Raw genomic sequence first — 60,948 nt, 5'->3', positions numbered from 1 at the left:
CTAAATTTTTATATACATTTGAAATATTTTGCTAATATTATTCCAATTTTATTATGTCCAAAATTATTAATATACATAAATACATACACAATCTAGAGAATGATATACTTATCACATTTTAATATTATTTAAGATCAAGTCATTTAAAACAATTTATATGCAATTGCATTTATCTAATTTTAAATGCCAGTCAAGTGGACAGTATGTGTTATTTGAAATAAAGATTGATATACATAGATAATGTGTGTCTGTGACTGTGTGTGCTACTTCAACTAAGATCTCTCTGATGTAATATTTACAGAAATAATCTCTTTCCCATTATAACCATGTCTCCATGGTTTGCTTTGTGATGATTCACCTTAAACAAGCATAATGGTAACACATGAAATGAGAAACTGATTATGAGGATGAATATTTCTGAATTTAACAACCACCAAAAAAATAAGCACATACTTTTTGCTAAGTTAATGATCAATTTACATTGGCAAAACATGTTAGATTGAATCTTCGCTATTGCCAGGATATCATGTAACATCTGATGACAGGAATCCTAATGGTAGGTCAGTTCCCAAAAGGTTAGTAAAAATGCCTTGGCAAAGTAGGTCTTGAAAACTTAAATTGGTGAATAAAAGGTAAACATCCCCTGAATGTTGGCTGTTAACATGTCTGCTGTTCACATCTTGGATCCCAGAAGTATTTTGTGAAGTCTCCGACGGATCTCTTTGGTTTTAATGGAATAGATGATGGGATTGAGCATTGGAGGCACAAAAAGATAGATAAGGGACAAGAGCGTGTGTACATACCGTGGGCCATGCCTCGCATAGCGAGCAGCCATGGACACACCAACCATGGGCACATAAAAGATGAGCACAGCACAGATGTGTGACACACAGGTGTTAAGTGTCTTTAGCCGTTCTTCCCGGGAGGCAATGGCCAGCACAGAGCGAAGTATGAGCACATAGGAGAGCAGAATGAGCGCAGAATCCAGGCCAAATGTGGCAATGACAAGGAACAGGCCTAAGGTATTATTGATAGTGGTGTCACCACAGGGCAGGCGGATCAGATCTGGATGCAGGCAGTATGCATGGGAGAGGATGTTCACCTTACAGAAGGGTAACCTCCTTAGAAGCAAAGGCAGTGGAAAAACCATACAGACACTGCGGATGATAACAGACACACCCAGGTGCACCACACGGGCATCAGTGAGCACTGTGGCATAGCGCAGTGGGTTACAGATGGCCACATAGCGATCGAAGCTCATAACCAACAGGATGCCAGACTCTATGAAGGAGAAGAGATGGATAAAGAACATTTGGGCCATGCAAGAATCAAAACTGATCTCCCTTAAGTAGAAGCAATATGTGGCCAGTACTGTGGGCAGTGTGGACAAGGATGCACCCATATCATTTACTGATAGCAGGGACAGGAAATAGTACATAGGCTGGTGCAAGCTCTGTTCCTCCTTGACAGTGAAAAGGATGAGAGCATTTCCCACAAGGGAGACAGCGTAGAAGGCACCAAGGAGCAGAAACATCCAGTGTTGGGAGTTCTCCAGCCCTGGGAGTCCTGTCAAGGTAAAAGGAGGCCTCCCTGATCTATTGTGGGGGTTTCCTTCCATGCCAGGACCCCGGGTTAGATGCTAAGGCCACTCTCCTATAAAGAAGACAGACACACAGTTATATTCACGGACTTTACTTAATATTTTAAGGTTCTCATAAACTTTTCATCATACAGCTTTAACCAATTTTGTTCACTAAACCTTTCATCCTTGCCCTCTCATTGTAACCAAGGTTTCTGAAATGGTCTGAGGTGTGTCAGTTTACCTGGCTGGCAATTCATGTTCCCTTGCCTTCATTTACACCTGTGTCTTTTGCAACCATTCTCTTTCTAACTTTGAAAGCTATAACTGCTTTCCTTATCAAACTGTATTACTTTGTTTAAGACCTAAGTAAAAACTCTTCTCAACAATACTTCAACTATTCTTCTCACTTCCTAAGCAAACCACTTATTCACTGAACCATCCTCTCCTCTGTTTTCCACTCTTTCAAGTTACTGAACTTCATCTGCTATTCCCAGTTTCCCTGCTCCAATAAAGTCTCTCAATTCTTTCATCCATTCATCTGGACAGAACATAAATGGACAGAAATGTGTCTGTTCATGGAAATAATGTGTCAGATGTTCATGCAGCTGCACTTGAATTTCATACCTCCAACCACTTTTTCACTTTTCTATTCATATAGCTAAAGTTTCACTTTTCATTCCGGAGTAATTTAACTTCCTGAAAGTAACTCTGCTCTGGGGCGCCTGGGGCTCAGTGGGTAGGGTGCCGTCCCCAAATACTGAGAGTAGGGAATTCAAACCCGGCCCCACCCAAACTGCAACAAAAAATAGCCAGGCATTGTGGCTTGTCCTGTAGTCCCAGCTACTTGGGAGGCTGAAGCAGGAGAATCACCTAAGCCCAGGAGTTGGAGGTTACTGTGAGCTGTGACTCCACATCACTCTACTGAGGCTGATAAAGTGAGACTCTGTCTCTAAATAAAAAAAGAAAGAAAGTAACTCTGTAATAATTTTTTCAGAACCAAATTGTACCTAGCTGATTAGTAATCATTTTCTATGCCACAGAATTGCCTCTTATCTGTATTGTATATCTCTTTGAAAAAAAATCCTTATTATGCCCAAGACTGGGACTCAAAATTCAAATATCATTTTGGGTTCTTTTTTGTTTGTTTGTTTTTTACCTGCTCTATTAATCCAATAACAATATCTTTGGTTCCATCAGCACCTTTTCCCAATTCACTCCTCCTGCAGTGTCACACATTAGATATAAGATTTTCACATTTGTTCACCAGAATAACACACTCCTAGTACGTATCCTGCTTTTCACTATTCAGCTCTAATATGAGGGAGAAATGATATTTTTAAGGCAAATCTGAGAATGTATTCTTCTCATCAGAATCCTTAAACAGTTCCTCATTATCAAATGTACCAACCCAAACTCATTAGTATAGAATTAAAAGCCCTCTATTGTCAGTACTAAATTAATATTTTTAACTTCAGTTCCCAAAATTCTCCTTCTTATACCTCAGGACACCCAGATAAGTCTACTTACTGTGACCAAAACTTGACCTGAAGCTCCCAGTTCCCAGAGGTTGCCCTGACTGTATGAACATCACATTCATCTTCCAGGGCTGAGGGCTAAAGATGCCTCCCCCATGAATGTCTGGATACTCATTCCCAGCAGAGGTATTTTCCCTTACTCCTCACAGATCAGGGACATCCCTTTCTAAATTCATTCCTCTTATATTTCTACTACATCACTAACTCTAAGAAGTCAGCTCTGACTCCTAGTCATAGTTTCAGTGCCCACAATGCTTTGCATCGTGCAAAGCCTTAATCAGAAGAAGTACTCAGTAAGTCACTCACCTTTTCTGAGTTGTGATCTCTTTGTTATAAATGGCAGATGCTAAGAAACTTGCTGCATGGAGTTGAGAAAAGCCAAGAGTGAACAGTTGTGAAAACTGTAGGACCAAACATTTTACAATTCTAAGGTGTTTGTTGGTTGTTTTGGTTGTTTCATTTTGTGAAAGAGTCTCCGTCTATTGGCTATAATAGAGGGCAATGGTGTCATCATTGTTCATTACAATCTCAAAAACATGGGCTTAAGTAATCCTCCTTCTTTCCTTCCCAACTAGCGGGGACTACTAGCTAGCATCAAGTGATCCACCTGCCTAAACGTCCCAGAGTGCTAAGATCACAGGTGTGAGACACCACACCCAGCTCAACTCTGACTTGTAAAGCTGCTCTCCAACCTCACTGCCAGCCTTTCAGCTGAGGTGCTCCTCCAACCCCACTCAACACTCCTGTAGTCTTTCTTGTCAGGATACAATTTTTTCTTCATTCCATATTCTTAGGACCCTTTTTTTTGCCCGAAAATGCAAGCTCTCCCTATATACTTATATTTACATCTGTATGCAATATATAGACACCTTGGATTTGGAGTTTTTAAACATTAGTAGGTTCTTCCAAGTGAGGGTATTTTGACACACTCCATGATTCCACATTCTTTGGAAAAAGGATGGAGGTGTTTATTCACATAATGCCATCTACATCCCAAGAATAGTCTGATGGAGTATCCCTTCTGAGAAGGTAATGTGTGAAGGAAACCATCCTTCAATTTCAGAAGCCAAGAACAGCAGATAGACAATATAGTGCTACAAAGCTGATAATATTGAAAGCATCCAGAGGAAAAAAATTCTTATTCAGATTAGGGTCAACCTTTACTCCTTTAGATTGCCATACAGTAACACACAGAAATTTTCAGGCTGGGAATCAAGCACCTTGGGGCACCAATTTGGAGTGTCCGACACTCCAGCATTCCTACCTGAGAGAGTCCTATGCATGGAAGGTGCAGAGGAAGGAAGAGCAGTACTGGCAGTGCTGCACGCCCTGCCCATACCCCCCAGGTACCTCTACCAACTCCTGGCCTGAGCAATGTATGGCTGCATCCAGGAAGTCCCTTAAGTTGTTAGCACAGGTGCTTGGGGACTTCTGGAAATATGGAGCATCTCCGGTGCTCCACACGTCCCTCACTGAGTATTTCATTGCTCAGAAGGTGTATGCCAGACTAGGAATGATCAGAACTCCAAGATACCCACAAGGACATCATATCTAAACCCTCATTTTACAGAAGTAATTGGAGCCTAGAAAGAAAGAGACACCTCAAATTGACACAGCTTGTTAGTGGCAAAAAGATACTTCAGCCTAGGTCTTCTAAATCAGCTTATGGCCTTTCTACTACACAACTATGAAAAATAGCATTTTAATTTAATAGGACATGTGAAATTCTCATTTGGGTCCACCATGAAATTGACCCCAAGCATGATAAGAAGCCCTGGTTCACTGTAGCTGACCACACATATACTGCTAATATAGATCAAATTGTAGCATATAATTTGCCTTGATCAATAAAATGCTGAGAGGTTGCATTGTGCTGCCTTCTTCACAAATGTCCCTTGCTAGGAGACAAGAAAGTCAGTAGGGATTAATTGATAAAATTGAAGTTAGATAGACCTCAGTTTGAGTCTAGGCTTGCCTTGAAAAAGTTACTATCCTACATACAGATTTTTTTCAGCAACAAAACAGACAATAATCATCCTTACATCACAGAATAATTGTATTACTAAAAGAGATAGTGCATGAAAACCATGAGACCTATGGACTGCCAAATAGCAATCAGTGATGATAATGGTTATGTTTGAGAACCAAACATTAAGTTCTGAAAGTAAAACAATATGAGTAAATACTTCGAGTAGCTGGAACATCATATTTCTAGGAAAATGCTACCAGATTCACCTAGAGGAAATGGGGCTTTCATATTAACAGGAATTTCTCACTTAAATCTGATCAAGGAAGACAAATAGGGAGGAAATTGGCTTTACTTCCCTTGCATACTTAGTGTTTGTCTGAGACTAACCAGGATGAAAATATATTCACACTTCAAGAATACTGCTCATACATGAATCAGACCAAGGGATTCAGTTTATCACCTAGCAAATGCCAATATTTTCCACAGTTGAACTGATTCTCATGGGAAAAGGTCAGGAAATCACCTGAGCCCTAATCAATACAAAGGAATTACCAGAATTCTGCACCTATTGTTTCTCTCTCATTCATCTTTCTTTTAAATTCTCCCACATGAACAAATAAAATGTCTGTTCATATATGACAAGGACACAATTATTATCTTCAAGTTTTATGCTGAGTTTTATGTTAACACAAGTGAGTATAAATTGAAACAGTCATTTAATGTTAGGCATAATTTCAGCTATCCAAATATATAGATGAGTAAGTATACCAATTCATTTTCTAGTTTGGGAAACTCCTAAGGAAACATAACAATTCAATGAATATAAAAATAAAAATACAGGGATCATTTTAGGGGAAAACAAAGAGGAATTTGTAATATGCTAGTGCAATCTGAGATTGCCAGGTACATATAATAGCTTTATCATTCGCTCTCTTTCTCTCTGTCTCTCTCTCTCTTTTTTTTTTTTTTTTTTAGAATGTCTCTCTATTGCCCAAGCTAGAGTACTGTGGCATCAGCTTAGCTCACAGCAACCTCAAACTCCTTGGTTCAAGTGATCCTCTGGCCTCAGCCCCTCAAGTAGTTGAGATTACAGAGACTCACCACAATGCCCAGCTAATTTTTATACTTTTGGTGGAGATCCATTTTTCCCTTCTCAGGCTGGTCTTGAACACCTGAGCTCAAGCAATCTTTCTGCCTTGGCCTCCCAGAGTGCTAGAATTACAGGCGTGAGCCATCATGACCAGTTACCTCTCTTGACACTTTTAAAGAATGAGCAAATATGATAGAGGTGAGTATAGTCAACAGCATGCCTCTCAAAAGATGTCCATGCTTAGAACCTATGAATTTGTTAAGTTTCATTGAAAAAGGATCATTACTAGTACGATTAAGATTATGGACCTAGATAGGGATTTATTTTTCCTTTTAATGATCCAGGTAAACCTCATCACATGACTACATATTCTTTTCCTTTCTTAGGCTGGAGAGAGAAAGGTGCAACAGCTAAGTAAGAGATAAAAGCATAAGACACACTCAATCCACATTACTTGAAGAGGTTAAATAAAAAGCATGAGAAATAATGTGGCAGCTTTAGTAGTGAGATTAGGAGTAAAGACCAACCACTAGCTACAACTCAGTAAGGAAATGGAAACTTACGTCTATAACCACAGAGAATGGGAACCTCCCTTTTACCACAGAGAAGTGCAATGAGACAAAAGACTCATTATTTATGAGCTTCAAAGTTGATTCTTCTCCCACAGCCTTCAAGAAGTAATGCAGCCCTGCCAGCACCTTGATTTCAGCCTTGAGAGAAACTAAGCTCTTAGGATTACTGAATTTTTGACCTACAAAACTATAATGTAAGAGATTTCTATTGTTTTAAACTGCTAAATGTGTGTCAATGTCTTATGGCAGCCATAGAAACTAATACACTGAGCCTTCAGTAAAAGGAAAGGCTATCTGAAGAAATAAAAAGAGTCATTCCAGGAACATATAACAACACAAATACAGGTTGACCCTCCAGTCCTGGGATTCCAGTCAGGAAGACGTACAAGAGGTCAAGACTTCCCCTGCTCTCAGCTCACATGCCACCAACAATAGACATCAGTCTCCGCCTGCCATTTGAAAAAAACTGGTTAGCTCCCACCTGTTGGGACTTCTGCCCTAGAAGCTCACCTTAAAAGACAAAAAAAGGAGATATGAGAGTTGGGAAAAGTTGGAGTAGTCTGCATCACTCTTAGTAAAATATTACAGACATCCGTTGCTCTCTTCTGTCCCTCTGAGTTCCAGAATCCTAAAATGATATATTGAAAGGAGAGAATTCATCAAAAAAGTTAGTAAACTTTTTTTTATTGTTAAATCATAGCTGTGTACATTAGTGCAATCAAGAGGTACAATGTGCTGGTTTTATATACAATCTGAAATATTCTCATCAAACTGTTCAACGTAGCCTTCATGGCATTTTCTTAGTTATTATATGTAGACATTTGTATTGTGCATTGAGTAAGTTTCACCTGTACCCATTCTAAGATGCACAGTAGGTGTGGCCCCACCCATTACCCTTCCTCCACCATAACCTCCCCCTTCCTTCCCCTTCCTTGGCCCTTTCAACATATTCTTGTGCTATAGTTGGGTTATAGCCTGCACGTGAAGGCTATAATTTAGCTTCATAGTAGGGATGAGTACATTGGATACTTTTTCTTCCATTCCTGAGATACTTTGCTAAGAAGAATATGTTCCAGCTCCATCAATGCAAACATGAAAGAGGTAAAGTCTCCATCTTTCTTTAAGGCTGCATAATATTCCATGGTATACACGCACCACAATTTGCTAGTCCATTCATGGGTCAATGGGCACTTGGGCTTCTTCCATGACTTAGCAATTGTGAATTGGGCTGCAATAAACATTCTGGTACAGATGTCTTTGTTATATTGTGATTTTTGATCTTCTGGGTATAAACCTAGTAAAGGAATTATAGGATCGAATGGTAGGTCTATTTTTTCATCCCTGAGTATTCTCCAAACATCCTTCCAAAAGGAACCTATTAGTGTGCAATCCCACCAGCAGTGTAGAAGTGTGCCCCTTCCCCCACGTCCACGCCAACATCTCTGGTTTGGGGATTTTGTTATGTGGGCTACTCTTACTGGGGTTAGGTGATATCTCAAAATAGTTTTGATTTTCATTTCTTTGATGATTAAGGATGATGAGATTTTTTCATGTGTTTGTATATCATGCATCTGTCTTATTTAGAGAAGTTTCAAGTCCCTTGTCCACCCTGAGATAGGATCACTTCTTCTTTTCTTGCTAAGATGTTTGAGTTCTCTGTGGATTCTAGTTATTAAACCTTTATTGGAAGTATAACCTGCAAATATTTTCTCCCATTCTGAGGGCTGTCTGCTTGCTTTACTTACTATGTTCCTGGCTGTGCAGAAGCTTTTTAGTTTGATCAGGTCCCAGTAGTGTATTTTTGATACTGCTTCAATTGCCTGGGGAGTCTTCCTCATAAAATATACACCCAGGCTGATTCCTTCAGGAGTTTTCCCTGAACATTCTTCTAGTATTTTTATAGTTTCATGTCTTAAGTTTAAATCTTTTATCCAGTGAGAGTCTATTTTAGTTAATGGTGGAAGGTGTGGGTCCAGTTTCAGTCTTTTAAAGATCGCCAGCCAGTTCACCCAGCACCATTTATTAAATAGGGAATCTTTTCCTCACTGAATGTTTTCAATTGGCTTGTCAAAGATCAAATAACGGTAGGTAGCTGGATTTAACTCTTGGTTCTCTATTCTGACATCTACTTCTCTGTTTTTGTGCCAGTACCAGGCTGTTTTGATCACTATCGATTTATAGTACAGTCTCAGGCCTGGTAGCATGATTCCTCCAGCTTTGTTTTTATTGCTGAGTAATATTTTGGCTGATTCCATATAAAACAAAGTATTATTTTTTTGAGATCTTTAAAGTATGACAATGGAGCTTTAATAGGAATTGCATTAAAATTATATATTGCTTTGGGTAGTATAGACATTTTAACAATGTTGATTCTTCCCGGCCATGAGCATGGTGTGTTTTTCCATTTGTTCACATCTTTAGCTATTTCTTTTCTTAAAGTTTTATAGTTCTCTTTGTAGAGATCTTTCATGTAATTTGTTAGGTATACTTCCAAATATTTCATCTTCTTTGGCACTACTGTGAAAGGAATAGAGTCCTTGACTATTTTTTTGGCTTGGTTATTGTTGGTATATAAAAGGCTATAGATTTATGGGTATTGATTTTGTAGCCTGAGACATTGCTGTATTCCTTGATCAATTCTAAAAGCTTTGTTGTAGAATCCGTAGTGTTTTCCAGATATACAATCATATCATCTGCAAACAGTGAAAATTTGATCTGTTCTGACCTCATGTGGATATCCTTGATCGCCTTTTCTTCCCTAATTGCAATGGCTAAAACTTCCACTACAATGTTAAAGAGCAATGGAGACAATGGGCAACCTTGCCTGGTTCCTGATCTAAGTGGAAATGATTTCAATTTAACTCCATTCAGTACAATATTGGCTGTGGGTTTGCTGTTGATGGCCTCTATTAGTTTAAGAAATGTCCTTTCTATACCAATTTTCTTAAGTGTTCTGATCATGAAGGGATGCTGGATATTATCAAAAGCTTTTTCTGTGTCAATTGAGAGAATCATATGGTCTTTATTTTTTAGTTTGTTTATGTGCTGAATTACATTTATAGATTTACATATATTGAACCAGCCTTGAGACCCTGGGACAACCACTTGGTCATGGTGTAAAATTTTTTTGATGTGTTGTTGGATTCTCTTTGTTAGGATCTTATTGAGTATTTTAGCATCAATATTCATTAGTGATATTGGTCTATAATTTTCTTTTCACATTGGATCTTTCCCTAGTTTGGAGATTAAGATGATGTTTGCTTCATAAAATGTGTTGGGTAATATTCCTTCTTTTTCTATATTTTGGAAGGGGTTTAGTAATATAGGTACTAGTTCTTCTTTAAAGGTTTAGTAGAATTCTGACTATAAGCCATCTGGTCCTGGGCTTTTCTTTTTAGGGAGATTTTGTATAGTTGATGCTATTTCAGATCTTGATATAGGCCTGTTCAACATTTTCACTTCGTTCTGGCTAAGTCTTGGTAGGTGGTGTACTTCCAGGTATTGGTCAATTCCTTTCAGATTTTCATATTTCTGAGAGTAGAGTTTCTTGTAGTATTTGTTAAGGATTTTTCGAATTTCTGAGGGGTCTGTTGTTATTTCATCATTACCATTTCTGATTGATGAAATTAGAGATTTTATCTTTTTTTCCTGGTTAGGTTGGCCAAAGGTTTATCTATTTTATTGATCCTTTCAAAAAACCAACTTTTGGATTTATTGATCTGTAGTATAATTCTTTTGTTTTCAATTTCATTTAATTCTGCTCTGATTTTGGTTATTTCTTTTCTTCTCCTGGGTTTGGGGTTGGAATGTTCTTCCTTCTCCAGTTGCTTGAGATGTCCCATTAAGTTATTAACTTCTTCTCTTTCCATTTTCTTGAGGACGGCTTGCAGTGTTATAAATGTCCTTCTTAGGACTGCCTTTGAAGTATCCCAGAGGTTCTGATAATTCGTGTTTCCATTGTTGTTTTGTTCCAAAAATTTGGTGATTTCCTTCTTAATCTGGTCTATAACCTATCTATCCTTCAGCATAAGGTTGTTTAGCTTCCATGTTTTTGTATGTGTATGCAGGTTCCTATTGTTATTGAGTTCAACTTTTTTTTTTTTTAATTTTTTTTTTTAGAGACAGAGTCTCACCTTATGACCCTCGGTACAGTGCCGTGGCCTCACCCAGCTCACAGCAACCTCCAACTCCTGGGCTTAAGTGATTCTCTTGCCTCAGCCTCCTGAGTAGCTGGGACTACAGGTGCCTGCCACAACGCCCAGCTATTTTTTGGTTGCAGTTTGGCCAGGGCTGCCGCACCCTCGGCACCAAGCCGCAGCGAGGTGGCGCTGTCCGCATTGTAAAATGACGGAAAGGAGGTCTGTGCTCCCCGGAGCGAAGCCCCCAGCACCCCCAGTGTGCGCAGCAACAGAAATGTTGCCCAGCATGCTGTTTTTCTATCGCATTAACCTAAGGATATGGCTTTCTGTTACAGTGTACGCGCATGTTAGACTGAATGTCTGTTTGTCCTGATAAGTAATCAATAAGGTTTTAAAGAATGAACACAATGGTTTACTGATCCAGATATAGCACAAAAAGTATGACTGTGCCAGACTCAGTGGCTCCAAGTAAGCCTGCACAACAGCATGTTCCCACCATGAATGTCAGTGAGCTAAGACAATGCAGGCACAGCAAACAAGACGTTTAAACAAGATGTTCCAACACGACATGCACTATCACCACGCAGTAAAACTTTACTTAGAAAAACATCTTGCTTCACTAATTTTCATATGTAATACAAATCAATAGAGTAGTTTAATGTTTAACAAACAATCAATTATGAATCAAAGTATAATTACTAATAAGAGTAAAAATATATAGAAAATATATATAAAAGTAGTCAAGCATTATACATAAAAGAATATGTCCAACTATTTTAAAAATAAGATCATAAGAAACTGAAAAGAGTTACAGAACTGAGAGAAGTTGCAAACCTTGACATTCCTGAGAAAAGAAGGAGTAAGCAGGTGTTACTGATAAACCACCTCCCTCCGGAGAGCAAAACCTTGAAAACATGTAATGCATGATAAACCGCATATGCAGACACAAAGATAATTTATAAGCATAAGCAAAATAAAGATTGCATTGTTTGAACCTTGGAAAGAAAATGTATAAATACCAACATATACTCTCAGTAAATTTTGCAGCTGCATACTTTAACCCGTAGTGTGCCAGACTGTCATTCCTGCGTCGACCTTTCAACCAACCTGACTCCATTTCCCTGCTTTCCCTCGGACTGAAGCCCACCGACAGGGCGGTCCGCGGCACAGGGCCAGGTTTGAACCCGCCACCCTTGGTATATGGGGCCGGCGCCCCACCAACTGAGCCACAGGTGCCGCCCGAGTTCAACTTTTTATTACATGATGGTCTGAGAAGATGCAAGGAATTATTTCTATTTTTTTTAATTTGCTGATTTGCTGATTTGATTAGATTTGTGGCCTATGATGTGGTTGATTTTGCAGTATGTTCTGTGGGCTGATGAGAAGAATGTGTATTCAGTTTTGTTGGGATGAAATATTCTGTAGATGTCTGTTAAGTCCAGATGTTGAATGGTTAGTTTTAAATCTAAAATTTTGTTGCTTAGCTTCTTTTTGGAGGATCTGTCCATTACTGCTAAAGGGGTGTTAAAATCTCCAAGTACTATGCAACTGGAGGAAATCAAGTTGGTCATGTCTGTTATAGTTTCTCTTATAAATTAAGGTGTGTTCTGGTTGGGTGCATAAATACTAATAATTAAAATCTCATCATATTGAGTATTACCTTTAACAAATATGAAGTGTCCATCCTTATCCTTCCTTATTTCAGTTGGTTTAAAGCCTATTGCATCTGCAAATAGGATTACAATGCCTGCTTTTTTCTGCTTTCCATTTGCCTGGAGTATAGATGACCATCCCTTCACCTTGAATCTATATTTGTCTTTTAATGTAAGATGTGAATCTTGTATGCAAGAGATATCTGGCTTGAGTTTTTGTATCCAGTCAGCCAACCTGTGCCTTTTTAGAGGACAATTAAAACCATTCACATTAATTGAGAATATTGATAAGCCCCTCGAGACTCCGGTGGACATTTTTAATCCTTTTGTGACTATGGAAGTTGGAATTTGATCAAAATTTTCTGGGTGGGTTTAATTTTGTGGTAGAGGGTTATGCTGGTCTTTATGAAGGATGGGTCTGAGAATATACTGGAGAGCTGGCTTAATTATGACAGATTTCTTAAACATGTGAATGTCATTAAAGTATTTAATTTCTCCGTCATAAATGAAACTCAGTTTAGCTCGGTACAGGATCCTGGGTTGAAAGTTATTTTGTTTTAGGAGATTAAAAGTTGATGACCATCCTCTTCTAGCTTGAAAGGTTTCAGCAGAGAGATCTGCAGTTATTCTAATATTCTTGCCTTTGTAGGTAATGATTTTATTTTGTCTGGCTGAGTTCAGAATTTTCTCTTTCATATTAACTTTAGTGAAATTGATTTTGATGTGTCTGGGGGATGTCTTATTTGAGTTGAGTCACGTTGGAGTTCTGAAACTGCCTGCTATCTGAATTTCAGAATCTCTTGGCATGTCTGGAAAGTTCTCCTTCATAATCTCATTGAGAAGAGACTCTGTGCCTTGTGAAGCCACTTCATCACTTTCGGGGATCCCTATACGATGAATATTCGTTTTCTTCAAATTATCCCAGAGCTCTCTGAGAGAGTGATCTGTTTTTGCTCTCCATTTCTCTTCCTCTTTGAGAGTTTGGGAGCATTCAAAAGCTTTATCTTCAATATTGGAAATCCTTTCTTCTATTTGCTCCATTCTGTTACTGAGGGATTCTACTGTGTTTCTAATATCTTTGAGGCCTGCAACTTCTTGTCTCAATGTGTCAAATTTTTTGGTCATTTTGGTCTTTGAATTCATTGAGTTCTTGAGATATCTTTTGGTTTACTGCTTGGAATTCTAATTTGATCTTATTTGCTATCCAGTTTCTGAATTCGATTTCTGACATCTCAGCTATTTGGTTGTGCCTGGGATCTTGTGCTGTGTCTGCCCCATTGATCCTTGGGGGAGTTGATCTACTCTGATTATTTATATTTCCAGAGTTTTTCTGTTGATTTCACCTCATGATTGTTTTTCACCGTTGCCTCTGGCCATCCTCAGAGTTGGGGAGGTGTCTCTCCAAGATTAGACCCCAGTGGCGGGATTACTCTATTGTTGCTGGATCTTTGTATGGAGGGACCCTGTGTAGTTCTTTTTTTTTTTTTCTTTTTTTTTTTTATTGTTGGGGTTCATTGAGGGTACAAGAAGCCAGGTTACACTGATTGCAATTGTTAGGTAAAGTCCCTCTTGCAATCATGTCTTGCCCCCATAAAGTGTGACACACAACAAGTCCCCACCCCCTCCCTCTGTCCTTCTTTCTGCTTACCCCACCATAACCTTAATTGTCATTAATTATCCCCATATCAAAATTGAGTACATAGGATTCATGCTTCTCCGTTCTTGTGATGCTTTATTAAGAATAATGTCTTCCACTTCATCCAGGTTAATACGAAGGATGTAAAGTCTCCATTTTTTTTAACGGCTAAATAGTATTCCATGGTATACATATACCACAGCTTGTTAATCCATTCCTGGGTTGGTGGGCATTTAGGCTGTTTCCACATTTTAGCAATTGTAAATTGAGCTGCAATAAACAGTCTAGTACAAGTGTCCTTATGATAAAAGGATTTTTTTCCTTCTGGGTAGATGCCCAGTAATGGGATTGCAGGATCAAATGGGAGGTCTAGCTTGAGTGCTTTGAGGTTTCTCCATACTTCCTTCCAGAAAGGTTGTACTAGTTTGCAGTCCCACCAGCAGTGTAAAAGTGTTCCCTTCTCTCCACATCCACGCCAGAATCTACAGTTTTGAGATTTTGTGATGTGGGCCATTCTCAATGGGGTGAGATGATATCTCAGGGTTGTTTTGATTTGCATTTCTCTAATATATAGAGATGATGAACATTTTTTCATGTGTTTGTTAGCCATTCGTCTGTCATCTTTAGAGAAAGTTCTATTCATGTCTCTTGCCCATTGATATATGGGATTGTTGATTTTTTTCATGTGGATTAATTTGAGTTCTCTATAGATTCTAGTTATCAAGCTTTTGTCTGATTGAAAATATGCAAATATCCTTTCCCATTGTGTAGGTTGTCTCTTTGCTTTGGTTATTGTCTCCTTAGCTGTACAGAAGCTTTTCAGTTTAATGAAGTCCCATTTGTTTATTTTTGTTGTTGTTGCAATTGCCATGCCAGTCTTCTTCATGAAGTCTTTCCCCAGGCCAATATCTTCCAGTGTTTCTCCTATGCTTTCTTGGAGGATTTTTATTGTTTCATGCCTTAAATTTAAGTCCTTTATCCATCTTGAATCAATTTTTGTGAGTGGTGAAAGGTGTGGGTCCAGTTTCAATCTTTTACATGTAGACATCAAGTTCTCCCAACACCATTTATTGAATAGGGAGTCTTTCCCCCAAGGTATGTTCTTGTTTGGTTTATCAAAGATTAGGTGGTTGTAAGATGTTAGTTTCATTTCTTGGTTTTCAATTCGATTCCAAGTGTCTATGTCTCTGTTTTTGTGCCAGTACCATGCTGTCTTGAGCACTATGGCTTTGTACTACAGACTAAAATCTGGTATGCTGATGCCCCCAGCTTTATTTTTGTTACCAAGAACTGCCTTAGCTATACGGGCTTTTTTCCAATTCCATACAAAACGCAGAATCATTTTTTCCAAATCTTGAAAGTACGATGTTGGTATTTTGATAGGAATGGCATTGAATAGGTAGATTGCTTTGGGAAGTATACACATTTTCACAATTTTGATTCTTCCCATCCATGGGCATGGTATGTTCTTCCATTTGTTAATATCCTCTGCTATTTCCTTTCTGAGGATTTCATAGTTTTCTTTATAGAGGTCCTTCACCTCCTTCATTAGGTATATTCCTAGGTATTTCATTTTCTTTGAAACTATGGTGAAGGGAGTTGTGTCCTTAATTAGCTTCTCATCTTGACTGCTATTGGTGTATACAAAGGCTACTGACTTGTGGACATTGATTTTATATCCTGAAACATTACTGTATTTTTTGATGACTTCTAGGAGTCTTGTGGTTGAGTCTTTGGGGTTCTCTAAGTATAAGATCATGTCGTCAGCAAAGAGGGAGAGTTTGACCTCCTCTGCTCCCATTTGGATTCCCTTATTTTCCAAGGTTTCAGCTTCTACTGCTTGAGCTCACCTTGGCTGCAGCTCTGGTCAGCCCACCTTAACTCTCCAGTTTTTGGGTGGTAGGAGCTTCTTGCTGTTTCAAATCTCTAAGCTATGTCACCATCTGCTAGTCACTTTTCAAGTTCTTTTGAAAACTATGTAAACCGTTTTCAGAATTAAATTCTTTCTGTGTTATTGCACTAGTTTTGTACTCTCTCAGCCCCAAGATCTATACCATTTTTAGTGACATTAGGGCTGAGACTTTGCAAACTTCATTTCTTCTTTGCCACACAGCTCCCAAGATACTGAAATGGGGGTGAGGGGACACTAGGAATCTAGGGCAGGTGGAAGGACACTTTACTCTCCTATTTGCTTTCTGTTGCTATATTACCCCAGCAGCACTCAAGCACCTGGGTCAGGTTCATTCCAGTGACATTAGCTGCCTCCAGTTTGCAGTGTCCCAACACTCCCAGAGCCGGTCTTACCAAGTTCCCTTAAAGGCCTCACAACAAGCTAGAAAAGCCTTCCTCTCCACCCCCAGCTCAGAAAAACAAGTCTCAGTCCTAGTCACCCTTCCCTCTGAATTCTCCACTCTTCAAAAGTCTGAATTTCAGCTTTGGAGCATGCCTCTTTAAAACTTGTAAGGTTTAATAACACAAGATTCTTCTTTTTTCTTCTTCTATCCCTAGAGTTAGAAGCTACTTCCTGAACTTTCTACCCCCCAAAACGCCTTCACACTCCCTTTTTTGACTCATGTATTCTCTAATATTTTGTTAACAATTCTTTAATGTTTCTTAATAGAAGCAATTGATGTGATTCTTATACGAGTATTCACATTGGACTATAACTGAACCCTAGTTTTCTTTCCCAGGTTAGAATGTGATTTATGTGTATGAATTCATCAGTAAATATGAGGCATACCAAATACACATTAAATCTAAGTGAATAACATCTAAAATTGGTGAACGTGCCTTCTTCCTCTGTTAGCAGAATTGAAAGAAATAGTATTATTGCATTCAGGTAGGCATTTGATTTTTCAGAGGAAGGCTGACCACTTCCCACTGGGCTACAGACTAGAGAGAGAAAGCATGGTGTTGTCTTAGAGTCTGTCCAAAAAGAGCGTGGCTCCACAGGGGTGGTCTGGTTTGTGGCTAGAGATCTGATCCACCATAGAGAGTAAAGATATATTAAGTTAAGTCAAGTGCAAAAGAGTAAAATATGAAGAGATGCCTCTTTGAATAATTTATGAAAGTAGCAAATGCAAGAAAGAGTCAGCTTTAAGCAGTTAATGGGGACAGTTAACACAATAGCAGTTAACAGCAGCACCAGGGAATTGTAAAGTTCCCATTTTCCCATGTCTCACTTTTCTGGAGGAGAAGCCAGAAACCAGGGTTTGCAATTGAAGGATAGGAGAAGAAAGGCTGGAACTCTGATTGCTAGAAAGTGTGACTATCACATGAGGTTGAACATTCTAATTATTCACTAGTAGATATTGTAGTATCTGAATGTAACCAGAAAATGCAGGGAATCGAGTTTTACTCCAGGAATGGAGAAAGAACTAGTTCCACTCAATACATTTACAGAACCAAGAAGAATCACCTAACAGGCACAATGTAAGGGTATATGATATATGTCACATCTCCCAGGTGAGAGGTATAACTACAACTTGGACTCTACCTAACAAACCTAACAGTGTAACCTAATCATCTGTGCTCTCACATAAATCTGAAATGTAAAAATAAAAAATTTAAAAAAATATTTATTTTCTAATTTCACTTCCATAGTTAAAAAGTCAATATACTATACACACGAAGAATCTCTCAAAAGGAAATGGACTCTTCCCTTCCAGTGCCAGCCCATCCGCCACCAGATGGTGTCTTGGTTGGGAAGAGACTTGGTCTGGCAAATTGTTGAGGAGTTCTTTTTCAGGTAAAGGAGAGAAAATGCTTTATTCTCAGTAATCATTAAGGACCCCTGGAGAATAAAATCTCCCTGAAGAGTTTTCAGGTGCAAAACAGGGTCACTTCCCTGTTCCTTATCCTGAGGCTTAGAGTGGGATATAAAAGTGGCAGATGTGAATTCGCGTGAGCAGATAAACCAGAGGACTTGTCCCGTGGTGGCTCTCATCTGTTTGTCTTCTGGTGAGTTCTGAAAACCTAGAGGTCTAAGCCAGCTATCTCTCCCCGAGCTTGCTCCAAGAAACAGTTGAACTGGGAAAGAGGAAGTGGGAGAGACTGGCTGGAGGTAATCTGATAGCAGCATCTTAGATGAGCAAGGCCTTGAGGTTCTTGTTCCGGCACAGCCAACAACTAATTGTATAATCCTGAGCAATTCATTTCATTTCTCTAGACTTTCCACTTACTGTTACAAATTTCCTTCTGTAGCAGACCATATAGCTCAGGGCATGGAGAAGAGAGAGCTAAGCTCAGAACACTATGTAATCATAAGAAACCCGGTAACATCGCAGTAATACAATACTGTGATAAAGACATGGGGAAGGGTTTCGGCTCTGAACCCGAGAACAAGAGAGCTTGTGAGATGAGAGCATCAGGGATTGGCAGGCTCTCCACCTGCGGTGCAAGAGTCACAGGATTATGTTTACAGGAAGTGGCCCGAGAAGGCAGTCGGGAGCGAGTGAGCATTCATTCACTGGCCCCCTTAACTCTGACTCTGTCCCTTCTCCTGCCTGCAGAACACCTGCATGGCGTCTCTCTACCAAGACTGCTAGGATTCATTCTCTTAATAAGACTGCTTCTCTTCCTCACATACTATCTCTCTCTCTCTCACTCTCTCCCTCTTCTGCTAAGGCAAATAGCCCTAAGGCACCTAAGGGTACTTGTTCCCAAGCAAGATAATAGCAAAGCGGTCTGCTCCAGGACCATAGATAAGCTGGGACCAGAGACCTGGCCAGTCCAGGACCCCGACAAAGGCACACCAGATGGGACCCAATATCCCTCGAACTCCAAACTTCAAAAGTTAATGTCTCTATTATTTATTAATATTGCTCCAAATGCAGAGAGGGAAGCAAGACCCCAGGCATAGGAAAGTTTCAGAAATCTGGGAACAAAATGGTCACAACTTATCCAGTGACATACTAACAGCTAAGGCAAACATGGTCTAACTTTGCTCCTGCCCTGTGAATTATGAGATAACAAAATATGTAAAAGATCCCAAAAGTTTAAAAGAATGGGAAAAATCACTTACCCATGAACTTTACATGAAGCACAAACAGCTAATTATTTGTAGCCACTTACTATTCATGATATAGATGGAAAGGTATGGTCCGTAGAAACCTTCTCTGTACATCCCTCCAGTCCTCTCTGCTCCCTCTCTGCAACCTGTCAGCACCCTCACAAACTCTCACGGGCATTCTTTACATAAGCAGGAATTAAAAAGAAAATAAAAGAACATCCAGGTCATAAAGGACCCTAGAGAATTTCCTAAAAACAAACAAACAAAAAGTATCCTTAAAGAAGACACAGGTCTGGAAAGAGAAATTTTTTTTGTTTTTTGGTTTTTTTTTTTTTTTCCAAGCTTACAGAGCCATTACCTGCTAGATCCAGGGTTAAATCCCAAGACTTGTGACACTCAGCCCAGGATCGTTTCCATGAAATGACTCTGGTTCTTCTGTAGTTTCCATAATAGAATTGTTCTAGGTTCTAGGAGCTGAAGAAATTGAGTCTGGCCTTGGAAACAGGTATTTTTTTATTCATTTCCTTCATATCTTTCTGTCTTTAGCTATTCCCTTCCTGTCAGAGGGTAACAGAAATCGTCATTCAGAAATGCACACCTCTATTTTTCTTTTCAGGTTTATCTCTGTTGTCTTAATGATGCCTCAAAGATCTTGGTAAGAAAATAGAGTCTCGTAAGTCTTCTTGTTTTTCAATTTTATCAACTTCTAACTGTGAACTACAAGACAAGCTAATCTCACTAGACCTGAGTATCCACATCTAGCAAGGATTAAATGAGTAAATCTATGCAAAGTTTTTTGCAGGGTACCTAGCGAATTGCATATGTTCAGGAATGGATGTGATCAGTGGAATAACTTGCTGGAAACATAGTGCATCTGTGTCCTGTATTGCTGGGAAAAATTCCAAAAACTTTCTAGAGAGACAATGCTGCATTGCACACCATTTCAGCAACTCTGTCACTTTAAGATAGCTAGGGCTTCCTTTCCTCTTCCATTCTTTTTTTTTTCCAGCTTTTTTATCATTAGTTCATAACTATGTACATTACCACATTTATGGGTAAATTTATATACAATTGGAATGTTTACATCAAACTGGTTAACATAGCATTCATCTCATTTATTTAATTGTTATGTTTAGACACTTAACACTACTCTTAATATATTTGACATGTACCTTTGCAATTGTCTGACTTTGCTTTGTTAAAGACTGGAGAGAAAGGAAAAAGAAAACAATAGTATGCATGTCTATAGTCCTTCAAAAGGGGGTTACCCTAAGCCTAAAGCAAGTCTGCCAGGTGAAAACCCTCCAGCCTTCTCTATCCGTATTTACCGTAGGACAGTACACATGAAAGCATTTCACAAGCATCTGAATGATAGGAGAATAGACACTTTAATCACTCTCGCAGGCATATGGCTGTTGGAATTAATATGTGAGTGCAAGTGTAAGAAAATCATGGTCAAATACGATATACGAGGGTTTAGAAAGGTATCTCAGTGGGAGAGTTGATGAATAACAGTGAGAAGTCTGCAAGCACATAAATGAAAATGTTATGTGAATAAACAAATCTAGTGTGTACACCTGACAGTGTGTGCCTATGTAAATGCTGCATGGGTCAGTGCAGACTGAGCATGAGCAGATAAGACAAGCATGTGATAAAGAGCGGAAAGGTCAAGAAGGAGCGTTATAAATGTTTCTCTACATAAGGAGCAAAAATATGAGAGATGGAGACAGTGTTGTAGGTAACTTGTTGGAGCCTGAGTGAGATCCAATATAAAGCTGCAATGAAGGTACATGGATATTTATACATGAATAATGAGTATTTTGAGAGTACGAAAGACTCTGTAAGGGTGTGAAAGGGTTATTTGGAAGAATGTTCTCCCACAGACTGAAGGTCGGGGTGTCTATGTTATACATAGAACAATAAATATTCTTTTTACTAAATTTCTACACTCAATTTTGCAAAAACAAAAAAACTTGTGTCTTAAAATATATATATATTTGCAGAAACTTGCCAATGAAAAACCTATGTCCAGAAGCAACTAATTCCACACCCTCAGCCCCTTTTCCTCTCCAGCCAAGTAAACTAGCTCTGAGAAGTTCTCCCATTAACTAACAACACACAATTGAAAAACACTCTCAGGAAAGAAAAATGCTGAAGAGCTTCCAAAGGCTATTTGTGATTCAAACCTCTGATTTTTTCCAATCATGACTACCTAGGAATTATAGTTAATATATTTCTATTGAATGATGCTTATAACATACATGAAAGTTGTAGATTATATAAACACTTTCCTTCTACCCAATTGATGTTATCAAAGTATTCATCAATGTCTTCCTTCTTTCATAAAATAGAGGGAAAACTCAGCCTGTAACCTCATGATCAGAAAATATGAAGAAACATTTGCTGGCATCCTCCCCAAAGCTGTGATTTCATGAATGCATCAGTTTACAACTGTGTAGACATTGTTGCTGTGTCCCACTTCCTTATTTCTTATCCTCCACATCAGAAACATTCCCCACATCAGAACCTCTGGCCCTGAGAAGCACCCTGTTATTCCTGCCATGGGATTGTTCAATGTCACTCACCCTGCTTTTTTCCTGCTGACTGGTATCCCTGGTCTGGAGATCTCTCACCGCTGGCTAGCAGGCCCTCTCTGTGTGATGTATGCTGTGGCTCTTGGTGGAAACACAGTGATCCTGCAGGCTGTGTGGGTGGAGCCAAAACTCCATAAGCCCATGTACTACTTCCTGTCCATGCTGTCCTTCAGCGATGTGGCCATGTCCATGGCCACACTGCCCACTGTTTTCAGAACCTTCTGCCTTGATGCCAGAACTATTGCCTTTGATGCCTGTCTAATCCAGATGTTTCTCATTCACTCCTTCTCCATGATGGAATCGGGTATTTTGCTGGTCATGAGTTTTGACCGCTATGTGGCTATTTGTGATCCCTTGCACTATGCCAGTGTGCTCACCAATGAAGTCATTGCTGGATTGGGTTTAGCTGTGACTGCCCGGAGCGTCATCACCCTCTTCCCTCTTCCCTTCCTTATCAAAAGGCTGCCTATCTGCAGATCCAATGTTCTTTCCCACTCCTACTGCCTCCACCCAGACATGATGAAACTTGCTTGTTCTGATATTACTATCAACAGCATCTATGGACTCTTTGTGCTTGTATCCACCTTTGGCATGGACTTGTCCTTTATCTTCCTCTCCTATGTGTTGATTCTGCGCTCCGTCATGGCCATTGCTTCCCGTGAGGAACGCGTCAAAGCTCTGAACACATGTGTGTCACATATTCTGGCTGTACTTGCATTTTATGTACCAATGATTGGGGTCTCCACAGTGCACCGTTTTGGGAAGCATGCCCCACGCTACATACATGTCCTCATGTCTAATGTCTACCTCTTTGTGCCTCCTGTGCTCAACCCTCTCATTTACAGTGCCAAGACCAAGGAGATCCACCAAGCCATTGTCCGCATGTTTCACAGCCTCAAAATATGACTTGGAGTTTGGTTTTAAGATCTGATGTTTATTGTGGCCATAGTCCCTCCTCAGTATCATCATCATCATCATCATCATCATCATCAATAAGTGTAAGATAGATATGTGTAATGGGGGGAAAGTAAAAGGCCAGCAAGTGGAGATTCAATACTTATAACACAAAACAAGGAGTTCAAAATGCATAGTACATTGTGTAAACAGCAATGAAATTCATAGACAAACACTGGGTATGAGTGGTAGACAAGTTTTACAGAGGAAGATTATTTAATATTTATAACAATCCTACAAGGCACAGGAAATAAGCTAATTGTATAGGTTAACATAAATAATATGCAGTCTAGATGTCTCACCTGTGTGCACCTAGCCACCACAAATACAGCTTGTCTGTCTAATGGGCATCTCTTACCATCATCGTGGCCATATTTGCTTTCCCCACGCTGTCATTTGCAAACATACACACATTTCTTTAACTTCACAAAGTGAAATCCAATGCACTGTCAGAATTCCCCACAAAATGTATGAACAAATGTAACCCAGGAAAACTGATAATATCTCCAGATTCCTCTCTACTTCTTTAATCTGACCACCACTCAATCTCTCTCGAGGAAAACAATGGTCAATATCTGTGATATCTGAGTTATAGACATTTTACAGAGAGGGGGGATTATGCTAGGAGCATGAATTCTCCTCTTTCCTTCTTGGGATTTTAACTTTCTCCCACACGATGACATGTTAAGATGTGTTAGCAATTATATCTTTCTAGGTTTTCCACCTCCAAAAGAAAACTAAGATAGACCGATTAGAACACTTACAAGGTAGATACCAGCAAATAACTCTTGCAAACTTGCTCTTAGATTTATTTTCTATAGGTATACAATAAGAACACAGTAAGAATTTTTTTGGCCTAATTTTAGTGATCTCAGACTAAGTTTAGGTTTATTTCTACACAAACAAACAAACACACACACACAAAAAGCTCTATCAAGTCTAACCTAGATCACCAGGGAAACTTATCTAGAGAACACATGGCAGCAAAGCATATCGTTATCTAGAGTTTTTTCTCTTTGTACAAGCTTTGTTGAAATGCTATCCAGAAATGACCATGGCAGAAAGAAGGAGTCATTTACAAATAGAGATAACGTAAGGATTTTGGATCCAGATTTTAAAAAAAATCTCTAATTGCAATAAAAAGCTCAGTATATATGTCCTAGCCCACTAAATAGATTATTTTTAGCAGAGTCAGTAAATAGTATAACTCAGTATGATTTCAGATGGAAAATAATTACGATATTTAGTAGTCTAGAGGACAATATGGTCTTCAGTCAACTTAAATAACTTCTCTGATTCATTTAAGAAGCTTCTATTTCAGCATGATATAAAAATAGGTTTAATGCCTTGATATTTTAGTTTCAAATGAATGCAAAGCCATAGCTTAGGAAAGCTGGTAAATAAAAGTAAATAATCACTGATTTCCACCTCAGAGAGAGTGAGGGAGACAACTTTGCCAAAGGCCTGACTTTGAAATCTGTTGGTTTAATAGGAAAAAGGACAAGGATGGATGGAACAGCAGCTGCCAAAAGGGCCTCTGGTTCTTTTCTACCTGATTTACCTTTTCCTTTCTCCATCCTCACGTGAAGAGCAATTGATTATCAGGGGCTAAAGAAAAGAGAATTTTGAGATTTCTTTTCCCTTTGTGAACCAGGTGCCATAAGAAAAAGTTAGAGGGTGACGCCTGTGGCTCAAGGAGTAGGGCACCAGTCCCATATGCCAGAGGTGGCGGGTTCAAACCCAGCCCTGGCCAAAAACCACACCAAAAAAAAAAAAAAAGAAGAAGAAAAAAGAAAAAGTTAGAGCCTCTCATGCAGCTCTAATCTGAAGAAAACCCAAGCTAACCCTGTTATTTGACATTGTGTAGAAAACCTTTTACTGTGTTTTACTGTGCATCTTTTCTTTAAAATTAATCTTTTCTTCTATTGAAAAGAACATTTTTTTTAATTTTATTTATTTATTTATTTATTTATTTTATTAAATCATAGCTGTGTACATTAATACAATCATGGGGCACTGTACACTGGTTTTATAAACCGTTTGAAACATTTTCACCACACTGGTTAACATAGCCTTCCTGGCATTTTCTTAGTTATTGTGCTAAGACATTTACATTCTACATTTACTAAGCTTCACATATATCCTTGTAAGATGCACCGCAGGTGTAATCCACCAATCACCCTCCTTCCACCCTCCTCCCGCCTGCCTCCCTTCCCTTTCCACCTTCCCCATATTCCTAGGTTATAACTGGGTTATAACTTTCATGTGAAAGCCATAAATTAGTTCATAGTAGGGCTGAGTACATTGGATACTTTTTCTTCCATTCTTGAGATACTTTACTAAGAAGAATATGTTCCAGCTCTATCCATGTAAACATGAAAGAGGTAAAGTCTCCATCTTTCTTTAAGGCTGCATAATATTCCATGCTGTACATATACCATAATTTATTAATCCATTTGTGGATTGATGGGCATTTGGGTTTTTTCCATGACTTAGCAATTATTAATTGGGCTGCAGTAAACATTCGGGTACAAATATCTTTGTTATGATGTGATTTTTGGTCTTCTGGGTATATTCCTACTAGAGGAAATATAGGATTGAATGGCAGATCTATTTTTAGATCTCTAAGTGTTCTGCAAACATCTTTCCAAAAGGAATGTATTAATTTGCATTCCCACCAGCAGTGTAGAAGTGTTCCCTTTTCTACACATCCACACCAACATCTCTGGTCTTGGGATTTTGTGATATGGGCTAATCTTACTGGATTTAGATGATATATCAAAGTAGTTTTGATTTGCATTTCTCTGATGATTAAAGATGATGAACATTTTTCATATGTCTGTAGGGTGTATACCTGTCTTCTTTTTTTTTTATTAAATCATAACTGTATACATTGATATGATCATGGGGCATCATACACTCGCTTCATAAACCGTTTGACACATTTTTATCACAGTGGTTAACATAGCCTTTCCGGCGTTATCTCAGTTACTGTGCCAAAACATTTACATTCTACATTTACCAAGTTTCGCAAATACCCCTGTAATATGCACCACAGGTGTGATCCCACCGATCCCCCTCCCTCTACCCACCCCCCCCTTTTCCACTTCCCCCTATTGTTAAGTTGTAGCTGGGTTATAGCTTTCATGTGAGAGTCCCAAATTAGTTTCATAGTAGGGCTGTGTACATTGGGTACTTTTTCGTCCATTCTTGGGCTACTTTACTAAGAAGAATATGTTCCAGCTCCATCCATGTAAACATGAAAGAGGTAAAGTCTCCATCTTTCTTTAAGGCTGCATAGTATTCCATGGTATACATATACCACAATTTATTAATCCATTCGTGGATCGATGGGCACTTAGGCTTTTTCCATGACTTAGCCATTATGAATTGGGCTGCAATAAACATTCTGGTACAAATATCTTTGTTATGTTGTGATTTTTGGTCTTCTGAGTATATGCCCAGCAGAGGAATTACAGGATTGAATGGCAGATCTATTTTTAGATCTCTGAGTGTTCTCCATATATCTTTCCAAAAGGAATGTATTAATTTGCATTCCTGAAAAGAACATTTTGAAATAGAATAAAAGTAAAAAGAAAATTTTGATAATTCTTTTTTAAAGCCCCTAAGGCCTACCTTTAGGACATGCAAATAAATAAATAAATAAAAATTGAACATATTTCACCTAAGCTTCTGAGGGGACTAGTTTAAGGTTTATGGGAGGAAAAACATGAATAATGACTGTAATGTTTTTGTCCTACCTTCTCATGCATGGTGCATTTCTCATTCTCCAGGACCAGTGCTGGGTAGGTTGGTGAGGAAAAAGAAAAACTGCTATTTTTCTTGGCTGGCCACCAGCCTCACTTTCTGAATATCACAAGGGGGACCTGCCCTACCTCAACCGTTTATTTTCTTATATAGGCTCATAACAGCTCATTCATTTATTTATTCACTTAACAATATTTATTGAAACCTGCAAAGTGTCAAAAACACTTTGAGGACTAGATTTGAGGACTCAGTGATTATGGTATTTAGTCATTAGAGTTTGTAAGTGAAAACTACATAAAGAGGTATGGTAGGGTTGTGTCAGCACCTCCTGGGATTTGTTTCCTAACGACATATTCCTTTTAGATGCCTACTTACAATGCTTCACCATGCTTTGAGTGGCTGCAGGATTACAGAAGGGTGTTAGTGGTGGACATGTAATAAATGTTCATGTGAACTGTGAGAGGACAGAATAAAGGCTGAGAAGCTCAGGACTATGTATTTAAGGCAAACATCTCATGATTACAAGGTAGAAGAAATCATCTACCCGGGTAAAAATTCATATTTTTACAATGAAAAACAGACAATAAAAAATTGCAGCTGAGAGGCAAATATTTTTATTAGTCTTAATACCCAAATTCAGTGTCTCTGAGAGACACAAATTCTTCTGTAAATATTGAACAGGTTAAAAATGGATAGATTTCCAAGCAGTATTTTCTATATTTGAAATAATATTGTGAAAACAAAATCTATTGTATGATTTTAACACATCTAAGAATCAGAAACTTAAGCAAATTTTTGACTAAATGTGCAAGTGGCAAGAAAAGTCAATCTCCAACTCAAAGAAATTCCCACTGAACAGATTCAAAACTTTACATAACTGCATTATAAGACTTAACTTAGAAATCTTCCAGGCCCCAGTCACTGAGCCGCCGCAGAGGACTCAGCAGCCTCCCCCTTGAGTCCCCTTCCTTCCCGACGCTCCGTCCCCCATTCCCTCCTTCTCCCACCACCGCCTTCCGCAGGCCATTTCCACCCAGGAAAAGGAATCGTATCCTATGTCCGCTATCCAGAACCTCCACTCTTTCGACCCCTTTGCTGATGCAAGTAAGGGTGATGACCTGCTTCCTGCTGGCACTGAGGATTATATACATATAAGAATTCAACAGAGAAACGGCAGGAAGACCCTTACTACTGTTCAAGGGATCGCGGATGATTACAATAAAAAGAAATTAGTGAAGGCGTTTAAGAAGAAATTTGCCTGCAATGGTACTGTAATTGAGCATCCAGAATATGGAGAAGTAATTCAGCTACAGGGTGACCAGCGTAAGAACATATGCCAGTTCCTTGTAGAGATTGGACTGGCGAAGGACGATCAGCTGAAGGTTCATGGGTTTTAAGTGCTTGTGGCTCACTGAAGCTTAAGTGAGGATTTCCTTGCAATGAGTAGAATTTCCCCTCTGTTCCTTGTCACAAGTTTAAAAACCTCCCAGCATGTATAATGTAACCATTTGGGGTCTGCTTTTAACTTGGACTAGTGTAACTCCTTCATGCAATAAACTGAAAAGAGCCATGCTGTCTAGTCTTGAAGTCCTTCATTTAAACAGAGGTCAAGCAGGAGGCACCTGGCAGTGTCAAGCCTGAAACAAAGCAATAACATGGGGTTTCAGCCAAGCCCAGAGCCCTAAGATCACAGACTGCTATGCCTGGCCAGAAGCTCCTGCCTCTCCCTCTGCAGAGTTCCCAGCCCTAAGAGAATGTCACCACCTGGACAACCCTTGGTGAATCTGGGTTGGCAGCAATGCAGCTATACCTCTAGAGGGAGTCTTTGGTAGTAAAGGAAAGATGCCCTGGTATCTCCAGGTGGGCAGAACTTAGGCCACCTTCCCTCCAATCGGGTGATAGGACATCTGGCTTTCCACCAAGGTCTTTTTGACCAGACATATCTTAGCTAAGGGATGTCCAACATCAGAATGTGAGCCCAACCTTCTATCAGTTAAACTTTTGACAAGGGAACAAATCTCAAAACTGATGTATCAGCTATGTAGAGCTTGCAACTTAGTAGCAACAGTTGCCCAATGCCATGTGAAGTAACAAGACTGGTTTTTGTTTTTTTTCCCTTCAATTTTAATGTTATGTGTAATGTATTTAAACCCTTATTTAAATAAAACTTGTTTTCAGAAAAAAAGAAAAAGAAAAAAAGAAATATTCCCCATTGTCAATTATTGGAAAAGGTATGGAGACCAATGGTTGCATTCAATAGGAATTGTGATTCAGCATTTAGAATTCAAATATTTATAAGAACATTTTTACAAATAATGTATAAATAGAAGTTTTGGTTATAAAAAGAAAAAGAGTTCTAAGATGCTATTCAGGTGTAAACTGGACAATTGGGCTCTATTTTTAAACAGATAGAGATCTTTTTTTCAAAATGATTTAACCATCTCAGCCTTCAATCCATACAGAAATACTATAAATATGTATATAACTTTTTATTTAAATGATATTATACTATATAGAATACTTATTCTACCAGTGTGAACAAATACAATTTATTTCAGATATAAAAAATCTATTTTTCACATTTGATAATTATAGAGTCTGTCAATATTGATTACACAGTAGTAAAACAGACCTTATGTATACACATATAATGACATGTACACATATTTATAAATTAAAAATATATTTTCCATATTTCAGAAGTACTCACTCTTTCCACACACATGCAATATCAAATGAGTTTTCAATTTTATAGTGGAGATTGGGATGTATTTTTTTAAAAAGCCAAACAAATACTGAAGTCAGCAACATGGTTTCTGATATTCAGATATAGATACTGAAATGTTACTGTATAGAAATACTTCTTTTTTAAAGAAGAGGAAATATTCCTATTGTCAACATGACTCTCAGTACCATAGTTTTGTTGTTGTTGTCTGTTTTATTGTTGGGGATTCATTAAGGGTACAAAGAACCAAGTTATACTGATTGCATTTATTAGATAAAGTCCCTCTTATAATTGTGTCCCCACCCCAAAAAGGGGACCATAGGTTTTTGATGTTTTTCTTTCATTTCTGTTCACGACTGTCCAGTGTAGGCTCATACCCCCTTTTACCCCTTTTTTTTATTTTTTTGAGTTTTTTTTTATTAAATAGTAAACACATAGATCATGTATACATTAATGCATTTATGGAGTACAATGTGCTGATTTCATATAGAATTAGGAACACCTACATCACACTTGGTAATATATACCTCATCTTGTTACTTAATTTTGTGTTAAGACATTTATACTCTATACTTAATAGACCCAACACGTACCCTTGCAATATGAACCATAGGTGTGATCCCACCATTCACCCAAAACATATGGCCTGACATATAGTGTGCCAATTGGGTTGGCTATACATGAAGGGCATTGTGTGTGGCCCACTGCAAGTCATGGGCCTGCAGGTTTGTGGGCCTTCATACAAAAGCACTAGGTGCCAGGGATCTTGCTCTACTGGCTAGTGTAAAGGCCTGTGGGGGTTGGGCTGCTGGACGGCTTAGGCTCTCTCCTCACACAAGGACAGTGGAAAGATGCTGAACCCACTTTCCATTACAGCTTTCCGTATAGTCTCCACACAGCTCTCTTATCAGTCTGGAGGCTTGTAGCAGTGATAATGGGCCCACCCTGCAGCTTGAGTTACAGAGTATGCACAAAGAGTGTAGAGCACTGGGGTGCTCTCTTTAACCTTTCCCCATGTGTAGGGGTTTCCCAAAGTTGCCTTTCAATCTTAGCAAGTGGTGCTCCCCATACTGTCTCCTTCACTCTGATTGTCTCTTGTCAGTTCCCTGATGACTTACAGTGCTCTCTCCAAAAGGATCTATCTATATGTGGGCCTCCACTTGCAGTTTTTGATCCATCCTAAAGAATGGCATGAGCAGGCTGCTTATAGTCCATAATCTTGATGCTCCCACTCGATTTTTGAAGATTAAGGATACTCAAAGTTTTACTTTAAAAAATTCTTAGAGGGATTAAAGTAGAGGAAAACAATCCAAGATGGTGGCCAAGTAACAGCTTCACTGCAACAGGGCACAGTGAGTCTGGGGAGATAAGACTCCAGGGATCTCTGGCTGGTGGGATCTGCCTATAACATCCCTTTGAAGATACAGGGAGTCAGCAAGGGACTTCTGGACCCCAAGAGGAGGACAAAAACAGTGGAAAACTGGCAAGTGGTTGCGTATATTTGATCGACCTATTCCCGCTGGCAGCCATAAGTACAAGCAGCAGTGAGACTGCAAACCGGAAAGGCCTTACCTGTGAACTGTTTCAGTGTTTTTGGACTGGGCACTCAGTTGAACTGCCTTGGGGAGAGCTTGAGCAGGAGTGCAGAGAACTATGGGCATTGTCTAGGTCCCCAGACTGAGCCGCTGAGCCAGACGGAGCTAATAGTGTTCACTGTGGGCCGCAAGAAGCCATTGTGAGAGAACTGCCCCAGCAAGCTCTGCCCTCAGGGTCACCAAGCAAAGATGGGGCAGGAACTAGTAACCTAGTCATTGAGCAGCCTAAAAATGGGGACTGAGCTGCCTTGCAGCCTTCACCTCAGGGTCAGAGTGAGACAAGTTTTGGCACACTGGAGCCTCAGGCTTTTGCCCTGGGTATAGTGTCGTGGCGTCACAGCTCATAGCAACCTCAAACTCCTGGGATTGGCACTGCCCAGACCTCCATAAAAGCTGCGCCACGACCTCCGACCTGTGACCCGGGCCCGCTGGGCCTACACATGCCCTGACCAGGAACTGCGGGAGCCATGCTACCCTGTGTCATCCCTTCTAAACCCTCCCTACCTCCACACTTGCTCACTCGTCTGGCCAGGGACTCTGATAGCCGTGTGCCGCCGGAGCCCTCCCTGCCTCTGCACAGAACCCTTCTCCTGGCCAGAGACTGCTGGAGCCTTGTGCTCCCTGTGCCAAATTCACTAGGTGCCAGGCACTCCCAGAACCGTACGCACCACCTCCCACCCTGTTGCTGGATCTGAGGGTGTCACACTCCAGAGCTATTTCCGCAACTAGAACTCCCTGTCTGGGGCAGCCCCAGAGGAACTACACAGGGCCACTCCCTACAAAGATCCAGCAATAATAGAGTGATCCCGCTGGGTTCTAATCTTGGAGAGACACCTCCCCAACTATGAGGACGGCCAGAGGCAATGGTTAAAAACAGTCATGAGGGGAAATCAACAGAAAAACTCTGGCAATATGAATAATCAGAGTAGATCAACTCCCCCAAGGATCAATGGGACAGACACAGCACAAGATCCCAGGCACAAATAAATAGCTGAGATGTCAGAAATCAAATTCAGAATCTGGATAGCAAATAAGATCGAATTAGAATTCTAAGTAGTAACACAAAAGATATCTCAAGAATTCAACAAATTCAAAGACCAAACGACCAAAGATTTTGACACATTGAGACAAGAAGTTGCAGCCCTCAAAAATCTGGGAAACACAGTAGAATCCCTCAGTAACAGAATGGAGCAAGCAGAAGAAAGGATTTCTGACATTGAAGACAAAGCATTTGAACACTCCCAAACTCTCAAAGAGGAAGAGAAATGGAGGGCAAAAATAGATCACTCTCTCAGAGAGCTCTGGGATAATTCAAAGAAAATGAATATTCATCTTATAGGGATCCCCAAAAGCAACAAAGTGGCTTCACATGGCACAGAGTCTCTTCTCCATGAGATTGTGAAGGAGAACTTTCCAGACATGCCAAGAGATTCTAAAATTCAGATAGCAGTTTCAGAACTCCAGCATGACTCAACCCAAATAAGACATCCCCCAGACACATCATAAACAATTTCACTAAAGTTAATATGAAGGAGAAAATTCTGAAAGCAGCCAGACAAAAGAAAACCATCACCTACAAGGGCAAGCCTATCAGAATAACTGCAGATCTCTCTGCTGAAACCTTTCAAGCTAGAAGAGGATGGTCATCAACTTTTAATCTCCTAAAACAAAATAACTTTCAACCAGGATCCTGTACCCAGCTAAACTGAGTTTCATTTATGACAGAGAAATTAATTACTTCAATGACATTCACATGTTGAAGAAATTTGCCATAACTAAACCAGCTCTCCAGGATATTCTCAGACCTATCCTCCATTAAGACCAGTGTAATCCTCCACCACAAAAGTAAACCCACCCAGAAAATTTTGATCAAATTCCAACTTCCACAGTCGCAAAAGGATTAAAAATGTCCACTGGACTCTCGAAAGGCTTATCAATATTCTCAATTAATGTGAATGGTTTCAATTGTCCTCTAAAAAGGCACAGGTTGGCTGATTGGATACAAAAACTCAAGCCATGTATCTTCTGCATACAAGAATCTCATCTTATATTAAAAGACAAATACAAGGTCAAGGTGAAGGGATAGTCATCTATACTCCAGGCAAATGTAAAGCAGGAAAAAACAGGTATTTCAATCCTATTCGCAGATGAAATAGGCTTTAAACCAACCAAAATAAGGAAGGATAAGGACAGACACTTCATATTTCTTAAAGGTAATACTCAATATGATGAGATTTCAATTATTAATATTTATGCACCCAACCAGAACACACCTCAATTTGTAACAGAAACTCTAACAGACATGAGCAACTTAATTTCCTCCAGTTCCATAGTAGCTGGAGATTTCAACACCCCTTTAGGAGGGCTGGATAGATCCTCCACAAAGAAGCTAAACAAAGAAATTTTAGATTTAAACTTAACCATCCAACATCTGGACTTAACAGACATCTACAGAACATTTAAACCAACCAAAATAAGGAAGGATAAGGACGGACACTTCATATTTCTTAAAGGTAATACTCAATATGATGAGATTTCAATTATTAATATTTATGCACCCAACCAGAACGCACCTCAATTTGTAACAGAAACTCTAACATACATGAGCAACTTAATTTCCTCCAGTTCCATAGTAGTTGGAGATTTCAACACCCCTTTAGCAGGGCTGGATAGATCCTCCAAAAAGAAGCTAAACAAAGAAATTTTAGATTTAAACTTAACCATCCAACATCTGGACTTAACAGACATCTACAGAACATTTCATCCCAACAAAACTGAATACACATTCTTCTCATCAGCCCACAGAATATACTCCAAAATTGACCACATCCTAGGCCACAAATCTAAACTCAGCAAATTTTAAAAAATAGAAATTATTCCCTGAATCTTCGCAGACCAGCATGGAATAACAGTTGAACTCAATAACAACAGGAACCTGCATACACACACAAAAACATGGAAGCTAAACAACCTTATCTTGAAGGATAGATGGATTATAGATGAGATTAAGAAGAAAATCACCAAATTTTTGGAACAAAACAACAATTAAGACACAAATTACCAGAACCTCTGGGATACTGCAAAGGCAGTCCTAAGAGGGACATTTATAGCACTGCAAGCCTTCCTCAAGAAAACGGAAAGAGAGGAAGTTAATAACTTAATGGGACATCTCAAGCAACTGGAGAAGGAAGAACACTCCAACCCCAAACCCAGCAGAAGAAAAGAAATAACCAAAATCAGAGCAGAATTAAATGAAATTGAAAACAAAAGAATTATACAACAGATCAATAAATCCAAAAATTGGTTTTGTGAAAAGATCAATAAAATAGATAAACCTTTGGCCAACCTAACCAGGAAAAAAAGAGTAAAATCTCTAATTTCATCAATCAGAAATGGTAATGATGAAATAACAACAGACCCCTCAGAAATTCAAAGAATTCTTAACGAATACTATAAGAAACTCTACTCTCACAAATATGAAAATCTGAAAGAACTCGAACAATACCTGGAACTACGCCACCTACCGAGAATTAGCCAGAATGAAGTGGAAATGTTGAACAGGCCTATATCAAGTTCTGAAATAGCATCAACCATACAAAATCTCCCAAAAAAGAAAAGCCCAAGACCAGATGGCTTTACGTCAGAATTCTACCAAACCTTAAAAGAAGAACTAGTACCTATATTTCTCAACCTCTTCCAAAATATAGAAAAAGAAGGAATATTACCCAACACATTCTATGAAGCAAACATCACCTGGGTCCCCAAACCAGGGAAAGACCCAACAAAAAAAAATTATGGACCAATATCACTAATGAATATTAATGCTAAAATACTCAATAAGATCCTAAAAAACAGAATTCAACAACACCTAAAAAAAATTATACACCACGACCAAGTGGGATTTATCCCAGTGTCTCAAGGCTGGTTCAATATATGTAAATCTATAAATGTAATTCAGCACATAAACAAACTAAAAAATAAGGACCATATGATACTATAAATTGATGCAGAAAAAGCTTTTGATAATATCCAGCATCCCTTCATGATCAGAACACTTAAGAAAATTGGCATAGAAAGGACATTTCTTAAACTAATAGAGGCCATCTACAGCAGAACCACAGCCAATATCGTATTGAATAGAGTTAAATTGAAATCATTTCCACTTAAATCAGGAACCAGGCAAGGTTGCCCATTGTCTCCATTGCTCTTTAACATTGTAATGGAAGTTTTAGCCATTGCCATTAGGGAAGAAAACGTGATCAAGGGTATCCATATAGGGTCAGAAGAGATCAAACTTTCACCCTTCGCAGATGATATGATCGTATATGTGGAAAACACTAGGGATTTTACTACAAAACTTTTAGAAGTGATCAAGGAATACAGCAATGTCTCAGGCTACAAAATCAACACCCATAACTCTATAGCCTTTATATATACCAAAATAACCAAGCCGAAAAAACAGTCAAGGACTCTAGTCCATTCACAGTAGTGCCAAAGAAGATGAAATATTTGGGAGTATACCTAACAAAGGACGTGAAAGATCTCTACAAAGAGAACTTTTTTAAGAAAAGAAATAGCTGAAGATGTCATCAAATGGAAAAACATACCATGCTCATGGCCGGGAAGAATCAACATTGTTAAAATGTCTATACTACCCAAAGCAATATATAATTTTAATGCAATTCCTATTAAAGCTCTATTGTCATATTTTAAAGATCTTGAAAAAATAATACTTTGTTTTATATGGAATCAGAAAAAAACCTCGAATAGCCAACACATTACTCAGCAATAAAAACACAACAGGAGGAATCACACTACCAGACCTCAGACTGTACTATAAATCAATAGTGATCAAAACAGCATGGTATTGACACAAAAACAGAGAAGTAGATGTCTGGAACAGAATAGAGAACCAAGAGATGAATCCAGCTACTTACCGTTATTTCATCTTTGACAAGCCAATTAAAAACATTCAGTGGGGAAAAGATTCCCTATTTTACAAATGGTGCTAGGTGAACTGGCTGGCAATCTGTAGAAGATTGAGACTGGACCCACACCTTTCACCATTAACTAAGACAGACTGTCACTGGATAAAAGATTTAAACTTAAGACATGAAACTATACAAATACTTGAAGAAAGTGCAGGGAAAACTCTTGAAGGTATCGGCCTGGGTGAATATTTTATGAGGAGGACTCCCCAGCAATTGAAGCAGTATCAAAAATACACTACTGGGACCTGATCAAACTTAAAAGCTTCTGCACAGCCAAGAACATAGTAAATAAAGCAAGCAGAGAGCCCTCAGAATGGGAGAAAATATTTGCAGGTTATACCTCTCATAAATGTCTAATAACCAGAATCCACAGAGAACTCAAATGCATTAACAAAAAAAGAACACGTGATCCCATCTCAGGGTGGGCAAGGGACTTGAAGAGAAACTTCTCTAAAGAAGACAGACGCACGCTCTACAAACACATGAAAAAAGCTCATCATTGCTTACTCATCAGAGAAATGCAAATCAAAACTACTTTGAGATATCAACTAACCCCAGTGAGAGTAGCCCACATAACAAAATCCCAAAACCAGAGATATTGGCATGGATATGGAGAAAAGGGCACACTTCTACACTGCTGGTGGGAATACAAACTAATTCGTTCCTTCTGGAAGGATGTATGGAGAGTATTTAAAGACCTAAAAATAGATCTGCCATTTGATCCTATAATTCCTTTACTAGGTTTATACCCAGAAGACCAAAAATCACAATATAGCAAAGACATCTGTACCAGAATGTTTATTGCAGCCCAATTCACAATTGCTAAGTCATGGAAGAAGCCCAAGTGCCCATCGATCCACAAATGGACTAGCAAATTGTGGTACATGTATACCATGGAATATTTGCAGCCTTAAAGAAAGATGGAGACTTTACCTCTTTCACGTTTACATGAATGGAGCTGGAACATATTCTTCTTAGCAAAGTATCTCAGGAATGGAAGAAAAAGTATCCAATGTACAGACTCATCCCTACTATGAAGCTAAATTATAGCCTTCACATGAAGGCTATAACCCAACTATAGCACAAGACTGTGAGGAAAGGGCCAAGGCAGGGAAAGGGAGCGGCGAGGTTAGGGTGGAGGGAGGGTAATGGGTGGGGCCACACCTACAGTGCATCTTAGAATGGGTACAGGCGAAACTTACTAAAGGCAGAATACAAATGTCTACATACAATAACTAAGAAAATGCCATGAATGCTATGTTAAACAGTATGAGGAGAATATTTCAGATTGTATATGAAACTAGCACAATGTACCCCTTGATTGCACTAATGTACACAGCTATGGTTTATCAATTAAAAAAAATTGTATTAAAGTAGAAAACAGCTCCAAAAAAAAATTCTTAGATGATTTTTATGTTCTCAAGTAGCATAATCCCTAATTATAACATAATGTAACTAATTTATACATAAATTTTTGTCTATTTGTTTTATGAAATTTACTTCAAAGCATTGATGTCATTACTATATTGGTACAAAAAGGATCTAATTCAAGACCCTCTTCCAAGTAGAGGCTGAGAGAAGTCATTTGTGATAATTGTATACATGATTAACTACAACATACTGCAGCATGATATTTTGAGATGTAGGTTGTAGCCAACCAATTCCACTTAACTTGTGCAGGTATCCAATTATGGGTTCCCATCTAGAAAAAGATTGAAAGGCTCCAAGGCGTAGACTGGTAAGCCTAAAAACATCTGCAAACAAAAAGCTCCTATGGCACTTGGCTTTTCAGGAGGCTTTCTTAATCAGAGCTTAATTCTCACTAACATTTTGTGTAGCCTCCAGTGAATCTCCTTTGTCTTGATAGAGTAGATAATAGGGTTGAGCATTGGAGGCACAAAGAGATAGACCAGGGATATAAACTTGTGCACATACTCAGGGGCATGCTTTCCAAATCGATGGACCATCGACACACTAACCATGGGCACGTAGAAGATAAGCACAGCACAGATATGTGACACACACGTGTTTAGTGTCTTAAGTCTCTCCTCCTGAGAGGCAATCGCCAGCACAGAGTGCAGAATCAGCACATAGGAGAGGAGGATCAGCACTGAATCTACAGCAAAGGCAGAGATGACAATGAACAGGCCATACATGCTATTGATGGTTGTGTCTCCACAGGGCAGACGGATCAAGTCAGGGTGCAGGCAATACGAATGGGTCAAGACATTGGCCTTGCAGAAAGGCAGCCTCTTCAGGAGGAAAGGAAGTGGGAAGACCATGCAGAAGCTGCGGATGACAATGGATATGCCAATATGGGCCAGACAGGTGTCAGTGAGCACTGTGGAATAGCGCAAGGGGTTGCAGATGGCCACATAGCGGTCAAAACTCATGGCCAGCAGGATCCCAGACTCTGTCCAGGAGAAAAAGTGGATAAAGAACATCTGGACCAGGCAGGCATCAAAACGAATTGCTGGGGCATGAAAACACACAGCAGCCAGGACAGTAGGCAATGTAGAAAAGGACACACCCAGGTCATTAACAGACAAAAGAGACAGGAAATAGTACATGGGCTGGTGCAAGCTCCGCTCTTCCTTTATGATGAAGAGGATGAGGGTGTTGCCAAGGATGGAGATAGCATAAAGCAGCAGGAGGAGGGCAGCCAGCCAGTGCTCCAGGCCCTTCATCTCTGGAAATCCTGTTAGTGTGAAGCTGGTGGCACTTGAGATGTTGGTCCCAAACTTCCCCATCAGGGTTTCTGAGTGACCTTTGGGGAAATGCAACCAGGATGAACCTAAGGAAGACAGTGGAAGAAGTGAAGACCAGAAGTAGATGGTGTCTTAGGATAGAAGAAAGATTCCAATGCCTAAGACCATGAATAGTCAGAAAAAAGCTGGTGATATTTCAAACCATTTATAGTGTTTTTATTTTATTTTATTGCAGTTTTTGGCCGCGGCCAGGTTTGAACCCACCATCTGTGGTATACGGGGCCGGCACCCTACTCCTCTGAGCCACAGGTGCCGCCACCATTTATAGTCTTCTTATGGTCTCCAGATCCTTCCCCCTAGACATCTGTTGACTCATTTTTGGACATTATCCCAGGTTCTTTCGGTGTTTGCATTTTTTACATAGGTTCAAATATTTCACTCATGAGAGAAAATGGTTTTTCCTTTTCTCTCTACCAGTTTTTAGCTATAAGATTATTCAATAAGTGAGGTACAATATATCCTCTGTGAAGGTTTTCCTTAATCTCTACCTACTACTTTACTCCGTCTTGTGCAAGTGATGACACTTTTGGTTCGTATTCTAAGCTGCCTCCCCTTTCTTCCCTTGAAGAACATTTAAAACTTTCTTTGCTCAGATGAAACTCATACCAATTAAATAGAAATTTCTGCAGGTGAAACTCAGGAGTCAGCATTTGTTTGCATATCCAGGCATTTCTAATAGATAGCCAAGTTTGAGAATCAGGGGTTTAGATTACTCCTAGCTGCAATCAAATATGTCCCTTCCCCCACCACTTCTTCCTCTCTGAGGATCAATTTCAGAAATTATTATCATAGAAAACAAATAACAAAAGTAAACATCTTTATTGCCCCCTCATGTCCTTTTAGTAATCATCCACTTCTCTGCTCCTTTTAGTGCCTTATATTCTCAAACTTACTTTCTACTCATAATGTCCTCCCCATTTCACATCTCCCAAATATTTGTCTCCTGCTCCAGGCTTCCTTTCTTGCTATGGATTCATGTTAAATTCCTCATCCAATTCCTGGTATCTCAAGTGTAACGTATGCATGGTTGAACTCTTTGTCAATTAGCAGGCTTGATCTTCATAATCATCATCTTTTTTTTTTCTTTTTTTTGTAGAGACAGAGTCTCACTTTATGGCCCTCGGTAGAGTGCTGTGGCGTCACACAGCTCACAGCAACCTCCAACTCCTGGGCTTACACGATTCTCTTGCCTCAGCCTCCTGAGTAGCTGGGACTACAGGCACCCGCCACAACGCCCGGCTATTTTTTTGTTGCAGTTTGGCCCAGGCCGGGTTTGAACCCACCACACTCGGCATCATAATCATCATCTTTTTATCTATGCAGATGTTCATGCCAGAAAAAAACCTGGGAGTCATCCTTGATGTCGCTTATCCTGTCACATTTGCAAGTCTATTACTCTGCTGTCACCTGTTCATTATACTCTCAACCCTGGTTTCTCCTCTCAATCTCACTTCCAACTGCAGCCTGCAGCTCAGCATCTGTAACCAGGATCTCTCCAGTCCTTTCCAGACTGATTGCCCAGTTTACTTAGGCTTCTCTCTAATCCATTCTCCATGAACCAGCAAAATTATGTGTTTAATATATATATATATGACATTACACTCCTACTGAAAATCTCCAAATGATGCCCATTACCTTTTGAAATAAGAATTTAAATAACAATTGAAGCCCTTACCAAGATATGCAGAAGCAGTGGCACTATCTGGGAACTTGTCATCTTCCAATGATTCTGATCATTCTTTCATCATCTCTCTGTTCTTGGTGTTCCCTATTGTACAGCCTCATGCACATTTCCTTTGTAAAACCTCAAGCATATTTCCTTTGTTGCTCTTCTTATCATACTTTAGATTGTGATGGATTATTATGTATTTGTTTGATTATTTGATTGGTATGTTTCTCCCCCAATAAGTTTTAAGCTCCCTTGATTATCTGTGTTTCTTCTCATTTTATTCTCAATGCTTAAGCAAGGGACTAAGCATACAGAGCCCTAGACCAGCACTCAGAGATTACTAGTTCTGATTTTGATTTTTAAAATATTGACTATCCTAGGAAATTTTTAAATAAATTAACTATCCTAGGAAAAAGGTACTAAAACAAGAGCTACATTTTTAGTATTATACATTTTAAGTATAAACTAATTCAGATAACTAAAACAACTCCCCTTTGCACCTGATAGATCAGATTTAATCACTGCTTTGCCACACCCAGCTGTGAATTCAGTTACCTTCTTCATATCTTATTTTCACATCTATAGAATAGAAAAGGAATGTAAACATCAATAATGTTCATTCAGATCCCAGTTTCAATGCATGTACTGAGTAAATGTAACCAAGAAAGCTGTGATGATTAGGGGTATTTAGAGCCTGAGAGTTCTGGTCCTCTCCCAAAACTGTCTCTACATTTTCTATTTCCCAATTGAGCATTCTCTTCTTTGGTCTTAGCTTTGCATTCACTCTCTAGAAACATCTGGAGTATGAGCTAATCACACCGAACCTTCCACACCAGACAAGAACGTCTGAGGCACCCTCTGAGCCAGGTCTCTGCGTGCTGGGAACCAAAGAGTAAAGCTCTGACACTGAGGACAGGATAGGGGGATTTCAGGCACCAACAGTTATAGGTGTGGAGTATAAGTATGAGAACAGAAGTGGAGTGCAGGGGATTAAAAAAATCTCTAAAACTACATCACAAATGACCTCTCCTTCCTCAAAAGTTTGTGCCCTAATTGCTTTAGGATTTTGAAGCAACAAATGAGGTTTTGAGGGCCTTTGTGAGGGAAGAGCTAAGATCCCCACTTACCTCCACAGTGTAGCTTTGGAGGATGGGAGAAGAGGTAGGTGAAAAGTCCACTGAGGGGAGAAATGCCATGGGCACCCACACTCTGCACCTTGTCTCACTGCCAGCCTCCATCCATTCCTTGCTCTGAGCTCTGTAAAGCTCCATCTTAAGAGTTCCCTGGAGATGAGGCTGGGCAGCAGCAGGGAATGTGAGAAATCTTCAGAGGATAGGTACTGAGTGCCCTTAGAGGTTTCAAAGATATTAAGAGTAAAACTGGGTTGTCCTGGAGTAAGCAACATATTAAAACTTTTAATTTATTGTTTTTAATAATGGAATTGAAACCCAGTAAGTCAACAACAGAGGCAGATTGGATCCCAGACCACTGATTCTCACTGATTTTCAGATTAGGGCTTTCCACTAACTATGCCACAACTCACATGGATTTCAAGATGTAAAATGGCATAACCAACAAAAGCCTATTACTTAGGTTGCCATACAGGGTGATCATGCTGGTTTTCCCAGAACTGTCCCGGTGTTAATACTGAACTGGGGGAGGCCCCTCAATTTTGTCAAACGTGGACAATTTGTCACCCACAGCCAGCCTTGGATTCAAAACCACCTCCTTGTCTGCCTAAATGAATGACATTAAGAAAATTATTTGATTAGTTCAAGTTTTAAATATCCCATTTGTTAAATAGAGTGCAAATTCCCGTAGATCTGGACAAACAACAGTTTTACAATGTGTGTGCTTATTAAACAAGAACTACCCTATGGACTTACCAATTTTTCATTTGTCAGAAAAGAACTTCAACAGAAAGTGAAAGTGCCAGGAGCTCCAAGGGTTCTGGGGTCTGAGGACAGGATGACGTCCTAGACACTAATGTACTGGCCTTAAAAGTGGAATGACTTTGGGCCATCAGGTATCACACCCAACATTTTGTAATGAAGAAATTGAGACTCTTCAGGTTAAGAAACTTGGTAGTATGCACAGAGGAATTATTTGGGTTCAGAACTTGGACGTAAGTGTCCTGACGCAGACCCAGCTTATCCCCAATGATCATGCTGTCTCTTATTGCCTGAGAAACTAAGGAGAGGACAAGTGTATTTATTCACCGAGCACCTACTAAGTGTCTATGAGTCTACTAGGCACTTTCTTATAGGGTAGTTCATTTAATTGCCAGAGAAAACCTTATGAATACATTTTATTATGTCTAAAATCAGTCCTGGATTATTTAATGGGCAGAGTAAGCATGTATGTTTAGAACATCAGAAAAGCAAAGCATTCAAGCTTTACACATATATACCATATATATCAGATATTTTGAATATTAAACAGTTAAATAAATAAAATATGAGGTATTTTAAAAACATCAAAATCTTCCCCATGTAAAATTAAGACTTTACTGAACTTCTTTTACCTACCTTAGGTGTTTTTTAAATTTATGTATGGAAATACAAAGCATGTTGAGAATTTAGAGCCTCTAAAGAATTTTCTTACTGGTTGCTTGTCGTATCTATGTTTGTGTGCATGAGTTGTGTGTGTGTGTGTGTGTGTGTGTGGTGTGAATGTGCATAAATCCATGTGCAAGAATAAGGGGACAGTATTCATGGAAAAGTCCTTTTGTTTCTTGGAAATGAAAAAAAGATGTCTGATTTCTTAGAATTAATCAGTAAGTCAGTCAGTTACAAGATATCAGAAGAGGAAAATTTAAAAAGATACCTTTATAAAAACTAATAATTCTCAGAAATTTAAGATTTGACTGACTTAAGCTAATTACAAATACAGGATATTAAAAACAGTTGCCATTCACTGAACATATCCTATATGCCTCAAGCTTATTAGAATCTTCATAAACATTATTTAATATTCAAAAAGGCTGTCAGTATCTTTATGCACCTTTAGTGTATAAAATACGTGAGAGTCAGAGAGATTATGAAACTTATCATGTCATAAAATTATTGGTGACCCAAGATTCCAATCCATAATGAAAAAAACACAATTAGAAACAAATACGCTCCTCACATTCACAACGTCACCAACCGAAAGAGGAGATGAAAGCAAAGAAAGAAAGAGACATGAAGGAGCCCCCAGCACACCTTCCAAGGAGAAGACACGGGCTGCCCACTGAGACCCAGGGATTAAGACGCTGATGCACTAGGTTTTTGGAGATTGGTATTTATCCATCTGATCCTAAGACACGAACACTTTAAATCATATAATTAGGTCCCTTTGCCTCTTATTCCTTCTTCACAGCAATAATTATGTGTCTATCATCAGCGAGAAAGAGTGACGTTGACAAGATATTTTTTGCCTAATAGTTTTTGCAATAATTCTGTTTCTCATCCTAAATAAATAACATCACATCTCTACAATATCCTCTTGGTTAACGTGAACTCATCCTTGAGAGACACGATCACATTGAAGGAAGTGCTGAGCCACAACAGTGAGCAGGAAAACCCCTCCTTCTGCTGTCACAGTGATGGGACAACAGACTGGACAAATAACTGCATGGGTTAATGTACACGCATAACCAATCTCAGAGAAGAGGTTTAGGGTGCTAGGAATAGAAACCACTTTAAAGGAGGAGACCTAAAAAAAATAAATAAATAAAGGAGGAGACCTAAAATAGTACAGAAGATTAGTAGACAGAGACCTGAAAGATAAATTAGAAATGACCAGAGGAAAAAAGCAGAGAGCTCCATACATGAGAGAAGTAGACTTAGGAACTCTGCTTGCAGAAATACCATGTCTTTTCAGTTCCCCCACCTGAATATCTTTCTATTTCAACGTCTGAAAGAACTGGCGTCTTTTCAGTTCCACACTCATTAAATATCAACATTTCAACATCATCTTAACTGATCACAGCACATTACTCAGCATTCTCTGATCACGTTACAGTAATTGTAAGTAAAAGTTCTTCACATTATTTCCATTTCCACCATCATAAACTCCAAACTTTCATACTTCATAGGACCCTGGTGCTATGGCTCCTGCCTTCCTTTTTAACTCTGTTGAGACATTCCCTCTTGCATATCTGTTTCAATTATAAAGGCCTTTCAGTTCCTTTAATTTACAAGGGTCTCTTCTACTTTAAGGCCTTCACAGTGCCATTTCCCATGACTTAAAGGCTTTTTGCCATGCGTTTTTCCTACTTATCTATCATCTCTCATTGAAACATCGCTGCCCTATGGAAGATCCCCCCAACCCTCTATCCCGGGTAAGGCTCTACTAATAAATGCTTATATAACATTCTCTGTCAGTCTTTTCTAGTATCTTCCAGAATTGTGATTAAATAATCTAACATAAATGAAAAAATATGTGTTTAAGATCTCTCCTCTATCTTAGTATTTGAATTTTACAAAGTATGGGTCTATTGTCTATCTTATTGTTAATATATTCAAAGTACCCAGTATGATGTCTAGCAAATATTAGGCATGTAGGTAATATTTTTCCATAGTAGCACCAGTGTTCCTTCTTTGAGGTTTTGCACTATTGGATGGATCACCTAGTATGTACATGTGACTTGCACACACCTACTCAAGTGTGGCTTTTTGTCACTGTATCTAGATATATACCAGGCTCAAAGTACCATCTTGCAGGATGGTCCACACTTGGGTCTTTTTAAATGAAACTAGATTCCTCTTCATTCCTGGTATAAAGTCTTTGTAAAGTGTCTGATTTATTTTTCTACCTTAATTAATCTAAGCCAAAGTGCACTAGGAAAAACTCTCTAGCCTGATAGTTTATGTTAGAGACGCCTTTTCTGGAATGGCACGACTGTAATCATTACTTTTAAGCTCTTTGAATTATAATTATTTCTCCCCAGTATTAAGATTCACGTGTACTTATTGACAGCATCATGTGTTGATTAACTCTAGTAATTTGTTTAAATTCCACAATCCCTTATGACATACATGCCATTATGATATCTATTTTGCATATTTAAAAAACCCAGGCACAGTGAGTCAAATAACTTTTCCATAGTCACAAAACACACACATGACAGAACTAGCACACTTTTAACTATTACTCTGTATGGCCACAACCGGGTGTTCAGAGGATAAGTCCCTTTCTGCCTCCTCCAAGGATTCCTTTACTTCCGAATATGGGGTCTAGAGTGTTGTTGGTGTTCAATAAGTACTCACTAAAGGATCCTGGTTTTCAATAAGTTCTCACAAAAGGAATGATCCTGCACTGTGATCTGATATCTTGTAGATCTCTAGCTTAAATTCTCGTAAGATTATCAGTGTGTTAGCTGAAGAAGCCAAAAGACAAGTAACAAAAATTGCAAGTGTTTTTGCAGTGTTGTCACCAATTCAAAATCACATTAGGCTTGGACTTGATTTTTTACTTCTGATATCTTGAGACTGATTTACTAATTAATTCTAAGAAGCCAGACATTTTTTTGCCAAGTAATAAAAGGACTTTTTCCTATTTTCCCTTTATTCCTGCACATGCATTTAGGCATGCTCATACGCAAATTCATGCACACAAACACAGATAGTACAAACAAACAGTAGCACAAGTCTTCAGAGGCACTAAGTTCTCATCAGGTTTGGTATTCTTCTACATAAATTTAAAAACAATTTAAAATTAAAACCCTAACGTAGGTATAAAGAAGTTCAACAAAGTTTTATTTTAACTTGGGGAGACTATGATATTTGAAAAAATACCTCACTTTTTTTTTATTTAACTAACTAATAAACAAAATATCTAAAACCTATGTGAAGACTTTGAAGGATTTACTTTTCTGATGTTCTAAATGTACATGCTTACTCTGCCTGTTAAATAATCCAGTAGTCATTTTAGGCATAATAAAATGTATTCACAATGTTTCCTCGGACAATTAAAAGAACTAACTTACAGCAAAGAATCTAGTAGAGTCATAAACACTTAGTTGATGATCAGGAAATAAACAGCACACATCCTTCTTCTTTGTTCTTCAGCCCTGGCATTAAAGGACAGCATGGTCACTGGGGAATATGTGGGTCTGTGTCAGGACACATCTATCCAAGTTCTGACTCTGAAACATACAGAAAGGGTGCTTGCTCCCTCCAGAGTGCACAGATGTACAAAAATTGGAAAAGATGAGGGATCATAAACAAAAGGAAGAAACTTTCGCCCGAGTGCCTGGCCGTCACTACATGGAACTTAACCAGTCTCCTATTAAATCATGCTTCAGAAAACTTCCTGAAAGCAGATGAGATCCAGACCTGGTCAAGGACATGTGAGACACCAGCATAGCAAAACTCTTGAGTGTCCAGTGACAGTTTTGTGAGACAGCAGGAGCCCCACGCTTAGCTGGATAACTCGACCTTGATGGAGATGAATACCACACAAAAGCTCAATCACATCTACAAACTGGCCACAAACCACCTTCTGAGAGTGCCCATTCTCGGGACCTTTAGAGAAAGGCTTGTGACATGTAAACGTCAGTCAGCAGGGGGCTTGCTGGGGACAGGGGAGTGCTCCAGGCCTTACAGACCTGCTCCTGCTTCTGCAGCTCAAGTAACAGTGTTGACTGTTTGAAAACCTTGTAAATGGTGCAGGGAATGGACTCTTAACATTGTTGTTGGAGAAGCAACAAGTTTGTGATTAGATCTCAACCACCTCCCCAGAATGTTCTTCAATTCCACTCTATTTCTAAAAACCAACTTTTCTCCCATAGGATAAAGAAAAGAAAAAAAAAAGGACAGACAAGTAAGTCATTCTCCCTAGAAGAACTGTTAGGCACAGGTGAGTGTTCAGTGACAGGAGGAGATGTGATGTGCCTGACAGCTTTTTCCCCCTTCTTGATACCAATTCCTTGGGCTAAATTTAGACTCCTTACAGAGTTTGCTCACAGAGGAAGGCAGATGGAGCAGCTAGTGATGCTGACCAAAGCTTCTCCTCTAAGCTTCAATCTATGATAAAAATGGAATCAACCCAATTTTTTAAAAAAAACAAATCTAGTAATAGTATATATGACTTCTAAATTTTATTTTCCATTTTGTTATATTTTCCAGAGATTGGTTTATTTTGAAAATTTGTGAAAGGATTAGATACTAGATTACTTTCATCCTACTTCATTCATATTTAGTCCTATTATTTTTATTATTTTTAATTATTTTATAAAGTATTATATTCCATTATAGCTTAAACATTCTTATATCTTAAGAACTGCTTAATTTCTTAACCTTCTTCTTTTGTCATAAGAAACCCCACAAATCTTATGGAAGTATAAATTTAGGCAGAATAAATTGTATGCATTTGATATATTTTGCTACTAGTGTTCTTACTTTATTATTTCCAAAATTATAACTATAATACCCCCATCTTCCCTCTCTAAGTCTCTGCTCTCTGCTCTCATCTCTCTTTCTCATCTTTTCCTTTTCTCTAATATAGAATAAACATATACTTTTATATTAGTTTTTAAAATTTTTTTAAATGTATTCATTTGTTTATTATTTCTTCATGTGATATATACTGTTGTTCTAAAAAATTATTACTGTACACAAAAACATTCACAATCTAAATGACAATAAATTTTACCAAATTTTAATATTACCTAAAGTTAAATCATTTAATACAATTTATACATGATCACATTCATCTAATTTTAAATGCAAGCCATGTGGATATTATGTGCTATTTGAAATAAAGTTTAGTATGGATAGCTATTGTTTATTTGTGTCTGTGTGTATTATTTTAACTGATATCTCTTGTAATAATATGTGGCAAAAGAATCCCTTGCCCATTATAACTGTGTTTCCATGGTAACAAGTAATTTCCTTGTGATGATTCACCTTAAACAAAAATAATGGCAACAAAATGAGAAACTGATTAAAAGGATGAATATTTCTGAATTTAACAACAACAAAAAAATAAGCAAATACTTTTTGCTAAGTTATAGCCCTGTTTAACTTGGCAAAACGTTTTAGCTTGACTCTTCACTATTGCCAAGTTGTACCCAACATCTGATGGCAGGAATCCTAATGGTAGGTCTGCTGTTCAAACCTTGGTTCCCAGAAGTATTTTGTGAAGCCTCCGACGGATCTCTTTGGTTTTAATGGAATAGATGATGGGATTGAGCATTGGAGGCACAAAGAGATAGATAAGGGACAAGAGGGTGTGCACGTACCGTGGGCCACGCCTCCCATAGCGAGCAGCCATGGACACACCAACCATGGGTACATAAAAGATGAGCACAGCACAGATGTGTGACACGCAGGTGTTAAGTGTCTTTAGCCGTTCTTCCCGGGAGGCAATGGCCAGCACAGAGCGAAGTATGAGCACATAGGAGAGCAGAATGAGCGCAGAATCCAGGCCAAAGGTAGCAATGACAATAAATAGACCAAAGATATTATTGATGGTGGTGTCACCACAGGGCAGGCGGATCAGATCTGGATGCAGGCAGTATGCATGGGAGAGGATGTTGGCCTTGCAGAAGGGTAACCTCCTTAGAAGCAAAGGCAGTGGAAAAACCGTACAGACACTGCGGATGATAACAGACACACCCAGGTGCACCACACGGGCATCAGTGAGCACTGTGGCATAGCGCAGTGGGTTACAGATGGCCACATAGCGGTCGAAGCTCATAGCCAACAGGATGCCAGACTCTGTGAAGGAGAAGAGATGGATAAAGAACATTTGGGCCATGCAAGAATCAAAACTGATCTCCCTTAAGTAGAAGCAATATGTGGCCAGTACTGTGGGCAGTGTGGACAAAGACACACCTATGTCATTTACTGATAGCAGGGACAGGAAATAGAACATAGGCTGGTGCAAGCTCTGTTCCTCCTTGACGATGAAAAGGATGAGGGCATTTCCCACAAGGGAGACAGCGTAGAAGGCACCAAGGAGCAGAAACATCCAGTGTTGGGAGTTCTCCAGTCCTGGGAGTCCTGTCAAGGTAAAAGGAGGCCTCCCTGAGCTATTGTGGGCGCTTCCTCCCATGCCGGGACTTCTGATAAACTTCTAGGGCCAGTCTCCTGTAACAAAGATAGACACAGTTATATGCATGGCCTTTGGTTAATATTTTAAGACTCTCCTACTCTTTGGACCTTCAATTGATAGCATTAATTAACTTGATTCACTAAAACTCTCATTTTTGCCTCCCTTCTTACCCAGATTTCTGAAATAGTCTGAGTCGAGTTGGTTTATCTGGCTGGCAAATCAGATCCCCTCACCTTCATTTATACCTGTGGCTTTTGCCTCGATGCTCCTTCTCACATTCAGTGCTATGAGCCCTATTTTTGATCAGTATATGACTATCATTTTGTTCAAGAACCAAGACAAAACTCTTCTGATCAATACTTCAGCTATTTTTTCCTGTTTCTGTGCAAACCACTTATTGACTGAACCATACTTTCTTCTGTTTTCCACTCTCTCATGTTACTGAACTTCTGCTACTCCCAGCTTCCCTGCTCCTATATAGACTCTCTGTTCTTTCATTCATTCATCTGGACAACATAAATGGGCAGAAAGATGTTCATTTATAGAGATAACATGTTGGATGCTTATTAAGGTAAACTAGAATTCCATTTTCCAACTGCCTTTTCATTCTTCTATTCATTTAGCTTTACACAGCACCATTCTTCTGTTTGAATAATTTAATTACTAAAAACATTTTCTTAACAATCTTTTCAGAACCAAATTATACCTATCTCCTGAAATTGTGTTATTAATAATCATTTCTTTATGCTGCAGAATTGCTTCTCGTCTGTGTCGTCTATCTCTTTGAAAAACACCCTTATTCTTACCACAACAAATGAGGAAGTGAGATGATGGTTATGTTAATCCGTCTGATTTAAGCATTCCATATTGTATATCAAATCAGCACATTGCCCCCATAATTGTACACAGTTATGATTTAATAAAAAATAAATAAATAAGGCTTGGTGCCTATAACTCAGTGGTTGTGTGGCGCCAGCCACATACACCAAGGCAGGCGGGTTTGAACCCAGCCAGGGCTTGCTAAACAACAATGACAACTGCAAAAATAAGAATGGAAAAAATATCCGGGCATTGTGGCAGGTGCATATAGTCCCAGCTTCTTGGGAGGCTTGAAGCAAGAGAATCGCTTAAGCCCAAGAATTAGAGGTTGCTGTGAGATTTGATGCCACGGCACTCTACCAAGGGTGGCATAGTGAGAGTCTGTCTCAAAATGAATAAATAAATAATCCTTATTATGCCCAAGATTTAAATGTCACTTTGGTTTACTCTTTTGTTTTATCTGCTACATTAATCCAGGTAACAGCCAATAACCTTTGCTTCTGTCAGCACCTTTCCCCAATTCAGTCCTCCTACAGTGTCACACATTAAACACTAGATTTTCCCATTTGTTCACCAGAATAAGAAACTCTTAGTAAGTATCTTTCCTTTCACTGTTTAGCTCTAACATTAGGTAGAAATAATATTTTTAAGGCAAATCTGAGAATGTGCTCTTCTCATTAGAATCCTTAAATACTCCCTCATTATTAAATATACCAACCCAAATTCATTAGTGTAGATTAAAGACCCTCTATAGTCAGTACTAAATTAATATTTCTAACCTCAGTTTTCAACATTCTCTTTCTTATACCACTGGATACCCAGATTACTGTGACCCAAAATTGCCCTGCACTCCCAGTTCCCGGAGGTTGCCCTGACTATATGAACATCACGTTCATCTTCCAAGGCTGAGGGCCAATGATGCCTCCTCCATGAATGTCTGGATAGTCATTCCCAGAAGAGGTATTTTCCCCTACTCCTCACAGATCAGGGACATCCCTTTCTGAGTTCATTCCTCGTACCTTTTCTACTATATCACTAACTCTAAGAAGTCAGCTCTGATTCCTAGTCATAGTTTCAGTGCCTGCAATGCTTTGGATCATGCAAGGCCTTGACCAGGAGAAGTACTCAGTAAGTCATTCATCCTTTCTGAGTTGTGATCTCTTTGTTGTAAGTGGCAGATGCTAAGAAACTTGCCTCACAGAGTTGAGAAAAGCCAAAAATGAATAGTTGTAAAAACTTTAGGAGCAAAGACTGTGGAACTTGACTTGTAAAGCTGCTCTCCAATCTCACCGCCAGCCTTTCAGGTGAGGTGCTCCTCCCTCCCCACTCAACACTCCTCTGCTCCTTCTTTTCAGGATGGAAATTTTTCTTCAATCCTTATGCTTAGAACCCCTTTGTTTTCCCCATTCAAGCTCTCCCTATATACATTTATTTGCCTCTGCATGAAATACACAGATACCACTTATTTGGAGTCTTTTCACTCTAAGTAGGGGCCTTCCACGGTCTTTTAAAACTGCAGGGTCTTTTTGTTTTCAGAATATTACAGGAGTACACACATTTTGATAAATAATTTGCTTTTGTACATTTTAACTCAATATTATAAATGTCTCTTTCAACCAGAAATTATGCTTAGAATCAAAGCCAGGGTCATTTAATATATCTACTAATTCCAGATATTTTTGGAAATAGTATGTGGGTGATAATTTACACTATGGCATCTACATCTAAATTATAGTCCCTTAGGGTTCTCCTTCTGAGAAGGTAAGTGTGAAGGGGAAGAACCATGGAATTTCAAAAATCAAGAACAACAACTAAAAAAATTCAGGATGACAAAAATGATGACAGTGAAAGAATGCAGGGGGAAAAATGACTTAGATTAGGGATAGATTTTCCACTTAGATTGCCATACACTCAGGACTTTTCAGGCTAGTAATCAAGCAGCATGGGGCACAGATTTGGAGTGTCCAACACTCCAGCTACCTACCTGAGAGCGTTCTAGGCATGGAAGGTGCAGAGGAAGGAAAAGCAGTACTGGGGCCCCTGCACGCCCTGCCCATACCCCTCAGCTTACCTCCACCAACTACCTGGCCTGAACTATATATGGCTGCATCCAGGAAGTCCCTTAAGGTGTTAGCAGAGGTGCTTGGGGACTTCTGGGAATATGGAGCATCTCTGGTGCTCCACACCTCCCTCCCTGGGTATTTCATTCCTCAGAAGGTGTATGCCAGAGTAGGAATGATCAGAACTCCACAGACATCATATCCTAACCCTGATTTTACAGAAGTAATTGGAGCCTAGAAAGAAAGAGACACCTCAAATTTACAAAGTTTGTTAGTAGCAGAAAGATACTTCAACCTAGATCTTCTAACTCAACTTATGGCCTTTCCACCACACAACTATGATAGATAAATAGCAATAACAAATGCTGGATTTTATGGATAGAGCTCAAGCCCCATAAGAATTTATTTCAGCATTTTAATTTATTAGAACATGTGAAATTCTCACCTGGGTCCACCATGAAATTGACCCCAAGCATGATAAAAAGCCCTGGTTCACTGTTGTTGACCTCACACATACTGCAAATATAGATTAAATTATAGTATATAGTTGCCTTTATCAATTAGGTGTTGTGACATTGCATTGAGCTGCCTTCACAAATGTTTATGGAATACCTGCTAGGGGACAACAAAGTTAATATAGATAAATTGATAAAGTTGAAGTTAGATGAACCTAAGTTTGAGTCCAGGATCCATTACTTGCCTTGAAAAAGTACTAACCTACATACAGTATTTTTTTTTTCCAGGAATAAAATAGTCAATAATCATCCTTACATCACAGACTAATTGGGATGATTAAACAAGATAATGCAGAGTGGCACCTGTGGCTTAGTGGGTAGGGCCCCAGCCCCATATACCGAGCGTGGCAAGTTCAAACCTGGCCTCGGCCCCCGCTAAACTGCAACAAAAAAATAGCCAGGCAATGTGCAAGGCATTGTAGTCCCAGCTGCTCAGGAGGATGAGGCAAGAGAATCACCTAAGCCCAGGAGTTGGAGGTTGCTGTGAGCAGTATGATGCCATGGCACTCTACTGAGAGCAATAAAGTGAGACTCTGTCTTGACAAAAATAAATAAATAAATAAATAAACAAAAATAAACAAGATAATGCCTGAAAACCATGTAGCCTGCTGACTTCCAAATAGCACTCAATGATGTTAGTGGTTATGTTTGATATCCAAACATTAAGTAATGGAAGTAAAACAATTGGGAATAAATATCAACCTAAGTGTACAGCATAATGACAGTAAATACTTGGAATAGATGGAATAACATATTTCTAGGAAAATGCTAGCTGATGCATCAGCTAGCATTTTCCTAGAAGGAAATAGTACTTACTTATTAACAGGAGACTCTCAATTAAGTCCGATCATGAAGGACAATGAGGAAGTTATCTTTAGAAAGAAACTCTTCATACTTAATCTTTGTCTGAGACTAATCAGGATGAAAATATAGTCACTTTTTAAGAGTAGTACTCATATATAAATTAAAACAAGTATTCAGGAACACAAGCAAGATGGCGGCCGAGTAACAGCTTCCTTGCATCTGGGCACCGTGAGTCTGGGGAGATAGGACTCCAGGCATCTCTGGCTGGTAGGATCTACCTATCATCACCCCTGTGAGGATACAGGGAGTCAGCAAGAGACTTCTGGATCCCAAGAGGAGGACTAAAACAGTGGAAAAATGGCAAGTGGTCATGTGTGTTCAATCGGTCTAAACCCGCCCGCAACTGTAAGTTCAGTAGCAGCGAGACTGCAAACTGGAAAGGCCTTACCTGTGAACTGTTCTGGTGTATTTGCACTTGGCACTCAGTTACTGCCTTGGGGAGAGCCTGAGCGGGAGTGAGGAGAACTTTGGTCATTGTCTAGGGCCCCAGTCTGAGCTGCTGAGCCAGACAGAGCTAATAGTGTTTGGCTGTGGGACACAGGGAGCCATTGTGAGTGATCTGCCCCGGCAAGCTCCACCCTCAGGGTCGCAGAGCTAGAATCCAGGTAGGAGGTGGTAACTTGGCAACCAAGTAGCCTAAGGGTGGGGTCTGAGCCGCCTTGCAGCCCTAACCCTAAGGGGCAGAGTGAAACTGGTTCTGGCACACTGGGTAAGTGGATAGCCACTTCAGCAGTGATTCCAGCGACAAGCACTTTCCTGGGAAAGCTTCTGCTCATCAAGTTTACAAGTTCAAAGAGCCTTTTAAGTGGGCTGAAGAGAGATTTAGGATGTCTACCTGCTGGGGTTTGAGAAATCAGCAGCCTCCAGTCATATCAGAACTGTGATTAACATCTCATACCCCAGAAGACCACGTGTTGCCCAGACAATATTCAACAACATATACATACTGCTTTGTTTTTGGTTGTGTTTTTTTTTTTGTTTGTTTGGTTGTTTATTTTCTTTATTTTGATGTTGTTTTGTTTTTTAATTTCAACCTTTTCCATACAGATTTTTTTCTTTCTAAATTTTTCTAGTTTAATTATAATTTCCCATTGCTGACTTTTTCAATAACTAGAACTTCATTTTTGCTAGGGCTTCTACCACTATTATTTGTTTTTTTTTACCCAATTTTATCCTGTAAAGTTTTCTGTTTGCTTATTTTGGTTTGATTTATAGCATTTTTTCTTTCCTTTCTACTTGGTGGAGGTGGGGTATTGTGTCTGACCAGGTTAGCAAAGAGCTGCTGACCTCAAGGGAACCACCCAACTGGGCACCCCCAGAAGGTGGGTTTTCTTTAAAGTTGTGTCAAAGTACCCTACTATACATCTATATTGCTCTGTCTCCCTCTTTCTGTGCCTCTCTTCTTTTTGTCAATATTCCTTTTACCAAACCACCCTCTTTTCTCTATTTTTTTTTCATATCACTTGGTCCTCCTTTCCTTCATCCCTTTCTTGCTCTTCAACCTTCTCACCCTTCTAGTCCTGTACCATAAGGACTCATCAAACCCTTAGTCCACAGCCAAGAGAACTTAAAGAGCAAGAGGAAGTGAAAGGAAAATTAGGGCAAGGAAACAGACAACAGAAATCACTCATGAGGAAGAATCAGCACAAAACTCCAGGCAACATGAAGAAACAGTCCAGAACAACCCCTCCAAGGGACCATGAGGTAGCTACTGCAGAGGATTCCACCTATAAAGAAATGTTAGGAATGACAGAAAGGGAATTTAGAATACACATGTTAAAAACAATGAAAGAAATGATGGAAACAATGACGGAAACTGCTAATAAAGTGGAAAATAACCAAAAGGAAATCAAAAAACAGAATCAAATAAGAGATGAACAATATGAAGAATATAAAAAGGATATAGCAGAGCTGAAGGAACTGAAACAGTCAATTAGGGAACTTAAAGATGCAATGGAAAGTATCAGCAACAGGTTAGACCATGGAGAAGAAAGAATTTCAGAGGTAGAAGACAAAGTTCTTGAGATAACTCAGATAGTAAAAGAGGCAGAAAAGAAGAGAGAGTAAGCAGAACGTTCACTGTCAGAATTATGGGACTTTATGAAGCGTTCCAACATATGAGTTATAGGAATCCCAGAAAGGGAAGAAGAATGCCCCAGAGGAATGGAAGCCATACTAGAGAATATTATAAAAGAAAATTTCCCAAATATCACCAAAGATTCTGACACACTGCTTTCAGAGGGATATCGGACCCCAGGTTGCCTCAACTCTAACCGAGCTTCTCCAAGACACATTGTGATGAACCTGTCAAAGTCAAGACAAAAGAAAAGATTCTGCAAGCTGCCAGGAGTAAGCGCCAGTTGACCTACAGGGGCAAATCCATCAGAGTGACTGCAGACTTCTCTAATGAAAATTTCCAAGCAAGAAGACAATGGTCATCTACCATTAATCTACTTAAACAGAACAATTTCCAGCCCAGAATTCTGTACCCTGCTAAGCTAAGCTTCAAAATTGACAGAGAAATCAAACCGTTTACGGATATACAAACATTGAGGTAATTCGCCACAACAAGACCAGCTCTACAGGAAATACTTCAACCTGTTCTGCACACTGACCACCACAATGGATCAGCAGCAAAGTAAGAACTCAGAAATCAAAGGACAGAACCTAACCTCCACACTGATGCAAAAGATAAAACTAAGCAATGGACTCTCACAAAATAAGACGAATAGAATACTACCACACTTATCAATTCTCTCAATAAATGTTAATGGCTTGAATTCCCCACTGAAGAGACATAGATTGGCTGACTGGATTAAAAAACACAAGCCATCCATTTGCTGTCTTCAAGAAACACACCTGGCTTCAAAAGACAAATTCAAGCTCTGAGTCAAGGGTTGGAAAACAATTTTTCAGGCAAATGGAATTCAAAAGAAAAGAGGAGTTGCAATCTTATTTTCAGATACATGTGGATTTAAAGCAACTAAAGTCAAAAAAGATAAAGATGATCACTTTATATTGGTCAAGGGAAAAATACAACAAGAAGATGATTCAATTCTAAATATTTATGCACCCAATTTAAATGCTCCCAGATTCTTGAAACAGACCTTACTCAGTCTGAGCAATATGATATCTGATAATACCATCATAACAAGGGACTTTAACACTCCTCTTACAGAGCTGGACAGATCCTCTAAACAGAAATTAAACAAAGATATCAGAGATTTAAATGAGACCCTACAACAACTGTGCTTGATAGACGCATATAGAACACTCCATCCCAAAGATAAAGAATATACATTCTTCTAATCACCCCATGGAACATTCTCCAAAATTGATCATATCCTGGGACACAAAACAAATATCAACAGAATCAAAAGAATTGAAATTTTACCTTGTATCTTCTCAGACCATAAGGCACTAAAGGTGGACCTCAACTCTAACAAAAACGCTTGACCCCACACAAAGGCATGGAAATTAAACAATCTTCTGTTGAATAACAGATGGGTGCAGGAAGAAATAAAACAGGAAATCGTTAACTTCCTTGAGCATAACAACAAGGAAGACACAAGCTACCAAAACCTGTGGGATACTGCAAAAGCAGTTTTGAGAGGAAAATTCATTGCTTTAGATGCCTACATTCGAAAAACAGAAAGAGAGCGCATCAACAATCTCACAAGAGATCTTATGGAATTGGAAAAAGAAGAACAATCTAAGCCTAAACTCAGTAGAAGAAAAGAAATATCCAAAATCAAATCAGAGATCAATGAAATTGAAAACAAAAGAATCATTCAGAAAATTAATGAAACAAGGAGTTGGTTTTTTGTAAAAATAAATAAAATAGATAAACCATTGGCCAGACTAACGAGGAATAGAAACGTAAAATCTCTAGTAACCTCAATCAGAAATGATAAAGGGGAAATAACAACTGTTCCCACAGAGATACAAGAGATCATCTCTCAATACTACCAGAAACTCTATGCCCAGAAATTTGACAATGTGAAGGAAATGGATAAATATTTGGAATCACACCCTCTCCCTAGACTTAGCCAGGAAGAAATAGAGCTCCTGAACAGACCAATTTCAAGCACTGAGATCAAAGAAACAATAAAAAAATCTTCCAACCAAAAAATGCCCTGGTCCAGATGGCTTCACACCAGCATTCTATCAAACCTTCAAGGAAGAGCTTACTCCTGTACTGCAGAAATTATTCCAAAAAATTGAGGAAGAAGGAATCTTCCCCAACACATTCTATGAAGCAAACATCACTCTGATACCAAAACCAGGAAAACACCGAACCAAAAAGGAGAATCTCACTCATGAATATAGATGCAAAAATTCTCAACAAAATCCTAGCCAATAGATAACAGCTTATCATCAAAAAAGTCATTCATCATGATCAAGTAGGCTTCATCCCAGGGATGCAAGGCTGGTTTAACATACGCAAGTCCATAAACGTTATCCAGCATATTAACAGTGGCAAAAATAAAGATCACATGATCCTCTCAATACATGCAGAAAAGGCATTTGATAAAATCCAGCATCCTTTTCTAATTAGAACACTGAAGAGTATAGGCATAGATGGCACATTTCTAAAACTGATTGGAGCTATCTATGACAAACCCACAGCCAATATTTTACTGAATGGAGTAAAACTGAAAGCTTTTCCTCTTAGAACTGGAACCAGACAAGGTTATCCTCTTTCACCTTTACTATTCAACATAGTGCTGGAAGTTCTAGCCAACACAATTAGGCAAGACAAGGAAATAAAGGGAATCCAAATGGGAGCAGAGGAGGTCAAACTCTCCCTCTTTGCTGACGACATGATCTTATACTTAGAGAACCCCAAAGACTGAACCACAAGACTCCTAGAAGTCATCAAAACATACAGTAATGTTTCAGGATATAAAATCAATGTCCACAAGTCAGTAGCCTTTGTATACACCAATAGCAGTCAAGATGAGAAGCTATTTAAGGACACAACTCCCTTCACCATAGTTTCACAGAAAATGAAATACCTAGGAATATACCTAACAAAGGAGTTGAAGGACCTCTATAAAGAAAATGATGAACTCCTCAGAAAGGAATTAGCAGAGGATATTAACAAATGGAAGACCATACCATGCTCATGGATGGGAATAATCAACATTGTTAAAATGTCTATACTTCCCAAAGCAATCTACCTATTCAATGCCATTCCTATCAAAATACCAACATCGTACTTTCAAGATTTGGAGAAAATGATTCTGTGTTTTGTATGGAACCGGAAAAAAACCCATATAGCTAAGGCAGCTCTTAGTAATAAAAATAAAGCTGGAGGCATCAGCATACCAGATCTTAGTCTAAAATAAAGCATACCAGCTTTATTTTATTTACTACAAAGCCATAGTGGTCAAGACAGCATGGTACTGGCACAAAAACTAAGACATAGACACTTGGAATCGAATTGAAAACCAAGAAATGAAACTAACATCTTACAACCACCTAATCTTCGATAAACCAAACAAGAACTTACCTTGAGGGAAAGACTCCCTATTCAATAAATGATGTTGGGAGAACCGGATGTCTACATGTAAAAGACTGAAACTGGACCCACACCTTTCCCCACTCACAATAATTGACTCAAGATGGATAAAGGACTTAAATTTAAGGCATGAAACAATAAAAATCCTCTAAGAAAGCATAGGAAAAACACTGGAAGATATTGGCCTGGGGAAAGACTTCATGAAGAAGACTGCCATGGCAATTGCAACAACAACAAAAATAAACAAATGGGACTTCATTAAACTGAAAAGCTTCTGTACAGCTAAGGAGACAATAACCAAAGCAAAGAGACAACCTACATGATGTTAAAGGATATTTGCATATTTTCAATCAGACAAAAGCTTGATAACTAGGATCTATAGAGAACTCAAATTAATCCACATGATAAAAGCCAATAATCCCATATATCAATGGGCAAGAGACATGAATAGAACCTTCTCTAAAGATTACAGACGAATGGCTAACAAACACATGAAAAAATATTCATCATCTCTATACATTAGAGAAATGCAAATCAAAACAACCCTGAGATATCATCTAACCCCAGTGAGAATGGCTCACATCACAAAATCTCAAAACTGCAGACGCTGGATGTGGAGAGAAGGGAACGTGGATGTGGAGAGAAGGGAACACTTTGACACTGCTGGTGGGACTGCAAAGTAGTACAATCTTTCTGGAAGGAAGTATGGAGAAACCTCAAAGCACTCAAGCTAGACCTCCCATTTGATCCTGCAATCCCATTACTGGGCATCTACCCACAAGGAAAAAAATCCTTTTATCATAAGGACACTTGTACTAGACTGTTTATTGCAGCTCAATTTACAATCGCCAAAATGTGGAAACAGCCTAAATGCCCACCAACCCAGGAATGGATTAACAAGCTGTGGTATATGTATACCATGGAATACTATTTAGCTATTAAAAAAAAATGGAGACTTTACATCCTTTGTATTAACCTGGATGGAAGTGGAAGACATTATTCTTAGTAAAGCATCACAAGAATGGAGAAGCATGAATCCTATGTACTCAATTTTGATATGAGGACAATTAATGACAATTAAGGTTATGGGGAGGGGAGGAAAAGCAGAAAGAGGGATGGAGGGAGGGGGATGGGGCCTTGGTGTGTGTCACACTTTATGGGGGCAAGACATGATTGCAAGAGGGACTTTACCTAACAATTACAATCAGTGTAACCTGGCTTATTGTACCCTCAATGAATCCCCAACAATAAAAAAAAAAAATTAAAAAAAAAACAAGTATTCAGTGTGTCACCTAAAATCTCCTATGCTTTCTCATTGTCACACTGATTCTTACTGGGAAATGATCAGAAAATCACCTGAGCACTGATTAATACACATGAAATTATCACAATTCAGTGTCTATTGTTTCTTTCTCATTTGTCTTTCTCTCTAAATTATCTCATATGCAAAAACAAAGTATCTGTTCATTTATGAAAAGGCCACAATTCCTAACCTCAAGGACTATGTTAACAAGTGTGTGTAATAAATGTGAGTGTAAATTTAGACATTCATTCAATGTTAGGCATAATTTTAGCCATTAAAATATACAGATGAATAAATACAGCAATTCATTTTATAGTTTGGGAAACTCCTAAGGAAACATAATTTCCCAAAGATAGGAGCCACAGGAATCATTTTAAAGGACAACAATGAAGAAAAGTTTGCAATATTCTAGAGCAGTCTCAGAAGATTTATAGGTGCCAAAGATAGCTTTCTTGACTCTCAAAGAATGAGCAAGTATTGAGTACATAAGATTCTTGCTTTTTCATTCTTAAGATACTTTACTTAGGAGAATGTTCTCCAAATCCATCCAAGTAAATACAATGATCAACAA

At 38.9% G+C, this 60,948-nt stretch overlaps 5 protein-coding genes across 5 annotated transcripts; 2 read left to right on the top strand and 3 right to left on the bottom strand.

The window, feature by feature from the left end:
* Positions 1-673: 673 nt before the first annotated feature.
* LOC128565847 (olfactory receptor 51I2-like) lies at positions 674-1,618 on the bottom strand. Its single transcript, XM_053562578.1, has one exon. It carries the CDS (start codon positions 1,616-1,618, stop codon positions 674-676), a length of 945 nt encoding a protein of 314 aa, XP_053418553.1.
* Positions 1,619-21,747: 20,129 nt separating this feature from the next.
* Positions 21,748-22,686, top strand: LOC128566001 (olfactory receptor 51I2). Its single transcript, XM_053562888.1, has one exon. It carries the CDS (start codon positions 21,748-21,750, stop codon positions 22,684-22,686), a length of 939 nt encoding a protein of 312 aa, XP_053418863.1.
* Positions 22,687-27,557: 4,871 nt separating this feature from the next.
* On the top strand, positions 27,558-27,962 carry LOC128565544 (eukaryotic translation initiation factor 1-like). The gene has a single exon (XM_053562058.1). It carries the CDS (start codon positions 27,558-27,560, stop codon positions 27,897-27,899), a length of 342 nt encoding a protein of 113 aa, XP_053418033.1. The 3' UTR covers positions 27,900-27,962.
* A 9,656-nt stretch (positions 27,963-37,618) lies between these two features.
* LOC128565849 (olfactory receptor 51I2-like) lies at positions 37,619-38,563 on the bottom strand. The gene has a single exon (XM_053562580.1). The coding sequence runs from the start codon at positions 38,561-38,563 to the stop codon at positions 37,619-37,621; it is 945 nt and encodes a 314-aa protein (XP_053418555.1).
* Positions 38,564-48,347: 9,784 nt separating this feature from the next.
* On the bottom strand, positions 48,348-49,292 carry LOC128565848 (olfactory receptor 51I2-like). Its single transcript, XM_053562579.1, has one exon. The coding sequence runs from the start codon at positions 49,290-49,292 to the stop codon at positions 48,348-48,350; it is 945 nt and encodes a 314-aa protein (XP_053418554.1).
* Between the last annotated feature and the right edge of the window lie 11,656 nt (positions 49,293-60,948).

The sequence above is a fragment of the Nycticebus coucang genome, chromosome 14 (genome assembly GCF_027406575.1).
Source record: "Nycticebus coucang isolate mNycCou1 chromosome 14, mNycCou1.pri, whole genome shotgun sequence".
In the NCBI taxonomy this organism is placed as follows: Eukaryota; Metazoa; Chordata; class Mammalia; order Primates; family Lorisidae; genus Nycticebus; species Nycticebus coucang.
Note: the sequence above shows the minus strand (reverse complement) of the source record. Positions and strands in the feature narration are given on the sequence as shown.

What these genes read in the sequence shown, in the direction of transcription:
- LOC128565847 (XM_053562578.1), bottom strand. Translation starts at nt 1,618, where the DNA reads ATGGAAGGAAACCCCCACAATAGATCAGGGAGGCCTCCTTTTACCTTG.
- LOC128566001 (XM_053562888.1), top strand. Translation starts at nt 21,748, where the DNA reads ATGGGATTGTTCAATGTCACTCACCCTGCTTTTTTCCTGCTGACTGGT.
- LOC128565544 (XM_053562058.1), top strand. Translation starts at nt 27,558, where the DNA reads ATGTCCGCTATCCAGAACCTCCACTCTTTCGACCCCTTTGCTGATGCA.
- LOC128565849 (XM_053562580.1), bottom strand. Translation starts at nt 38,563, where the DNA reads ATGGGGAAGTTTGGGACCAACATCTCAAGTGCCACCAGCTTCACACTA.
- LOC128565848 (XM_053562579.1), bottom strand. Translation starts at nt 49,292, where the DNA reads ATGGGAGGAAGCGCCCACAATAGCTCAGGGAGGCCTCCTTTTACCTTG.